The following is a 72,089-nucleotide window of genomic DNA, read 5'->3' as shown; positions in this document are numbered from 1 at the left end:
TAATGATGCATTTCATGACGTCTTGACAGTCAGGAATCCTTGTTTAATAGATTTCAATGCGACGCTTAAAAAAAAATTGAATGTTTTTGTGATTTATCAAGATTTAACGCTTTTCATTTTTACATCTTTAAAACATTAAGGGTTGATCCAAACGAAATGCCCGTAGCATCAGCAAGGTCTCCAATTATCAATTGACGATTTTAGAGTACTAAATCGTTGATTTCTTTAATATGCCGTTTATCAGCAGATGTTGATGGTCATCCGGGATGTTATTCGTCTTGAACTTCTTCTCGGCCTTCCCAAGTCTTTACATCAATTGTACAATATAAACATTTTTTGCGACGTGACCGTATCACCATAGGCCTTCTGTAACATTCTCAACGTTTTCACGACAGAAAAATATTATAAATAAAATTTAATACAAATTCTTTACTCAACAAAATCAGACATAGTAAAAATCTAAAAACTCACTTTTATACGTTTACAAAAACACGTGTAACTTTGCAGCAATTGAATATAATAACATGAAACTTTGCTTAAACGTCAGAAATAGTGCTATCAATCTACGAAAAAAATTATTTTATGATTTTAGAGTACCCGCGAAGTTTGAATCAAAAATGTATCTTAGATTTTTCAGCCTGATGTCTCTGTAAGAACCGAGGAAAAAAAGAGACCAAAGGAAGAACTTTATTAAAGGAGCGACTCTGAAAAAGGCCTACATGAAAAATAAAATCCAAGCCCGAAATCGGACGTGACACGATAAGTAGACATTTATTTTATCGGGAGTTTTATTAAGAAATGAGTTTCCGGTTGGCCACAATGCGAGAGGGCGCATTCAGCCGTCATCACCGGGGGTAAAAAGCCGAATTTATTGCTTCCATATTTTATAGAGCCACCCCTATACAATCGTTATGATAATTTGTATGTTTGGCGTGATTCCCATTTATTTCCTCCTGCAGAGAGCGACTTTTACCACCAGTAAAGACACGTTATTAATTCAAAACGAATCGTGCAAATCTGCAATCAAAACGATATTAGCTCTTAATAACAGCCTTTATTGCATGTACGCAAGAAAGGCAACTAAATTTTACGATCCATCTTGAATGATCGAGTTAAACTGCAAGTTAGTCTTATCGAGCAAAATTGCCGATGAGTCGTAAAGTTCAGATCTAAAAGTAGTAAAATATGGAACAACCTAATTTGGGCGGCTCTTGCAAGATCATTAATATTTATTACAAGTGAAGTATTTAAATTAAAATTAGCCTCGACGATAATTAGTTCTCCCACCAAACTTTCCACAGACCCAGAAAGACATTTTGGGAATTTTTCGAGGAGATTGGTGAATTTGGAAAAATCAGGAACGCGTCCGCACCTCACTTACTGCGGTAAACTTCATGAAAAATACCTTTTTCTATATGTTGCGTTGAAGATAGTTCAGGTTCATAAACCAAAACTATAAATATTTACGTCTGCTTGTCACGGTGAAACAACAAGCTTCCCTTTGACATCCAAAGGGAGGAAGGTCTGACAGGGCGGACTACAAAGAATTTTTCCTTGGATAATATTTTTTCGCACTAAAATAACAAAATACCACTTTTTCATATCGCATCTCTTATTATTGAGAAGTTCACGCTCCGTAAATTAATAAAAACCTAATCCCCCAAAGCTCCTTATGTCCCTTTAATTAAGAAAAGTACGAGACAATCCCACTTTTAAGTCTCGCGAGGTATGCCCCAAGAGGTTAGGACTAAAATACTTGGTTACCCAGATCATTCACAAGATTTCCAACTGAATATTCCTTTCAATTGAGCAATCGCTAATGCCTCTTGTGAGCAAACACAAGAATCGAACTACATCCTCGAAAAAGTTAATAACAGCACCGATCCGTCTTAAGTGTTTGGTTAAGTTTCGAGGGCCATTCAGGGCACCACAATGTTGAGGGTGCTCCAACACACGCTGCGAACATTATTGCGAATCGAATTTTATTTAGTCTGCAATCTGGGGGTGGTCATTCGATCGTGAAACATGCATCGATGACAGACTTTTGGATATCGATTTCAAATGTATCAATTCTCAGTCCTGGGGCAGTGTCCTCGGAGAGAAGCGAAAGTTTCAGAATTACCTATACAGGGTGGTTCAATTGCGGTGGTTCTCTGTTACTAAATGGTTACAGTTAGAAACTCCGTTAATTGAGATTACAGGTGGTACCAAATTTTATTTGATCTACGAAATGTTGAGAACAAAGAGAAATTCGGATCTTTTATTTTATTTTTCTCTTCTTTATCCGGATCTTTATTTTTTATCGTATTTTGCTAGTATTTTTTACTATCATTTCAACGATGTGTTCTAAGATTGCAAGTTCCGACGTTTCGTTTCAAAAAAAGCCATCATCAGGCTTTTTAATGGTAATTTCAGTCCGACGTGAACTTAACTTCAAAATAACATGTTAAGTTTAATCCAAATTATACGCTCAGTCGGCTATTTTTGTCGTCATAATTCATAAAGTGTCATAAAAACTTTAAAGGAGCGATACCCTTTTGCTAAGTTGTCCTATCTACCTTGATCAGGGGTAAATGTTATGAAATTAAAGGTATCGAAATGTGACCCATATGATCTTTCTCTACCTGCTTCTCATCATATTTGGCAACCTTGCCCATTTACCACGGCTTTCTGACTGATATAGAGGCAGACCCGGATTAAACGTGGATATCGTATATTGGCACACTAATTGAAGATAAAAATTTGTTCACAAAAGAACATCCGTCATGGATGCTCAAATTTATTTTGGACGCACTGAATATTTACCGGCTGAAGATATGAATTATCCATATTCACAAAACAACCTTCACGTTAAAATGCAGTTAGATAAGTGGCCTTATCCATCATCTTACCTCAAGTCAACACAGACCTTCTTGCTGCAATAACTCACGGAGCTTATATTCTGGAACAGACCTTACCAGTATATCATAATACCAAAAACTAATACTTCCAATATAAATTCGGAAAGACCAATAAACACAAAACCGTCGAAGATTTATTTCTCTTCGCTAGTCACAAACTTTGAATGGATGGATTTTTCCAAATGAAGCACCGAAACATGCAATCGCGTGATCGATCATTGAAGTGGGGATAAAAAGTAATTCCGAAATACGACAAAACATAATCAGGTCGGTATTAAAAAAATTAAGATAATGCCAAAACTTAATTAGTGTGTAGACCTCACAAAACTGGAGGTTAAAAATTATTAATGTTTCGTACTGATTTTTTCCATAAAACCGTCAGTATTAGCTTTATTTTAAAAAACTCTTTTGATGGATTTTTTTTTGTTTTTACTGTTAACTCTAAATTCAAATTTTAAAGGAGGTTTAGGTCGTCATGGGCTTTTCAACAACTCTCCCTCACAATTTATTTATTGAATGAGATGGTGCATGGTGATGCGTTTCAAATTTGATCAGATTAGTGCCCTATCAAAAATTGGGGTTATGTGCCCGAATTCCCTTCAGCCACTGATTACATAAATGAGGCGTGCTTTTACCTAAAATGATTCTTCTAGACTCTTCAAATACAGAGTGAGACACATTAAGATTTTGTTCAAAAATTATTTGAAATAAGTGTCTCGTTTAAGCACTATTGACAGTCAAAATTCTTAAAAAAATAAAACACGTTTTCTGCTATACCTGGAAACAGCTTCAATGAATTTCAATGAAATCTATTCATTAGTACGCAGATTATTTTCATAAAACATTTATCTCGAATCGCAATGGGCAAGTTATAAATTCTGAGTAATTTTCGTATAAAAATGGCCAGAACTTTTCACTGGGTAGCTATATCGTATTGATTCCTTTTTTGTTAAAATATATTAGCCCCTTTTACAACTTTTCTATCTTTTGACACATTTCTCGTAGAGTTAATATTTCATACCGACAAAAAAATTCTTTGCTTATACAGAACACCGATTTGCCATACCTTCGATAATTATCGATACTTGTCGATATGAATGTTGCTGTCATTAATAATAGCTTTCTCTAAAGAAGAAATGACTGATACGGTTAAAATTGTGAGTTTTTGTGAAGATAATCTGCCAGTTGTTTGGTTTCATCAAAAAATCATTAAAAAATATAATAACATATTACCTAAATGAATGATGAAAAACCCATAATTTCAACCATAGGGATCATATCTTCAGTCGAGAACGCCATTATTGATCGTAGACAAAACAACTCAAAAGAGACTAAGAAATTGAGATAAATTTTTATGACATTTTTCGTATGTGATGTTAGCGCTCATTTCGACAAGCATCGATAATTAAAGTACATTCGTACAATACATCAATATATATAATAAAAAATTGATATCGTCAAATAAAAACATGAACATGTAAAAAAATAATAGAAATTGAAAATTAATTGAATATTTTGATTTTTTTTTGTTTCCCTATACGAATAAATATGCACTTTAAACTTGAAATATCTCAAAAAAAGAGTGTCTGCAAGAACTTGTACCAAGACTTTTTTTTATAAAACATGTAGAAAAACGCAAATTTAAACATAAATAAATTTTATACCGGGTGATAAGAAATTTATGCCCTTTTAAAGAGAGTTTACAGAGCGCTAGCAATGCTCGTAACAATGTGTATAGAAAATTTAAACCGGTTCTGATTTCTCATTCCTAAAAATTTCCCGATGCGACATTTCGTTCAGTTAGTACCATTAAAACAAGTTTAAAAACAAAGCAATAATTTTTTTTCTGTTTTTAATTTTTCACTTTGACGTCCTGTATTTTGAAAACCGTCCACTTTCGGATTAAGGCAAATTTCATTAAATCGTCATGTTTTCGTCTCAGAAGTCTGTGATTGAATTTTATGCAGACCTTTTAGAGGCGCCCTGTATATCCGATATCCTATACCTGTCCATTTCACACCTTGACGGTCAAGCTATTTTTACAGCCCCTTCTCCCTCTTTTTTCCAAATATGTCAACAAATTACACGCAATATTCCTTAATGGACACAGTTTTGACACCACAATAGTGCTGAATTACGGTCCTATGCAGACAGGTCCGATTTTACAACCTTACAGGCGTGGGAACGACAAAAAGGTATCACGCATCAACTTCAAACAAGTCCCCTGACTTCCTCAATTCAGTTCCGAATTTCTTTCGAACAGGTGTGTACATCGGTGAATTATTGCAGATTGATTTGCTGGGAAGAACCCTCGAAGAGGATCTTCCTCATGTTCTTTGATGACGCAATAATAGTCATTTAATATCGTACCGCAGAACGCTTAATAAGGAGGGGAAGAGGCGAAATCATCCCCGAAGACCTGCAAATCTCCGGAGACAGGGCGTATGAAATTACTTTTCACCGCATTGAAAATGATTGAAAACACCCCGCGGCGGATAGTCTATTAACTCGGGGAAAATCGGGTGAATCGTTACAGAGATAAAGATGATCCCTTATTTTGGCCATCTGTTGGATAATTCAATCAGCAGCATGAGCAATGAATTGAATTTTAGTATTTTTCTTTCAACAAATCTGACCCTTAATATAGGGCTTCGCTGGCATCGACTGAAACTTAACCCTATCAAGGAATCGATATTTCTCCATGACTATGACAGGGACAAACAAATTTCAATTCTCCATTAAATTCCCTTGCAAAATAGGCCCCTTGAACGAGAACTTTGGATTAAACCCTTGCGAAACAGTATGCTAAGAACATTCTGCCAGTCATTGCTTGTAGGGTGCTCTTAAGCCTGGTTCAACACAACAGCTCTGATTAGAGTTCCTTAATCCCTCTCAGCACGCTACTGGCCTCGCTAATTGTAATTCCATCGAGATGGAAGCTTATGAAAATTTGTTCGTATCAATTATTTGGTTCAAATCGTTCAAATATCTAAAAGGAGGTTGACATCTCCATTTGTCCAATTGGGCCTAAACTTGGTTGAGTTTGATTCATATGGTGGTTGTTCAGAGTGGTCTTGTTGCATTCTCCCAATGTGTAGTCACTACCGTGACGTCTGAATATCTAAATACATTTCTGTCAAGTCATTCCTGGTGGTCCCGCAGAGATAAGACGTGTATGGGCAAAGGTGTGTCCCTCTAAGATATCAAACTTCAATAATATGCATCTTACAGAGGCTTGGCATTTTTAGACACAGATCAATATGGAAGCTGTCTCGTTTTGATCGATGTAATTATTACAGTCTTGCAATAGATATTTGTATTACCAAACATTTCTTGTTCATGTCCAAATCTCGTGATTAAACAAAATTCTCAATAATTCATCATGAAGAGAGAAATCGAGCTGTCACAGCGTCACCATCAGGACTCGCAGGTGGTGAACCATACCGAAATGCTTAACCCCTGGGTCGAATTGTGGTACCTGCTGGTTCCAGTTTGAGCCTAGTCATGACGAACTTGTTATAGGGACTGACGCAAACATGACTACTTCTTGTTGATGGTGAAGGTTTTGTTACCTCGCGGAATTTGCTTCAGTCACGTTTTTCTTGTCAACTTGAAAGTTTTTGGTAATTGGCCTTTGTGCGTTAAGGTGGACGTATTTCCTGTTCAGTGTTAGTTTGATGAATGGGGGGCAGATATAGGAAAGGACGTACGTGCTATGATAATGCTTTTAAAAATGGCAAATGTGTCTCATTCAAGACGGTCAAAAAGAAACCAGCTGAGTAGCTACATACTGACAGACGGTTTGAGATGAAAGAACTCCAAAAAGTGCCATAATATGATTTAAAATTAAAATTCATAAAAATAGCAGAACTGATAGACGTGAAAAATAAAAACCCTCCGAAGCAAATTCCTAAAAGATTCAATTGAATATTAATGCTGCACACACACTGTGTACGAGAAGTCCGGGAACTCTGAATTATCCCGAAAAAGATACGATTTATAAAAAGATACCTTGTATAAAAATTGAAGAGGTTTAAAAAATATACCATTCTGTAGCATTTAGACATATCCAAGGTGTATCCCAAATTAGCAGTGAATTAAAGTTATGTTTTTTCTGACGGAATGGCAAACTTTTTGTGACGTTTTTTGATTCAACCTCGCATTCTGAACACATTTCACCTAAAATGTCCTGAGCTCAATTTAGTAACTCAGCATCTATTAAAAAACTAAAGAAAAAAAGGAACAAAAGAAATTACTCTTATGTAAATGAACTTATTTTTATTGAAAGTAGTGCTCAAAATGTACCGCGTGAACGGCTTAGCAACGAACTAAATTGTCATAGAATTTCTCAATAAAACATTCATGCATTGCAATAGTGATGAGACGGCGTTCACCAGTAATTTTTCTGCTTAGCCCATTTAAATCTCCTGGATTCCCGGCATTCCCCATACTTTTTAAGTTGTCTCAACGAAAATAGTCAAGGGGCGTCAAATCCGATGATCTAAGGGGCCATTCTATTTCACCTCCACCTCTTATCTAACCTGCATAATAAACAAGTTGATCGCTAGATAGGTTAAATAAAAAAAGGTAAGCTTTTATCACCCTGTTAATGACACTTAGAAAGGTTTTCTAGATCATCAGATTTGTCGCATCTGCACAATTTCAACACTTAATTCAATAAAAAAAAGTTCGTTTGGTTTTCTTCATGTCTGCAATCGCTGCTGAACTACTAGAATTAGCTATAGTACATGTTGCATGATATGTGTTCGGAATGCGAGGCTGAATCAAAATGTGATAAAAAGTTTGCCATTCTATAAGAATAAATATAACTTCAATCAACTGCTACTTTATAACGCACCTTGTACGGGTTTGAATACTATCGAATGGTAAAATGTTTAAACTTCTTCAATTTTTATATATGGTATTTTTTAATAAGTTCTATATTTTTCAAGACATTTTAGGGTTACCGGACTTTTCAAACACAGTGCATATGAAGTGGGATACTCTCGTTTTATTTATGCTTTGATGAGTGGTACTATAATAAAATCGACTAGAAATTTTGAGTACATGAGGGTAGTTTGAGATGGGTGTCTCGCAAATGAGTGGAAAAAAATTATTTGATGTTTAACGACGTTTTAGCCCCACTACCCCTCTTTAAATCTCCAAATCAGCAATGATGTTCACATCATACAGACTTTATACATGCAATAATATACGGGGTGTCAAATTTAAAAAAATTTGCTTCTGGATCGAAACAAGGCGAGGTGACTGAATGCACATTTGTTCTAAATGTACTGAAATCTTTACTTTGGATCTTTAAAAATTGTTCAACTACAAATTATTAGGACCGCTTCTATTAGATTTAATATCAAATTAAAAAACTATGTCTTATGCTATATAATTATTTAAAAATAAGCAAGGCGTTCCATTAAAAAAATCGATTTTTCGGTAAATAAAAAAATACAAAATGTAGTATTTAAAGTGCTACTTTACACTCAAATCAGGTGATTTTTTGGTTAACGCCGATCATTTCGAACGCCTAAATCATTAACGCAACACTGTCTCCACTACAATCTCCCAAACAAGACACCTCTCGACAATAAAATCGTAATTTTAAACCCACCAGACCTAATAAAAACCCAGGGGGACAAACAAATTTCGGGTCCCAGAGAAAATCCTGCAAACCCAATTTTGACATATTCTCAATAATTTATGACTGTAGACGTCTCCATTTATCTGCAAATCGACTCCAAACTGAGACGACACCGAATTGCTGCAAACCTGAGACAACGGTGCTTGGAATTGATTTGCGGCCAAACCACGCCATTGGCGAGATTTCGCTCACGTGACGACGCCTGCGCCGCGTCGGTGGGAGGCTGAGACAATGGGAGGCGGGGCCCCGCAGGATGAGGAGAAACTGAATCTGAGAGGAGAGATGTGTATAGATGCAGGAAAAGTTCGAAGACGAATTGCACCAGTAGGGAATTTTTTGGAAGAAAAACTGCTTCTGATAGGCAATTTTCTCGTAGAAATTCTGGTAGCAGAATAGATTGAAAAAATTCTATTTTGCAGCGTTGAGCGTACCAACGTGCTTTGCAGGATTTCTTCATTAAATTTCTCTCTTTGGAAGAGGAATCCTGTTAATCGTAGGATTCCTCTCCTAAAATATTGCTAGCAGGAATTTCTTACCAAAAATTTGGTCAAATTTAAAGTCGAAAGATGGAGGCTTTGGATACCGCAGCGCAAGCAGAAGACCTTTTTGGGCTATTTCTACCTACGTAGAAAAAAAATATTTCTGTGATGCTTTCACAAAAATATCAAGTATACTGCATATTAAATTTATATTTTGTATATTTTCTCTGGCGTTGAGGCTCACTACGTACAGTGAGGCAACTCAAGAGGTAAATATGCAGAGAAAAGAATCGATAGGGATTACGTAGGTTTAAATAGCGAGGAAAATGGGAACAGGCAACTGAACGAGCACAGCTAATTCATTCAAATCTCGCATAAATATTTCAGGTGATAACTAGGAAGCTACTATGTATATAAGATTACTTTCACTATAAGAGTACAAAATGGAGAAAATTATATCTTTTTATGGCCATTTGTACAATACTCTGCGATAATCAACCCACTAGAGAACCTGAAAGAATAATTCAACGTCATCTTTGTGTCCAACAATAAGCGGGATAATCGTAGATAATAGATCTAAAACCCGGGCATTATTGAGTTATTGTGGTGGCCCAAAAAATATTTGTATAAAGTGCAGTCCCTTGGGTACACCCCTGTCAAATTGACACCTTGAAAATACTTTCCAGTCATCGTCGGTTGCATTTTTCATAACTTGTGTCATAACAAATTTTGGCTTTATTCATTCAGATGGAAGAGCTCGGCGATCTTTGCTTGTGATAAGGAATTTAATCTGGTTCATTCAACTAATGGCTACGTTCCCGATTTTGATTTTTGACTCCTAGGTTTTCAACCTAGGAACCTTTCGAAATGTGAGATTTGGGAGCGTAACCGCTAAATCAAATAAAAAATACTTATAGTGGTCTCTAATCGGATTTCAGCAGGCGGTCACTTGCTCGGGATCTGAATAAATTTTATTGAAAATTTGTGTAATCGTGTGAGGAAAAAAAGAAGACATTTTGAGCTTTTAAAAAGTCTACCACGCTGTAAGAGTATTGAATAAAATAAAAATTGCGAGTTTGTAATTTTTCCAAAGAAAAGCCTTTATTTGTCTCATCACTGACGTCATCCGTTTTATATGAAGAAAAGCGGTTACCATGGAAACAAACGCGTCAAGGTTTTTAGAAAACTTCAGGTTTAAAGGCAAGGGCCAATCTAGAGATGGTTTTTCTCCTCGTTAAACCTACGTTACATTTTTGATTTTCTACAATTTTTGAATAATCGAAACTTTTCCTTTTTTTGTTTTACGTAAGAATTGTTAATGCTATTTACAATTTCTAATGTGACACCAACCAAACTAATAGGTCTCTTCTTTTTGGGTCAATTTCAATTACATGCAGATACTACGCTATTGATTTAAGATGGTTTTATGGCGCAAAAATATCAGGTACGTCCCAAAGGAGGTTTTTGAGAAACAAAATTATTGTTAAATATCAAGAGGTACATTTCAAAAAAATGTAATTCTTTCTGGGGGTATGATGTGCCACTAACGTTACACAGTTTCAGTCTTAAACATCTTTCAAAAAAATAGAAAATCAATTCAAAAACGGTCATTATAATCGAATAAGTGGATAGAAATTAATTATTTTCCTTGCAACTTTCCTTGCTCAGTTGGAACTGTTGCATTAAAAAATTGCATTTGAATTCACATAATAGAATTTTAACAATTAAACCTCAATTAAAATATGGTTTTAAGCAGCCGATTGTTTGTCGATGAAATAATCACAAACTTGTAATAAATAAATTGATCCTTAATCGACCAACCAGCATACACGCCTTGTATGATTATGTGAAATATGAGATCGCAGTGATTCATATACGTGCTAAATGTATTATTTTGTCTCATAATTCATAATTACAAGAAATACTTTTATTGTGTGTGTGCATAGACTTTGTAAAAATTGCAGATATATGTCAAATTGAAGGAATAATTATTTTAAACACGAGTATGATGAATTAAATAAAGAATTATTCAAATACTTTTATTTCTATATCATAACTTAGATTTCCGAGTCCAGATGTACAGGAGCACAAAATTTTTTATAATTTCTTCTTGCACTTCCCGTAGTTTAGGAGTTTTCCGAATTTTTAAAATAACAATTTCAACAATACTTGAACAAATTTGTAAATTCAGTAACCTCACCTTATTCCAACTCAAAAGTCCAACATATTAAATTGAACACTCCGCATATACATGTACATTTTTTATTAACTAATATTTAATCAATTTGTTAATATAAACGTCAATCAAAAACAAAATATAAAAATTAACTACTACAGTATTTGATAACATTTTGTTCGATCTTATCAAATTTCTCTTATTTTGGCGTCCAGTCGCCATTACGACAACAAATGGACTGACAGACGAGAAGGATTCTCCTTGTTTATAGATAGAGGGACCCATGGTACTTGAAAATCCCGGATATATGCAGGAAGTTTCCTTTATTTTTGAATGGAGAAAAACCTTTTAAAAATGCATGAAAAATGGAGAGGTACAGAAAACAAGGAAACTCAATCTATTTGAGATTAACTGGACTGTACATGGAGGGCTCTCCGCATTTGCATTTTTTCCCTTTTCCGTAAATCTACTTGATGGTCCAATACCCATACGATCCTGATATCCTATATATCGCAATGCATTTTTGCGGGGTGTTATTTTAAATTTGTTTAAAGTTATTCCTTGGCGAGAAACTTAATTTTTTGTATATCAAAATAAAAACAATATTAAATTTAATAAATTCATGGCTTTCTTAGAATTTGGGTATCAAGTGTTTGACTGTGAAAAATTGAAATAAATGATGTGGTTAATATATCAGTGTTTTTGAAACACAATTTTGTTAAAAATAAGTGCTCAGAATAAAATAAAATAAAACATTTTTGCGATGAAAAATAATTTTTTAATCACAAAGTCGCGAAAACGACCGGTGTGATGACCAACGACGTACACAAGAGCTGAACGTAAAAATCGAAAAGTTCACGTCATTATGATGAATCACGTCTTTTTCTTGATTCTTAAAGTATATTTAATAGTTGACAGGAATGATAATTGGAAAATGCCTACAAACAGTGTTCCCTAAACATACGGCGCAAGTTTAATAAGTTATTACTGGAATTGGAGTAAGAGGAAGGGTTGCTGTAAATCTAAGGCTGAAATCGCTTAATTTTAAATGTTTAGAGTGGAAGGAATTCAGTAAATCGAATTAAATTTAAAATTTTAGAAACATTATTTAAAATGATTATCATCAACTAGAATACATGAATTCAATTGTTTTCTATGTAGCTATTAACCTGTTTCAGAAATACCAGGTTTCTTTAAAGAACCCGTAATTCGGAAAAAAGCAACTGAGAATGTTTATAGGATTATATTTCTAATTTGAATGACCGAATAACCGTCTAAATTTGCGCTGTACATTTTGAAAACACTCTATATATTATATCGGGTCTCTACGGTAAAATTACGTTTTAAGAACATCATTACGTCTAAAAACATGGATCCAATTTCAGTGGACTGAAGCAATTATTTGCAAAGTGTTCACAGCATTTTCTAGGACATTGGTGATGAGATATATGTTTGTTTTTATTTATTAATTATTGCCTAATGAATAAATGATAGTATTTCTTTCGTTGTACTTTAAAAATTAATTTTGAAATCCCCATATTGAAATTCGAATTTGGCACCCACATTTTTTTTGTATTTAAACAAGCTCGAAATTTTCCCTGAAACTTTTCCTTTTTGAATTATCAAATTTTACATCAATGGACGTTTTCATATTTGAGAAGTCATCTTTCGCATCAGTAATTAAATTAATTTGACAGAAATTACCTTTGCAATTAATTCCCTCTCCAAGAGAAACACGGTTGCCAGAGAAGCAAGCCGGAGGGCGCAATAAGGCAAAGTTGGAATATTGGGAAACAGGAAGCGGGTATCCAGGAAACGATTTCCCAGCATCCAAACCCGGTAACGGACGGACCTGGTTTTGCGTCGTCATAGTCATATGATGACGCCGGTCGTCGGCAGTGGCGCACCGTATATGTCGGGACTCCAATTCCCGCCCTGGCCCCTTTATGGGCGGGGCCTTTCCATGTCCGGACCTACGAAAAGATGAGAATCGATTCTACTTATTTAATACCGCTTTGAGCTTTCGTATTAGTAGCGTGTATATAGTTAGGAATCCACGCTAAACCGATTTACGTTTAAACTCTCGGTTTTATCTCGCTTTAAGTACCCCGGCTTAACTCGGCATTGTGCTGTTTGACTAAGTGAACAAATAGATGTGAGCAGTGATATATATTGACTTTCGTTAGTGTGCCATCCGGCGATTATCTTCTTATTGTTTATTAGCTGGTTTCTCGTTTCATTTCGGCAAGGTGAGTTCGTTTTCATTAGGCGCGCGACAGGCGCCATCTGTAAACTTTCGATATTGCCATAAGCCCTGATATCAGCAACCTTCTTCCCTATAGGTTTCGCTTATAATAGACAACTTATATGTGGGCAAAATAGTGAAACCCTGAATTATAGAGAGAAAGAGAGAGAGCGAGAAAGAGAGAGAGGGAGAGAGAGAAAAAAAAAGAAAGAGAAAGAGACAAAATTAGTTACGTAGTATCAACTCAAGAAAGAAAAATTGCTCCGTTATTGGCAATATCATTGCCAGTAATTTATCTTCACTCAGAAACTCTTAACACCACAGAAAACAAAATGCGCATCTCAATAATATAAAAGAATTTCATCAAATTATTGCAAAGTTGCTCAATAGCTCCAAGCAGGGTATTCTTTCGTCAGATCCACAAGTGTTAAATCCGGTCTAACTGCTGGCCATACAGATTAATTCTATACCTACTAAGTCGAGGGGCAGATCGCTAAGGTATTTTGATGTACACGCTCGAGGTATTCCAAGGCAATTTAAGGAAATTTTTTAATAAGCCACATACCACTCGCTCGTACTAGGTATATCCATATTAAGTAACTAAGTATAAATTAAACTTAGAGTAAAATTTTCCTGGTAATTGTTGGTTTACTAAGCGCTTTCAGTTATGATTTTGGGTAAATTTTAACCTCCATATTCAAATAGACACCATCAGTAAACCAAAGCGCTGGAGAATTTGCCCCGTTTCCACATTTAATTGAATTTGAATAAGGCCCTTAGATCAAAACTAATAAGAACTCGAATACGTAATTTTACCTTTAAGTGAACACTCTAAAGGCATACAAGAACAAATTTTCTATAATCAATATCACCCATAAATATCTTCACTCTAAATGACGCTTTCATTATTTTCCCTTTAATCTGTCTAATTTGCTGTTTTGCCAGCACACCAATTCTGCAGCTGCTTTTGAAGCATTAATGACATGCATGTTGAATAATTTCTAACTCAAATGAATGAAACTCCTCTTATTTTGAGATATATCTCCTTCTTATTAAGGGGGTTTCTTCAAATCGGACATTCTTTGATCTCTATATCTGCTTATACAGAGTGAAGGTTTTGTGCAAATGATCAACTCTATGATTTTCTATATACCTCATAGCTCTACCATGGTAGATGTTAAAACAATGATGAAATTTATTTAAATCTATTAATACAGTAGTATTATCGAGTAGATAAAGAGGGATATATAGTGCAAGACTTGCGATTTTTTTCATGAAACTTTGGGAATATTATTAGTAATTTTCAATTTAGTGATAAACTTGCAGCTGTTGACTAACTACAAGCGATTGGAACTATCTGAAGGATTTACATGCTGGAAAAAATTCAGTGTCTCTTAATTGAACACCCTGTATATTATATATATACACACATGTACTGATATATTTTGAATGTCTTTGTAACTGGGATAAATTTTCTACTATTAAACAGTCGATAACTTAAAATCTACAACGTTTGAAATTTATAGCATTTTATGCAGAAATAGGTCCACTACATGTGAAGTAATAAAATTGTAAAATGGTCACTTCCAAGTAAATTTACCTTACGGCTATTTCACTCATAGTGATAAAAATTAGGCCAGAAAAGCATTTGAGGAGACAAACAGACACAATTAATTCGAGGACTAAATAAGCAGGGGCACTAGTCCTCGAAGTAGCTGTTTCTGTTTGTTTCCATTTCAATATTTTTCTATTCATTTTTTTATATGACCAACGAAACGACAGCAAAACAAAATTGGTAGTAAATTTTCATTTTGTAGTTATTATTTTTTTTATATTCATTTCTGCTCTATACTTTTTAACGTTTTTTTTGTGAGGATGCGATTCTGAAAGATGAATCAAAATCAAACTTCATTTAAAGTTTTGTTATTTAAATTTAGTTAGAGAAATAACCCTGATGAAGCAGGTGCGCTTACGCACCTGCAGAATGTGATTTTACAGTCATTCTCTTCAAAAACAGGTAAGTTTTTTATCCCTTTACTCAATATGTTGACTTTGACACACATTTCAAAAATAAATCTTACGTTTTGCTAAATGTCTTCAACTATCTGCTTTATTTTGCGGTCATTTATGCTAAATTTAATTCTCTATCTCTCCTTATCATGTACCGTGTACCTACTTCTGTGTAAACGCTGAAAATTGCAAATTTAAACTAGTGCTGAGTAGAAACATTTGCAGTCAGGCAAGCCCGAAAACATACGAAGATTCCCTTAACTGCTATGTTATTTTTACCACCTAGAAACACTCATCAAAAGATTTACAATTAATGGTTTATTTGGGTCCTAATGAGATTTTCCTTTAAATCACAAGTGTTAAAATTATTTGTATTTTTGATTTTTTGCGAAATTCAGAGGTCTTTTCAAAATTTTAGCGAATTTTCATGAAAAGTGTATCGACTGCTCATTGATGCGTATGTCGTCAATTATAAATTATTCGTAATAATGAACAAAATTCTAATCACGTGTGCACATCTTGAACAATTTATTATCAAATTTATATTGCATGCATGAGCCGTCTCTAATTGCATATTTAGTATTATAAAGAAAAGGAGGAAATTATATTACAACATTATATCAACTTTTCTGTTAATTATTAGAGGCGTAAATGCATTCGTTTAGCGTGTGGGAGATTCACACTAAGAAAAAGACAAAAAACTATCATCAAAATAGACAATAATTAATAATTTAGTTCCAAGAATTTCAATGAATTTCCAATATTAAAATGCGCAGTATTTAATTTAAAAATTTTTATTTGTGTGTATGTTGCCACCATTCCCATATTTTAATAAATGATATAAATTTGCTGATACCCTAGATTCATTGTTAAATACATATGAGACAAATCCTGTGATACAAATCAAGCAAAGGAGAGGTGATTGCCAAGAAGTTGATCACAAAATTAACATTGGAATAACATGTTTTGCGTTTCTGAATTTTATGGCATAAATAAACTGAACACACTTTGATTTTAAGTGGCTAAAACATTACAATAAAACCCTAAATTACATTTATCGAATATTTCCTCATTTTCCCTAAATCATTTATAAGTTCGAAATTAATCCCCGACAAACATTGCAAAAACCACACGTATAAACATTTACATAAATTCGATCAAAACCGTGCGATTTTATTACCCAATTCAATTCTAAAAGCCGAATAAATTTAAATAAACTAACCGACAATTTGCAAAATATTAAAAGACAAAGCAATAAACTACCGGTTAATCGGTAATAACAATAAGCTCTTTTTATTTGTTTTCAGTGGAAATAACTCGGTAATTTTATAACATAAAAATGAAAATAAGGACTTTTTTGGGAATATTTTTGAGTGGGAATTTTTATGTTCTACTTAAACATGAAAGGGGTGCAAACTACCCTTAAAATTTCAGGTTTAATCTAGTACCCAACTATGAAGCTGAAACTTGGTTGGTTCGAATTTAATCCAAAATCCGATTAGAAAAAGAGGCGAATTCGCACGTTAAGAAGATTAAATGGAATGCTACTAAATCCGGGGATTTCTCGCAAAGACTATTATCATTATATTATGATTATATTGGATTTACTAGTGCCGTTTGGGTCTCGTAACTTAGTTTGCGACCGTATTTCGCTCAGTTCGGATGCGACCGCTCTAAAAAGCACTTGATCTCGTTTTGCGACAAAAGTAGTGAAAAGTTGCATGTTTTCAGTGCTTATGTGCATGGATGTTGGATATTTTTCAATGAAAAACCATGGTGGGTTGTGTCATACTTCTTGTTAATTGTAAAGAATTAAATGCTTACGTGGTGGTGCTTCTCATGATTAGAACGCAGAAACAAATGCCAAGTGGGGGTGTTACCACCAAACAATTTTAATCTCTCGACTTAACAAGTTAAATGAATATGCATTTTTTTTTTATTTTATTGCTCAGAAGGCCATAACATTTCCTCACAAATAGGGTGTTTATTGAAAATCAATCGAGCTTGCAAGGCATGCACCTTTCAAATCACATCAAGTCGAAGGCGCATTTCCGTTTTAATTGTAATCTATTGTGAAGAGAACTTAGTCAAGACCTTATTGGGTTCAATAAAGTTGTTGATTTTTGCAATTGAGGAAGATCACGAAGATTTATTTCTGGTCTGTCGAACTTTAGAGCTATTTTTCGAACTAGCTCAAAGGAAATTAGTTGCGCTTAATATCAATTATAAGATACCAGTGGAAAATCACGCAAATGTGCTCGATGCCATTCTTTTCACTCGTATTTTCTCTACATCCTGTAACTTTGAACCCAATATTTCTCTTAATAAATCTACTAACAAACCTCTTATTTCTAAAACTCGAGACTTTTGACTAAAGAAGAAATTGCAAACGAAATCTTATCTAGGTTTTATTTGACTGTTTCTTGGTCAATTGCCTTCCCATTTTCTTATATATTTTCTTCAATTCTCTTAATTTTCAATTTCACATGGTAATTTTGTTAAAAAAATGCTCTTTTTTACACTTCAGAAATTTGACTTGAAAAAGAAATTGCAAGAAACAGCTCTAATTCGACATTTGATTGCAATATTTCCATCAATAAATAGTAAAGCTAAGTCAAAATACTCCAGAATTTGCTATATTATAACTTCAAGTACCCTCTTGTTCACATGTGAAGTTCCCATACAATACATTTAGGTGCGGAAAGTGAACATTAATGGAGACCCCACCCCGTCATCGAAAACCCATGCGAGTGTAAAAAATCCTTATTAGATTTTTAATTTAAAAATATCTTCAAAGCCCCCGTTAAGTGCCGCAAGGATGGACTTGAACAGTGGATAGTACGGAAGTTTTAACAGGACCTTCGGCATAATTATTAATTGTCAGTTATTCAAATTGAATTCCTGTTTTGATTGAAGTGAACTTAAAACAGCCTATTTCTATCTTATTCTTTTGATGTTATTGGACTGAAAAGCGACCCATTTTGCCATGTTCAAAAGTTTACAAAATGACAGTTTAAGTAGGCCCCATTTGTGAAGCCGCCTTGCCAAATTACTCTCTTTGTAATCGATTCTCGGTAAGAGAACTTCCACTCTGTTGCTTTCACGTGTGCAAACCACCAGAAAATTGGTGTAAACTTGCAGCCTTCTCGGGACTTTACACATCTTTACTAACACCGATAACATCTAAGATTCAAGTTTATACCTGCTTCAACCGACATTGAAATCGCGTCTTTGATCTTGGGGTTTTTTGAAAGGATGTCAGGCTACTGGGGTTACTTTTAAGGGCGGTTTTGTGTACTGATGTTACAATAAAGGATGGACTATCATAGGATTTTTCGAATGGCTCGTTGTTCAGTATCCAATTTCTTGTCCAAGATATGGAACAATTTCTGAAATGTGTTAAATTTTCTTTATGCTCTAGATGTGCAAAAAAATAGAAACTGGGCAAGAAATTGATTAATTTGTGGTTTAATTCGATTGAGACTAACGATTATTTCATTTGCAGGGACCAAAATAAATGTGGCCAAACAGCCTGACTGCTGGGTAAGTTCTTTTACAAAATTGTGTGCAAGGTAAAAAAATATCTTGATGTACGAAAATGCAAGAAAATATTGCAAATATGTGAAAATGTGAAGTATGCTTGAACATGTCGTTATGGCGTTATTGTTATCTTTAAGTTTTTCATACTTACAACATTTTCAATATTAGCGACCAACATTTCGAAATGTGTTCAGGACACCTCTGACTTCAATTTCCTGAAATTGCTACTTTTACACTAAAGGGAACAGTCTAAAGTTGTCCCCTTAAAAAAAATCGTGGGTGTTTAATATTTTGTTTTAGATTTTCCTTTATTTCACCGCAATTTCAGCAAAAGTGCAGTGCGCTGTTAATTTCAATTTTAAGTCCTATTTCCAATTAAAAGAAGGCACTTACTAGATTCCCCGTTCAGAAAATCATGAGCATTTCCTTTATTTTTTCCAAAAATTTTTTTATTGAAGATTTTGTTTTCTTTGACCGATATTTCAAAATCCGTCTAGAAAGTTTCTGATTTCAAATTTTCAAAGTTGCTAATTATTTTACGTAAAGGAAATCATACGAGTATTTTCCTATAAAAAAATAGCTATGAGCGTATAAACCACAAATGGATATTTTTTATTGTCAAACGAAAAGAAATGAACGAAATTTCAAAAATAACGAAATGGACAAGATGGAGGAAACGTATGAGATTTCAGGAACCAACATATTGGACCATATTTCGATAATTTTGTCCATTTGGTTCATCTCCTACGACTGTAAAGTGAACGTATAATTTTATATTGATCTTGCAATAAAATTGCAATAAACTCAAAATAGGAAATTATTAAATTTGCGGTTCCCTTTTACGTCGGTGCATATTCCGTCAGATGATCTACAGTGTGCCTCTGTATTAAACTTCCTCAACTGGAAGATCTGTCCCTTTAAGCTTATATTTGGGGAAGTTTTATCCAGATAAATAACATCAACGATCAATACCAAACTCCTACCACTTGCCTTTCATCGTTTTTATTATGTTTTATTATTTTTAGTATGATTTCAAATTTCACCATTAAAGTAAATCTATATTGCGATAAATATTGTCGCTAATACTACAAAGTGCAAAAAAATATTAAAACAAGGCAATGCATTAAACTTCGTATAATTTTATGTAATGTTTATGTAGCAAATCTCGCCCCCTTTTAAGAATTTTGATGAGCTAATTTCTTGGCACAGGTAAGTGGTTCTAACGCCCCATCGAGCCAACTTGAACCCAAAGAACGAAGGCTAATCCTGTTTCTTTGAAAATTAAGCAAATAATTAGCGATAAACACATGTATTGAAGAACCGATGGCTAATCCGAAAACTTCCCCCGAAGGAACCCTTTCAGCACGCTTTGTCATCTTTCAGCTGTTGAAGAAACAAACTGACAAAGAAATTATTTACAGCAATACCTTGAAGATATTGGTTGAATTAGACTGTATGGGGCCTGTAAGCCCTTTTTTGCTTGAGAGCCGACGATTTTTTGGAAATCCCCCGGGAGGTAAGTAATAAGGATGTGGCCAAGAGATGGGCAAAGTTTTGTCAAACCAGAAACCATGCTGAGCTTTAACTCGCACTCGAAATAATGAGATTTTGATGTGCCTGGAGTTTTATGATGGTACTTCAGGTTAATTATTCTGGAATAATAGAAAGCAATAAATCTAAGATGGTAAACAACTATCTTAAGGTTCAAAATATTTGTGATTGTCTTAATTTTTGCTCTATTTCTTATGTTTTCCATACATTTTCAGCATTTCCGACATACTACATTTCATAGATTTCTATGTCACTTCGCATATTTTAAAAGTTTTTGAATTTTTAACAATTTGCCTTTGAAGGAAAATGTCAAAAGAAATCGTTGTAGTTGCCAAGTACTTAAAATTCAACTCCGCAGGATCATTCAAAACTCTTCAAAAATTGCCTTAATTGCAGGGAAAAGACAAATTTCCTCAAACATCTACTTCTTTTTAATCGATCTTTTCAAGATTCTAAAGTGGACTTGTTCACAAAATAGAACTTTGAAACCTCTCTGGATAGATCGTTTAGTTCTAAAATGTCACGTAAACTGAAGGTTTTATCGTGCATGTATAACATAATGAGTCTCCATCATCCAAAAACTGACTTTTTATTTGGTCTAATGTTAATGCAGCATTTGCTACGACCTTCTCTCGTGTTTAAATTTTCGAAAAAAAGAAACGCAATTTGGAGATTTAAAAATGTTGAATAATGCGTTGCATCATAAAACTTACTTACTTGAAAATACTGAAGTTTTTTCGAAATGATTTCTAGACGAAAAATATGAATATACAAGGCTGGGTCGTATCGCTTACTATTTTTATTATAAAAATTAAAAAAAAAAAAAAACAGAAAACTTTGAATACAAAAGTTTTAAGGCTTATCTTAAATCGTCAGAAAATGTTACGTAAGCCAACATATACAAAATATATACAAAATATATATTGGAAAGTTAAAAAAGGACAGAAAACCGGTAAATTTATTATGGAACTTCCTGTATATTTTATGACAACAGAATAGAGTTTTATTTTCTTATTTCAAAAATATATAAAATGTTGACATTTGTTTTGGCTGTTTTCGTGATATTTGCATTGAAAAATCAGGTTGCCATGAATTAAACAAATGAACCGAAGGTCATTAGTAATGATTATTTATTCGGCTGTCGCATTTTCTTAATTCCGACCATAAAATGGGTTACGCAAAAAAGAAAAGTTATAAATAGTTCACCTGTATTAAAAAAAAAGACAAAAATAATGTTGCTCAAGCGCAATTGGATTATCAGCGCATTCATCCCCACGTGCCAATTCCTGCGGGGTCCACTTTTTTCATTTTATTTTTTTATTTTACGGATAGAATAAAGAAAATGCAACAGCTAAATAAATAATCATTATTAACGACCATTGTCAGTCCATTTGTTTATTTATGGCAACAGCAATTTGAAAAACAATATAACCCAATTTTTAAATTCAAATATCGCAAAACGGTTAAAGCAAATGTCAACATGTTATATATTTTCGAAATCAGAAAATAAAGGTCTATTCGATTTTTGTAAAATAAATAGGGCGTTTCGATATAAATTTCTCAGGTTTATGTCTTTTTAACTGTAATATGTATTTGTCGTGTTACGTAACATGTTCTAGCGATTTAGGATGAACCCTACAATTTTTGTATTTAAAGTTTTTCTTTTTTTATAATAAAAGTACTACTCAGTAGATGAAACCAAACAGTGGGACAAAAAATTAAGTTAAAAACGACTTGACATACTCAATTTCTCTGATTTTAAATTTACGATTTTCTTATCGATATAAGAGACTGATTCCTCATATCTGGAGCATCATCATCAAAAGAAAAATGCTCTCGGCTAATTTGGTCCCAAAGGGCTTAGCCCATCTTACCTAACAAACCTCATGATTCAATCTTTTGCCATACTTATGTCAATCATCCCCCTAGTTCTATATTAAGCCGATTTGCATTTCTAACGTTTTTGCTCCTATTAATCGAGGTAGTTCAAATGGCATGAAGAAAGGGCGTTTCCTAGCTACCAAAGGGCATTATCGGTCGTTTTGGCCAACTAATCAGCCGGTATCAAAACAGATTATTATATATGCACGTGCAGATAATTTTTGGGAATTTGACTGAACTATAAAAAATAACCATGAGATAAAGAAGGCTACTTTACAGATAACGAAAACAAGCTTTAAAAAGGCACAGAAAAGGAACGTCGCCATCGAATTTAAGTTTAGGTGTTCAGTTACGGTGGGTATCACGGTTGGCTCCTATATGCTCGACAATAAGGATCAAATTTCCCCGAGGTGTTACCATCAGTTTATAATCCGGTACAAAGAAATGTCAGGGTATGAGGATTAAGCCGACTTAAAGAGCATTCAAAACAACTAATATGCAGGGTGCAGTGTTTTTGGGGACTCCAGACGTGTCTTTTCTTGCCATTGGAGACAGATTCTTATCTTTGAAAGAGGGCTAATATATTAATTAAAATAACGTTACACACACAGAGATGGGCAACTTATCGGGACAACCGTTGCGCTAATAGAGTTGTCCTGTTCGCTCTCGCTATTTGAGCCCAAAGGGCCACTTAGGACCTTATCTGTGTTTGCACTCAGCGACGGCTCGGCCCCTCCTGCCACATCGCTACTGTAGTCTTGAGATAACAAGGGTAAACGGGGCACACACACGTACGGCCCCATGCAATTTTCTGGCCCTCAATTTGTTTTTGTTGCGGCTTCCAGGGCGTGAAAGTGTGTTGTGTTTTCTCGCAGTTAATTTTAAGGAAGATGTTTTTTTTGGGGGGGCGAGTCGACTTAAAAATTCAAATTTTTAATTCGAATTCAGCTAGGCGGGAGGCGGTATTTCCTTAGGGGCGTTTGCATTCTAGAACTGTTTGGGGACAAACGAAAGAATCGCAACAAAACTCTTCATCCAATGATATATAAGATTTTTCGAAAATTTGATTTGGGCTGCTTGCACTGCCTAGCAATTACTGTACTTATTCCTAAATTGATTTTTTTTTCTCGCACAACCCTCCCTGGTTGTAATATCTCTAAATAAATACATGTATTTCTCAACTGTTGGATAGGTGGTCGGACTCAGACGGCTTGGCCTGTACGACGTCCCGACTTCAATCCTACGGATAATTATGTATAAAGATATATTAAATCCATAGTTCATGAAAATTGCCAACCCTTTAAATGCATTTGTTAGCACTTTTTCTACTCTAAATTATGGTAAATGATCCCCAATCAACCCTCCTTTATTAACTCAAATCTCGCATGCCCATATAAGAGCAAAATAAGATCCGCCCATTAGGACAAATTAATACGATTTCTATCGTTCACTTTTTGAAGTTTAGCGAGACGGGGGCGCATCCCCCGGGCTTTGTTAACGGCAAACAGAGGGTGGCAATCGAATAAGACGACAACAAGGGAAGAGCGCGCAGGGATACTTTGAAGTTGATAAGTTTAATAATGGCCCATTAGCCAGATTGCCAGATAAAATTAGTTTTATCTGGCATCGTTGTTTGGCACTGTCAATTAGTTTGATTTGCCGTCTGCGATTTAAAATGCTGACTGGTAGATAAGGAATTGTTGATTAAATTGTGGAAATAATGAACTATTTTGTTGGTTGCAGATGCAGTGCAGACAACGACCTTTCCTTCCCATGCTTTGGAAGCACTGGAGGCGGAAATTCTGGAGGTACCATGGCTTACAAATCAGCCCTTTATCCCATGCCCGGTTTGGGATTACATGGACTACCCGTAGACTCTCTGCATCCCTCAATGGCTGGGTATCCAGGAGGTATGTGTACGTACCAATTTTTGCTCTTAAATAGAAGGCAGTTTGGTTTAATTTCGGGAGCATGTATAGTGGAGGCAAATTATCAAAAATAGTAAATATTAGTGTTTTACGTAGGTAATCAAAGGAAGCAAAGGCGCGAGAGGACCACGTTTACCAGGGCCCAATTGGATATATTGGAGGCCTTGTTTTCAAAAACGAGGTATCCAGACATATTTATGAGGGAAGAGGTGGCCTTAAAAATCAACCTTCCGGAATCCAGAGTACAGGTAATTAAGTTTTTTATAATATTTTTTGCCTCTTTCTCAATACATTCTAAAACGAGTTTTTGATATAATTTTCTTTAAATCTCAGAAACTTGATTTTTTTCCATTGGAAACATGATATATTCCAAAAATTCCAATTTTGTTTGTCTGAATATGTGTGCTTTTAAATAACTCGTCAGATGAGTTGATAATTCACAACTGCTACTCTACTAACCAAAATGAAAATTTTACTATTTATTAACAACAAATAGAAATGCATTTAATCCGAAATTCAGTGGTGAAGAATGTTTGTTTAGTGAGCTATAATTTAACCTCACTAGAATGCGCCACTGTTTATCATCAAGCAAAATAACAAATTTACTGAAAAAATAACTGAAAAAGTATCCAAATTGAACTACATTCACGTAGAAGAGTTATGAAGATAGAGTATTTTATTTATATAATTATTTATTTTATTTCAAAATGTCCCTTTCTTCCAAATTGGTTTGAGTGCTTTCCCATGATCTCAAATTCACCTCTGCAACGTCGTTGTCTTTTCTATAATTGACATATTTTCCTATCTGAATCGACTTTGGAGTAATTTGAGCCTTTTGTCCGTTCGAGCATTTCAAAATTGTTATAAACAATATTCGAATAGAACTTAACTGTTAGAACACGCTTGCATTAAGTTTGTCTTTTAAGTGGGTCTTCCTTCTAATAAAACCATGAAATACCTGAGGACTAATGACACAAACACGTATCAAATTCAGGGAAAATCAATAAGCAGAGAGTGGTGCGACAATGTTACAAAAGGAATTCATACAAATGTTGAAAACGAGCCCCGCTATTGAGAATGCTGATGAGACGGGCATTCCTAGGGGTTTCTATAGAAAGACAAACTTATTTAGAGGTGTTGGACGTAAATTATTAAGGGATAATACAAGAATTTAAGACGGAATTGTGTTGGTTCTCCATTATTCAGGGGAGTGTTGAGAAAATTACTATAAAAAAAATTAATTTTCTAATTGAGAGTCGTCGGAAACCCCAAAAAGGGAGTCAAGCATCAGTTTCGCCCCCGGTGCTTATTTGTGCACGCCGAAAATCACACACAAGGGGATGTGAGCTATAGAGAGGCCACAATACCTTGTGGGCGAAACGTGCCTGGTCATAACACTAGGAGGCTAATAAGCCCACAAAACTGATGGCTGTGAAATTAATAGTTTCGTAAACGTTGCCTTTTCTTTCGTGCTGATTTATTATTGTGCACCTCCGTTTTATTGTAGACACACGTACCGTACGTCAAGCTTTTTACCATTCAAAAGATGGATACTATATGGGGTCTAGTTCCCTTCTTTGGTTTCTATGAGTGCTATATAAATTGGGGATGTTTTAACGAGTTGAAATCCATTTTCTTTGCTATTCTTTTAGGTGTGGTTCAAGAACAGGAGAGCGAAATGTCGTCAACAGCAAAAACAAGTCACGCAACACAATCAGTCGCAAAACAATTCAGAGAAACCGACGGCGAGGATAAAAACGAAACCATCGCCATCGAACATTATAACGAAGTCTTCGCCTACGACGCCTCCGGTGTCTGTCAGTAGTACCAGCAATAACACGGGTACCAGGTAAGAATCGCGTTGGGTACCAGTATTTATGTTTTGACACAGCTGCATAATGTTAATTGTATAATCTCAAGATCTTCAATCAGGTCAATGTCAAGTCTTCAATCAAGGCCCTATTGTCCTAAATTCGTATATTATCATGTCTCTTTTCTTTAGTTCCTCAGCGAGTTCCCCCTCGGTACACACAGCGCCTCATCTCAGAGACAGCCCCAACTATGTTAAACCTCAGCTACTGGTCACGTGTGGCAGCACGAGTTCCCCCACCGTAAGTATTGATCTTGCAAAAAAATCTCTATATTTACAAATTTCTTTTTGTATCTTCATTTCATTTTCTATCATTTCCATTAAGGGCAGAGATTATGTTTACATTAAGACTAATATGATGAATGAAGGCATAGAATGAAGTATAATGTGCCTTCATTACTGCCCATCATGAAATCACGTAAAATTTTGTCAAGTTAAATCAGTAGTGGAGGTTTTAAAAGGACTGACGGAATATGTGACGAGTAAAATCTATCCCACTAATTCTAGTCTTCTTTCTTTTTAGATTTTGCAACTTTGATTATTTTTTCATCAGCTACCTCGAATATTGTTCGTATATATAATATTAGACATCCATCTATGGTAGGGAATACTTTATTAGTACACTTTCCCTTAACTATGTTGATCTGTTTTCGAGTAATTTAAATCTTCATAAAACCGTGATTTTATTATGTAAATGGAAGCCCGTAAACAATACGGTTTTTTGAATATAATACTCATTAATATTAATTTGCCAATTGAAGTCTCTTTATCTAATTGTTGATCTTTCCGTAATATAAGGATTAAGAACGCTATTTTTTCATGGAGCACCAAATATGCCACCTACTTATCACAGGGAACATCTCCAATACACTTTTCTATATCTATGTTTTTAGTAGCTTTTTGGTTTTTGGGCAATTTGTCCCTTCACGAATTTTTAATTTGAAAGAAAATTGTTTCGCGTCAAAACACTACGCTAAACCCCAGTGTTTTATATATAATTCCTATATATTAAACGACTTTTTGAAAATAACGAGGAGTGAATTAGCTTCTCATTAAGGTTAATTAAAATTCGAAATGTTTTGAACTTTTCCGTAAAAAGATGTTCCAAATGGCATTTCTTTTAGGTTGCTACAACTACCTACAGTAACTCAGCGAACTCGAGTATATGGTCTCCAGCGTCAATAGACTGTTTCCCATTAGAACAATCAAGATGGTGTGCGGCCTCCCAAGGAGGCATAATGTCATCCAATTCCTCTTCTACTTACAACAACTACTATTATTCAAATATGGATTACATTAGCTCTAGTGGGATGAATCATTCACAGTTTGGGGTAAAAATCATACCTTCTGAAAATAAGTATTTAATAAATAGCTGTTAAATGGCAATACTGGCGCGCTCATTTGTTTAGTTAGCAAAGCGAGTTTATTATGAATACGAGCGACATGGTCATAGTATGATCGTCGCTAATTCCTAGAACGCCAGTTTGCCAGATTATTTTTTTATCCCAACATTTATTAACACCAAATTTTATTAGTGTTTTGATTATTGAATTTCGTTTTAGGAAAACGGTATCGAGTCTGGATGGGGAAAAAGCAGGGACGAATCGGCTTGGCTGTACAACGGCACCTGGGAAAGAAAATGAAACATTTTGAAACCTGAATACATATAGAAAACTTCACACATAATAATAGACCAAAAGAAAATTGCCGGTTTTTAAAATATACGGAGTATTATAAATTCGTAGAAATGTTTCTTCTGAACAATAAGTGATAGCGCATCGGTTAAATTTAACAATTACACGCAATTTAGTGCTAATTTTGAATCTGCTTTAAGATTGGAAAAATTTCCAACACTTCACAGATATCTGCAAAAAAACCAATGATCGGAATTCTTCAAATTATGAGCGGATGTTGACTGGGCATTATATCGCGTACAATTTTCTTAATTTAACCTATCCTTTATCTCGTATAGTGTAGAAAATCCAGATACATTCCCGCGAGTTTGTAACGCCCTGTATATCTACTGAGTGTACGCATTAGGGAATTATCCACTCAGTAGGTATATGTTCCTATTGCTACTAAAAATTGAATTGAGCATGTGTTTACCCCCCAAACTACTAGAGAAGTGAATGAGATTTTCATATCAAAAATAATTAAAAACTGGAACTTTAGAACTGTAACATAAAGTTAGTAAATTTCTCTGTATTATATTAGGATTTAAGTACCAAAAAATAAAATTAAAAATTGATCAAACCACTCCTTTTGGACTTAATTTATAGACAGGAACATTATATGTGCATTTATAAAGTGAGAGCCGAAAGGATTATTGACCAAATAACAATAATTTCGACGAATTTAATGCGTGTAAAGAAAACTAAAAAACCTGTAGATTGTGCCAATAAGGACGTTTGTCAACGGTCATCGAAATTACCTATATTTCGTAATTTTTTAAACCTCTGTACATATCCCGTAGCTTTTAACGTGTAAATTTGTTCAGTGATCGTTAGGTTTAGTTTTGAAGCCGACTTAAATAACCATTTTTGAAATTCTGCGTTGTTTAAGCGGGCCGATGAAGTACATTTTTACTTAGAAATAAAAATGGTCTCCTGATAATAAAAATATTTGTATAGATACTGGATTTAAGCTAGTTGATCTCGAAATCTTGTAAGGCCTAAACAGTATTTTTTAGCCAGTTCCGTTTTCGTTTATTTCGAATGACAAAGTGGAGAAATAACTATTGTGCAATCAGAAAATATACTCATCATTGAAAGATATATGACATTGTGTATTATTATGTAGTGGATTAAAAGAACGACATAACATTTACCATATTCTAGATTTCCCCATTTGTGGGAACACTTTTTTAATGGAAAAATAATACATTTCTAAATTTACTAACATTTTATTAAACAGAAAACCAATTACCAGATCATGATTTTGCTTCATATAACAAATATTCAATCAAATCCCGTCTGGTTTTTTTGTCCAAGTTTTTAACCTGCTCTAGGGCTTTTTCCCGATCGTTTTCCTTATCAACGAAAAGTTCACTTAATTTGACCAAATCTGGTTCAAATCGCTTGCAAATAAGGTCTCTTACCGGGATATCGTAGTACAAAATAACCTGAAATAAAACTATTTTATCGTTCGTATATAAAGCAATATGCAAAGTGTTTCGTAATATGTTGCAAATTTAAGAAGATATTTCTTGGATCAAATTAAGAAATGATTTTCCAGCATTAAAAAAAATACTTAACACGATTTCAATAGTCAGCGTTGATTCAATAATTTCTGAGAGCGTGGCCACGAGAGTGGTCTCTTGAAATTTTAGCCGAAAATAATAACGTTAAGTAGATTTTTCAAAATTTGATAATTATATCAAATAGAATAACTAAAAATATAACATTTCTCTTCCTTCATATTTTTTCGAATCTCTTTTCGTTTTTCCGATTAAAAGTAAGATTCAGCCTTTTCCACATGCTTCAAAAAACTTAATACAGGTCAAAAAAATTAAAACAAATGGATTAAATACAATAAAATTCACCAAAATTATTTAAAATGATCACCACAAGCTAGTATATGTGAATTCAATTTTCTGAGTGACTCCCGAATCCTTTTGAAACTACTAGTGGTTGGTAATCTTACTGTATTTCAAAAATTACGTAAATCCAAATATATCACTATATAATTTTTTTTTATATTGATACACCGAATATCCCCTTAAATTGAAGCATATACTCAAAAAAACACTTTGTATGAGGAGACATTTTACGGTGTTTTTAAAGGTGACATAAACCAAAGCCGTTACTGGGGCTTGATTAACATCCAAGCTATACCAGCCACTTTCAAAAGCTCTAACAGGCTCCTCCAAGTGGAACCTTACAGAATTTTTGTTCTGATCTAGAATATAGGTCAATCCATCCCAAGTACATACTACAATATCTTCTGATCCATCTCCTGTTACATCTAATTTAGTTAGGGCGAATATTTGATGGTCCACTGCTATAGCCCTAAAACAGTTCCCTTATTAGAATAATAATAAAATACATCAAAATCTCACCATAAAATAACTTCGTCTTGAACAAGCATTATAGTGCCATCCAAAGTTGCCACCGCATAAGGTCTACCCGTTACCTCAGATTTTTCTCTATGGGACTGCAGCAAATCGCCAATAATTTCGGTGGAAATATTTTGATTTCTCATCCTAGAGATGCCTAAGAATTGATAGTCCACAGACCCAGGAAAAGACTCAAGATTCGAACTGAAGAACATATTTTAGTACCTCTTGGAAAATCTTGAAAAAGGGCTCCTACCTGCTATCACTTTTGTTAAGTATTTCTTGATCGTTATTAACCTCACTTTGGCACTTAATTCTCATGAAAGTCCCTCCAGGTTGAGCTACCAAAATTGAAGGTTGTCCTTCAGGTGAATGATGAAGTGTGATTGAACCAATTTGATTCGCACATTCCCATTTGTTGAGCGCTACCAACTTGCCTTTGAATTTTATTATTAAAACCATGATTTAACATCAACTGAAGCGCTGAGTGGAGAAAAGGAATCATTCCAATGTTTTAATAAAATAAACTGAGATATCGTTTTTGTTGATACACCCCACATATATTATAATTAGCACAAAAACGACAAACAAATTTTGTCGTTTTTATACGTATACACGATTTATTGATGGAAGAAGCGAATTATTGAACTTTGTGTTTTCTTTCTGGCAATATATATATATATATATTTATACAGGGTGAGTCGGGGGGATCGTGCCAAACTTCAGGAGCGTGTTGTACATGAAAAATAAATGTAAAAAAACTAAAATGTTGTTATCCGATTTTCGTTTGTTTACAAGTTATAGCGTAAATAAAATTAAAACATAAAATTTAAAAAATTATAAATTTCATAAGAAATTCCATAAATTAACGTTTGGATATCATAATAAATGTTTAAAAATATTGCCATTAACTTCTAAACATTTTCGGCTTCGTCTATGAAGAGCATTCGTTGCGCTCCTGATTGTCTCATGTCTTTGTTTAATAGCAGCTGCAGCATTTTTAATGCGTTGAATTAGTGCATCTTGAATGTCCACTTTTACTCTGTACACTTCAGTTTTAAACCAACCCCACAAACAATAGTCTAGTGGTGTGAGGCCTGGAGACCTTGGAAGCCAACTAATAGGGCCACCACGACCAATCCAACGTCCAGGAAAGGTACGTTTATGGTAAATAGAATTCTAGTTAAAACATTTTTATTTACGCTATAACTTGTAAACAAAAAAAAATCGGATAAAAACATTTGAGTTTTTTTACATTTATGTTTCATGTACAACACGCTCCTGAAGTTTGGCACGACCCTCCCGACTCACCCTGTACATACAGGGTTATTCACACTAAACGGCACGGAATATTGTGGCTAAAATACGAGACTTTCAAAAGGTTTTACTTTTGGGCTATATGGGGATCTATTATGGCTACTTTTAAAAATTATTTTCATATTATACAAGGTGTCCCAAAAGCCCTAAAAGTATCAAAGTTATGTTTTTTTTTAATAGAACCCTCTATATATTATTGCATTTTTGGATTCTCCGATTAAAATAAGTGTCTGTTTTATAAGGTTTACTATACCTAAAACTTAAGGTTTTTTAAATAATTTGAATTTTATCAAAATTTGACCTAATTTTCATGCTTTAAACAATTAAGAAGTATTTAAGTTATGCAAGTGTAATTTACAGTGTAGTGTAACAATAGATCATATTTTATATCCCAATCACGATAAACACCAAATGGCGCAAAGAACAATTATTTAACGTATTCTGTAAAAACGCGTAGACTTAGTTATGAAGACCCTAATACTATTCAATAGGTAATTAAAAATTACATATCCTGGTAAGTTCAAAAATATAGCATTGTATTTAAATTAATCAAGTTATAGTCACTTAGAGTTCTTATTTGATTAGTGTTAATTTTTGCACATCCTGTATAAAATGGCAAGTTTATCATGATTGGGATATAAAATATGATCTATTGTTACACTACACTGTAAATTACACTTGCATAACTTAAATACTTCTTAAGTGTTTAAAGCATGAAAATTAGGTCAAACTTTGATGAAATTCAAATTATTTAAAAAACCTTAAGTTTTAGGTATAGTAAACCTTATTAAAACAGACACTTATTTTGATTGGAGAATCCAAAAATGCAATAATATATGGAGGGTTCTATTAAAAAAAAACACAACTTTGATACTTTTAGGGCTTTTGGGATACCTTGTATAATATGAAAATAATTTTAAAAAGTAGCCATAATAGATCCCCATATAGCCCAAAAGTAAAACCTTTTGAAAGTCTCGTATTTTAGCCACAATATTCCGTGCCGTATAGTGTGAATAACTCTTGTATATAGAGAGTTTTATTAAAACTGGTGTAATAAATGCAAAATTTAACCATTTAACTTACAAATTAATTAAACTTAATTTAAATACTCTCACTGTACTAGTAACTTTAACCAGCCTGCAGGGACTTTAGTCATAAAATAATGTTAAAAGTATAAGGTTTTTTTTCATTTTACCTCCAAAGTCACAATGTAGAATTGTTCCTTTTATCCAGTAACCTACTAATTATTAGTCACCTGAAAGTTTTTCTTCAGGGCTTGATTGACTGAGTTCACACATATCTGTTGCTAATGGATTTTTAACAAATCTATATGATCTAACAACCCTGTCAGTTAGACCTAAGACCATCTCAATTTGTCCATCTCCATCTACATCTCCAAGAATGATGGTCTAAAATTGAAAGTTTGAAAACAATTTTTGGCTAAAAATTCTAACAATATAATTATTACTTTGACATTTGCGGGAATTCTCTGCACATGAACACAAACTAGTGGATTTTTCAGTTCTTTGACACTATCTATTCTAATGCTATGATTTTTCTCACCAAAAGTGGATTCTTCACTGCTGTGAGTCTCAGTATTTGTACTTGTTGCGGCGTTTGAAGATGATTGACCTTGGCCATCAACCTTATAAGAAAAAAGTTAAACTGAATTGAATTGCAATATAGCATGAACATTTTATAGAAACTGCCCTAATTTTATATTGAAATTCTCTATATGTACATTTAGCTGAATTGAACTCTTTTTAAATCCTTGCCAATTATCTACCCACCTCATCACTAGCCTCCTTTAAATCAACCTCATTCACTGTGATTTCATCCTCAATGCTTATATCGGGACTATCAAGAAGCACTTCATATATATAACACCAACCATCAGAAGTTATTATTACTAAACTGTTTTTAATTACATTCCTTATATCCCCTACTGCAACGCAAGCTACAAAGTTAAGCTCTGAGATTGTTTGTAGTCGCTTGCTGCCCTATAAAAATTGTATTAGAAAATTTTAGGAAATGTTAAAGGAAAAACTACCTTAAAAATTGCCACATCTCCTTGGTCATTCCCAATGATCAATTCATTATGTCCATCATTATCTATGTCTCCTAATGTTACAGCACTTCTAGCGACATTGCCAGGGAATTCAAATTCTAGTTTGTTAACCAATGAGATGGCCCTCATCTTTGAGTAATTCTAACAATAATTCCTCTTAAAATGAACACTAAAATGAGTTATTTTTAACTTACATTTTGAAGGTAGATTTAAAGGTACTCTAGAAGATGGCAAAAAATTCTCAATTATTTGCCAGCGAGAAGGAGGCCACACTATCAATGAAGCTTTAGCAGTAAGCAGACCTAATGAAACTGGACCAAAATTGTTTGAGTCCATAGAATGCCCAGTATGGTCTCCTTCAATCCAGAAGTGACCATCTGGGATTTCTACTATGTGATCTTTGTAGCTCAAAGTTCTGATTATGTCCCCTTAAAGATAGAAAATGTGGAGAGAAAGTCATTGAGAAATAGATTAAATAGTTTATTGTGCATTTTTTTTTGTGAGATAATATAACAAAGCAAAAAGGATGATGAAACAAAAAGGTAATATTTGGACGGTAATTAAGAGTTTCTACCTTGGAGTCCTACCACTCGTTTAATAATTTTTTGACTGGGATCTTTTGGGGAAACTAAAGAAACGATGTCCCCTCTCTGAACTTCATAAGATTTCACAGCTAGTCTATTCAAAAATACGTAATCTGTGATATTTCGGTCCGGATTTAGGGCTGGTTGCATTGAAATTCCATCTACTCGGGCAATGTATCCTATGGAGTCTACAACTGTAATTCCTATTGGGACACCAAATATGAGGCTTTTGAGGAAATTTGAAATTCTCATTTGAGTGATTAATTTAGAGAAATCATTAATTTATTACTCTATGGAGATTACATAAAATTATAAAAAATTACTTAAAAATCAAAACTGACCACACTTTTCAAGTGACGTGTGTGACTGAATTGTTTTTGGCACCTGCTCTACCTTATCTATTTCACTTATTACTTGGGTACGATATACGATAGAAAGAGAGAGACACAATTATTACATCTTTAGTCCGAGCAATACTATAATGAAAATGAATAAATGCCAAATGGATCTAAACAATAAACAGCTGATTGATTCCTGTCAGATTAAATAAACCAAAATACAGGGGTTCCAAACAATAGCATCCATTCCCCTATTTTATCCCTCATCAATTAAAACACGTTATTGTTATTAAAACCTCAATAATCAATTAAAACAGAAAAAAATAACCTAAAATATGTCTATTGATACAGCAAAAGTCAATTTTGCTTCAATACTTACTAATTTAAACCGGAAATTTGAAATAACCGATAGCAAATGGACAGACAACCAACTTTATGAAATAAAATTCAGGACTCGTCTAGCTGTAGAGCAAGAGGAATACAATTTGTATTGCGACCAGTGGGTGCAGGAGTTTTCTAGCGTTACAAATACAGTGTGGGTACACAAAATCTCAAACACAGGCCCTAAAGTCAAATTTCGAAAGCAGTATCAGTGCTGGGCATACCCAACCAAGGATGTAGACAAAAAGCTCCTTTTTGATCCTCGAAAGTGCAGGGCCACAGTGGATATTAAAATATTAGAAAGTTTACTAAATAAGAAAAGACCTAGTCGATTTCGAAAGCTTGGATTTAATACCCTAGTCAAAGTATTTTTAATTATATTTTATAGCAAACTAACATCTAAAACATGGGATATTTTAGCTGAGTTTCCAACATTTACACCCAATAGATCCAACCAAAGACTTCTCCTATTTCGTCCATCATTGCGACCCGATTTTCGAAGCTCCAAAATTACCAGTGCAGCCTGCAGAACGGTTGCAACAACTAATGGCCAAGGTATTTGAGAATGCTGCTGTAACTTCGCAGAAGGCTGCAGATAGAGCTAAAGAGGCTTTGAGAAAACATTGTCCTGAAACAGCGACTTGTAAAAATCCCCAGCAAGTGGTTTTAGCTGCTGCAAATGAGCCAACTTCACAAGGTATTTTCTATGTCCAGCAAGTTGTATTTGATTCGGCTACTCAAACATTGAAAGAGGTCGCCTTGGGATCTAATAATATAGCCCATCAGCATCAGATTATTGAGGTGCAGGTACCAGGGGATGGGCATGTGAGTTTGGGACCAAATGCGTCTCAAATAAGTTTTTAAGTCAAGTTAAGCAAACTAAAATATTGACTATAGCCCTATAATGAATTTTTATTTAATTAATCATATCATCTTCAGAATTCATTTTATGGGAGAATGAATAGAGAAAACAGTTTTTACCATGAAATGTATTTTTTATCTCGTTTGTGTTTGCTCTTCAAACAAGAGTTTTAAAAAAGTTTCCACAACGCCTTTAACTTGATCTTTGCAATATCACCTATATATAGAAAGAACCACTCTTAATCATTTTTTTATTAATAAATCGATACTCCAACGTAGGTATATACTCTTAGGCAACCATCGTCTATTCAGTCAACCGTGAGAGCCACAGATGTGAGAGTCGTAGGCGCGCACCGTTCAAATCCCACTTTTGCTATACCTTTTATAACAACTCATGTGTTCCTTAAAGGTTCAATGAAATACTAACTTAAACAATGGGACAGTTTATGCATATACCTAGATGAATTATTCGTTGAATTCTTGTAGAAGAAAAGCTGCAATGCTCTATTGTTATGAAACAGCTTTGTGTATGTGTGAAATTATGTTGTCGATCAACTGTAGATATTGTGCGTATATAAGAGGTCATTAAGCATAAGTTGAAATACACTTTAAAAAATCAAACATTCGGCATCTGCGGTTATAACCTAAACGAGCTAGAAAAACATCAAAAGGCATTACACCATTCACTTATGTTGAATGCTTATTGAATATGAAACGATATAATTAAAACATTCTCTATTCGAAATACTGAACTTTAATTTAAACTTAGTTATTGTTCATGCTTATCGCAATAGTGATTTATATCTTCTCCGGCAGTATTACGTCTTTACCACCCACGTGTCTCTTACTACCTAGCAATTTTTTCCCATTTTTCATATACGAATCAATGAGAATACTACTGGTGAAGGAGAAACGATTTAACAATGACTGATTGTACTCCAATTTAATAGCTCATATAGGAAACTTTTTTTAACCGCACTTAAGTCATAATACTTAAGCAATTTTTCATCAGACAGTCCCTTTTTCCTTACTCTCTTTTTTTTAGAGTGGAGGCGCAATTCCTTTACCACAATTTTTGCTTGAAAGTGTCACGCTTCCTGTATAAAAATGGTTAAGTTATGACTAACAATTATCAAAAAATCGAGTGTTTTATCGACTACGTGAAAAAAATGGAAGCCGGTCACACCTATTCGTCTATTGGTGGAACCGATTTGCTTTAGCCGTTATGGTGCAAAATTCGGGATTGTCTATATTAGTTCCACTGGGCACGTGAGATATGGTTTAATAAAGGTATTCAGTGCTTTTTGTATTATATTTTGTAGTATCTCTGGGGCACAACCCAATTACGGTAATATTTGAATAATGAAGTCTTATTACCATGGACGGTAACCTCTGCTGCTTGACCTCTTTGCACTTTCATTTAGGCAATAATCTGTAACTATAGGTGCTTGTGATCACGACCTAATTCTTCAGACTATAATTGGGTTTAGGAGGGTTGCGAAAATGCTTGTAACTACCTAACATGGTTGTATGAATTTAAAAAAATATCGTTGCCCCGTTAGACTGACAGACCCTCTCAAGTTTTTAACGTTTGATTGGATAAAACGCATTAATGGCCTTTGATGCAAAAGGGATTCAAAGTTCTTAATAAAAGTTTGGACGCGCAAAAGCTAAATTGAACAGCCAATTTCCTGCAAATTTACTTATTAAGCTTAATTGTTGATTAAGGGGCAATCGCGAAAATCACTCATGTAAGTTGAACACTTTCTTCTATTCCCATTTATGGACTTAATTTTTGAAGGTATTCTCTGTGTCTCTGCTTCTGTATGACGCGTGATATCGTTTGTAAAGATTAATAATTATAATGTTTATATACAACCCTAATAATTATATAACAAGTTTCATTGTTGACTTATCCAATTGTTATACCATTCAGTGATATTTTTTTGCCAGCAACCACAGCAGAGTCTACTAATTTTCGTTCTTGAAAGGAATATAATTTTTTCTCACACCTGTTCTTCGATTCCCACAAAACTATAATGAAAAAATCGGTATAAAATTTCATTTAGTTTCAATTATTTGGCTTGTTATATGGATTATGAAAGTGATTAATGCTTTAGATTAAGATCAAACCGCAAGTTTGTTATTTTATATATGGAAAATGATTAAATTGCCCATATTTTGAAATGAGAAGCTTTAATTATATCCTCTCAAATAAGCAGCGTTTCCTTACTAAGTCTCAGTAACATAATTATTTTTCTCTACGGATCGAGTAGGTTCTGGTCGGTAAATATACTTTCTCGGTAACACCTTGGACTCCCACATAACCATTTCACGTTCTTAACACGTTATACGATTACGCTTTTAAGGGCATTGGACATATGTACAAAGATATATATTTATTTGAAAAATTATCGTTCGGAGTTAGTGTACCGTGTGTCTAAGATAACAATGCCCAGTATGGAGATTTCCTAAACGGCAATAGATCGGTTTCAGATTCAAGTAGCTTAACGATGCAAAAAATCTCCAAATAAATTTTTGTGTTTTGGTTATTTAGAAAAAAAAACGAAATCTATCTCGATTCACGTATGGTAAGAGACAGATAGAAACTAAAACTACTTTCCCGTTGCAGTTTTTTATTTTATTATATTAATACGGTCCTGGTAAATTTTTTCTCCGTTGTAAGATAATTTTTGTTAAACTTTGCAGTGCAGAGCTTTTTTTTCTGAAGAAAAACTTAATCGTAATGTGTTATATTTTTCCTTATAATGTAGGTGAACCAAAACGCATGTATGATGATGTTTGCACCGAAAAAAATTGGATGACTTGTACAATATCTTAAGAAATCTGGATCATTTACAAAACGAGTAAGAAGCCGTAACAAATGCTGTAGTGAAGAACAGGAAAAGCATGTAATGTTATCGGTTGCTGAAAATCTCGAATTATGGCTTGGCGAAATTGAACGTGCTACAAGTACCTCAAAATCAATTTGTTTTACGCACATGAAAGTACTATCTCTTTAAATTTACAATTTCTCAGAAACTCCGACCTGATAATGAGTATTTTGCGAATGGTGTGAATGGCAATATGCAGATGATGAAAAATTTCTGCATAAAATTATTAGGTTATCTATAAGTTAAGTGACGAACATTGGAATTTTTACTAGCAGAACCATTAGCGTTCCAGGTAGAACTCCCGCGAATACGGGATTGCCATTATCTTTAATTGACCTTTTTGTCGTTATCACATTTGCTTGAAAGGGATGTGGAGGATACCTCTAGTAACCGTTGGTTTTGACACATAACTATTGATGCAGAAATATCTACCATAGATTTCCTAAAAGATCGTTAGGCACCGACTAGAAATATCCTTGACTTGCCCATTTTTCGGACTTCACTTTGCTCGATATTTTTCTTTTGGGTATATCAAAAATTGGATTTATCGATGTACCTTTGAGACAGAAGAAGAAAAGGAAAGTTCTTAATATGCTTGACAAGAAGTGAGGTAAAGAGGTAAAGAGTACCTATCTTCCCGAGATCTAGGATTACTTAAACTAGATGCTTTTTGGCTTGGTCCCTATATTTAATTATTTTTTGAGCAAATAGCAGTGTTTTTATAATGTTACGATAGGTATAACCAAGTGCATGGCGCGATGTTCAGCAAGTACAATGAAATTGGCGCCATGTTCATAATGAACTTGAATAAAAGCCTTATATGCAAATGATTGGTAGTAGGCACTAAAAGAACTATTTTTGAGTATCATTATTTTAATTTGGTATATTCATCCCTTCATATGGATGTTAAAGATATGCGAAGATTAATTTTTTTGATTTTTTTTATTATCTCATTTCGAATTTACAAAAGTCTGAATTTGCTTAAATTTAGTGGCAGATGTGGAGTTTCTCAGTAATACCTAAAAGTTGCATCTATTACTTCAATATAAATAGAAGGATTGATTTCATTTTTTCTAGATTTTTTCGGGTTTATATGTACAAATTTATTGCAATATAAATAGAATATCTCGACAAAGCTTTAAATTTACATAGCTTCTACTTCGCATTATCACTTCAAATTTCTCGTACATTTTGCCCACATATACGTAGTAGGCATTCCATTGCCTACCTACAAAAGAAGAGCACACCGCAAACTAAAGTGGTGGGAACTTTTGCGAGATTGAATATAAGTTGCTATAATTCATCGTAAGGCTGATAGTACTGAGTACTTTATGCGGGTGGGGTGGCCTTTACTGACTATATTAAGAAGATAGCGTGGGTTAAATGAGAGCGGAAAAAGTGGTGATTTTTTAACAGTGTTTTTACGAAGAAACTCCAAAAATTAAGTGGATATTTAGAGTGTAACGTTAAAATGGATATTGGGATGCATCAATTCAGAAAGGTAAGATTTAATGAGGACTTGTTGTTAATTATTATTTGCAAAATTTAGATAATTGTTCTCATTATGTTTGGTTCAATAAAACTCATTTCATTTTTCGAATAATTTGGGACAAGGGAATTCTTAAATGAATAAAAAATCTATTGTCTGGGAAAAACAGTATTGTGTTATATTACGAAGAGGCAGATAATGAGATTGGCTGCTAATAGTCACAAAGTAAAGAAATAATATATGAAAATTATAATTGTTTGATATTATTACTATTAAAATTGTGATATGATTCTCATCTTTGAGTTCTGGTAACTTATTTTTGTTTCTTATTACACTCTATGCGTATTAGTTAATGTTATGAATCTACTATTCATGATGAATGATTCTTTATAGCCGTTGCCATACCTATCTCTATAAGTTTTTTAGTTATTTGAGCTTCCATGAGGTGATTATTTTAACAAGTATTTTCCTAACGAGACACCAAAATTCTATGTTTTCGTAGAGGACGACCTGTATATTATGATTTTTTAAAAACTTTTCGTCCATTGCGTTCGATTTTCCTGCAGCCACCCCAATATCTATATCCCTTGGATTTCGAGTAATACAGAGTTTAATAAAAGCATCATTTCAATTTGAAATTGGGGTTTTCGGTGTGACGGTCTTTATGTCTTCCAAAGCCCACACTCTCACACGGACCACTATGCATATTATGGATTTATATGAACCTACCAGTTATAGGGAACGATTCTTTAACGTGATTTTTGGAGTAAATTTTGCCTCTATGAGATTATCATTAGAAGCTCTAGCTCTTTTAATTCCCGAGATATGAATTGACTTTAACACTGATTTTCGCAAATTTGAAAGATTTACAATGAAGGTATTACGGATTCATATATGTCGACTAAAATGGAAATCAGAAATTTGTCGAGGGGGGAGGGTAACTGAAATTTAATCAATTTCCCTTAAAAGTAACTGCAAAAGTGAGAGTTATTATGGGATATATAAAAAATATCCGCTTGAAATTGTGACTATGAGAATCACCCACATAATCAAATTAATGTCGGATGTACAAGTTGATGAAATTGACTCCAATTAAATCATTTTCCCACTATTAACCAAGTTTTATTTTTTAATGATTGTTTGCGAAATATCTTGGGTAATATGCACAAAGTGCGTGTGCATGCATGCGATTACATGATGGAGGGCGAACAATGGAGAGATTATTTCTTTGGCGATACTGATGGCAACCTCTTAATTAGCTACTTATGGTTTCAATGATAAAAAAACTCGAGGCCTAGGGAAACCCAACCAAAACTCATCAGTATCATTTCTGAGAGTTTTTGCGTATACCTTTCTTTGACGTTCATATTCATTGCGTAACATAGGCAGGAGAATTATGCCAACAGAAATTATTCTTGTACTACTTAAGTGTAATGCTAGAACATGTGTTTTGCTTGAGATGGTATCTAACAAAGTGTAAAGTAAATCCAGGAAGCGATATTTCAACAATTTGCTATTATATGTTGCAAGCTAATACGGATAATTTTTAATGCGCTACAAACAATTTTTCAAACAATAACTCATTTGTCTTATATGCACCTTTAAGCTACATTACATAGCCAGTGGCTCGGATGAATTAAGACCCCATTTAATTGGCTGGCAATTTTCGAAATACTCAATAATAATTCTTAATTAATAGCCCGTAAACGATTATTGATCGAGTTTAAAGAATTTTTTTTTAAGTTACGGAACACAGGATGTTCGATAACTACTAGCAGAACAAAGAGAAATATAAGACATATGAACTATTAGTATTTGCAACCGTAAGTGGCAATAAGATCCACACCTGGCAAGTATCTAATTTAAAATCAATTAATTTTGCTTCACTCTCTTCAAAACAAACCGTATGTTATACTCATAATAATAATGGTGAAGTAGATAATTGGCATGAAAGAATGCCTTTATTGCAGTATGCGTAATAATGGTGTTTATCGAAAGCTTGTTCTTGAAACTTCAGATAATTCCCTAGAAAAGATCAATTTTACTCTCGAAAGGCTTAGGAAACTCGATCGTTTTCGCGTTAATATTCCTGAAATTCAAAAAAATCTAAGTACCTATACTTTTAATGACCATGCATTAAACATATGGCGTTAACTCGCATTCTCCGTTTTACTGTCCATTTTTCACCTCTTCAATGCTACTAAAAGTCAAGGATCTCACGAGAATGAGATTTTAATTTGTAATCGTTGTAATGCCTATCTGCACACAATCGGCCGATGGTTGAATCCAATTACCTGGGAAGTAATAACTTACAAGGAGACTTCCGAAACAGACACGAAGGAAAAGTAGCTTTCATCAATTTGCTTTCCATATGAAATCTTCAATGGACCTATAATCGCAAAACAACATTAAGTTACCTAATTTGACCAACATTTAGTCTATCTGCTTAATAAATTAATACAATAGCAGTGAGTAATTTATAATCCTATAGCCTATTGTTCTATCTTCCGCCTTCACTCTTCAACCCATTGTCTTTAAATCAGCATTAACAATACCAATTTAGCCACATGCCCCTAATTGATATCTACGAACGAAAACAAATAATATTGGGAATTGTGAATTAATAAAATTGGAACAATTTCGCCATAAATCTTCTACGTTATGATTATTATTGCTCATATAGTTACACAAATAAGCAGGCTATTTTGTAAAGATGTAAAATTTATTCTTTTCTAAAACAATGTAAAAAGCATTAAAATGTATATACATATGTAGTTCCCTATCCTTACCTTGGATGGCTTTTTGATATATGAACTTTTAGGGAAAATAAGATCAGGGAATTGGAGACACTCTGAACTCATATAGAATTAACTTGTTTCCTCATGGCACATCCAATGCATTTTAACTTAGTTTTTGTATAAAATGTTTTCGCAATTAAAAACAATTTCTCTGGTCTACAAGTGGATCAAAATATGGAACTAATAATAGTTCAATAATCACAATCACGGATATATTGCCAAACACAAATTTTTGGGAACTCCTATATAATCGACGTAACAATGCAGTTTTGACTTTCATTTTCATAATAAAATAATACATTTGTCTGTACTGGAATTACATGAGCGTTGCTAAATACCTATCTATTATGGCAATTTTACAAATTTGTACTTTCAAATCGTGCTTGAAGACTTATACCAAGATCATGCATTTTTGCTCAAGTATATCACAATGGTAGGTATGATTCAATGTTTTAATTGCAGGTTAAGATGATGAAGTGGTTCTGCAATGGCTTCATTGTGTTTCCAAATAAGTATAGGAAAGCAATGGAATCTGATATTTCTTTTTGTTTTTTTCAGCTATTATTTACGGGTAATTGCGACTAAGTTTAGTGTTGTTAGTGAATAATCAATTTAATGAATACCAAGAGAACAATATAGTGTGCAATATATGGTGAGGTGAAAAGCGATTTCTAATCAAGTTTCCAATAAGACGATCGGAAAATTATAGTTGCGGTAAAAACCTTTCTCTTGGTGATTATAGATGATGATGCTGATGAGTTTCGCAATGAGATCGATATATGTGTTTGAATTGTTTTTTAGTTAGAGGATATAAGTGCTTGGAAATATTTGCAAGTGTTGCAATATTTAAAGCATACACTAAACTATGGCTTTCAGAATTTCAAATGTTTGTTTCTTCTTAATTAATACTTATAAAAATTAAAATGAGACTGAAATTCAGTTATCGCTTCTTGTCAACATGGTGGAACAAAATCTTACAAGGCAATGTTTCAGTTGGTTTGAGTCAAAGTCTAATGTTTGAGATTCATTTAGTCATTGTAATTAATATTTAAAATAAAAAATTACAAATGTTATGTTATTTTATTACTTCCTAATTTGTGGACGGAATGGCGAAGGACAATTTTAGAGTTAATAGTTTCCCATTAGGAACTACTAACCTGAACTACTGCTCTTAAGAATATTAAATAATTAATACACCGGGTACTTTACGGGAAAATATCTAGTTAATGGAACTTGGTGCACCGAAGACGTACCATTATTGATTCCTTATATTACTTGACAGATAAGGAAGATCGGTAGGTATAGGAATTTTTATGAGTGAGAAGCAAATTAGGCGAGTTACAGCGAAAATAGGTTTTGAGCTTAAATTATTAGAAAACCAATAGTGATAGCTACAGAAAATCGTACTAATGAATTGTTAACTTATGACTGGTGGACTTATGGTATTCTATTATATACAGGACTTGCCGTGAACATAATCATGCCTCTAGAGCCGAAACGTAATAATGTAAAAAACTCCGTTTAAACTGCATCGGAAACGTTCTCTTATGGAAAAATAGAGTTTTAGCGTTCAAAGCATAGCGAAAATAGTTTTTGAAATGATTGCATCATAAAAGCTTAAATTACCGTTTCTTTCCATACAAATTTTAAAGTCTCTGAGATTGACTCATTGTTTCGCAAGCAAGGTGCATTCGTTCCTTAAAATTTCTCACCATACGTTCGGTCAATTTATTTGATCCCGAATGGTATCGTGCAACTTTTAAGTTATTTATACCATTCTCATTACAGAAACGTTCAAACTCTTAAGAAGTAAACTTTAGTCCCTTGCCAGAAACCTGAATTGTGCGAGGTCCAAACCAGAAAAAAGTACAGGCAGATTTCCGATAGTAGTTACGAATGTCACATCTTTTATAGGAATTTCTTTCAACAATTAAAAAATCGATCAGTAATAAATGCATCCTTCAAGAAGACCCATAAAATTCACGTAGAGGCGCAGTCGACGGTTACTAAGATACTTCCCTACTGCACAAATGCACTTTATGTAATAACAGTGGTGCACTTGAATATAATGTTGAGAATTTACCAATAAGGACTAATTCCGGATATTACTGTCCTTTAGCTATCTTTATCGGTTGTCGACTAATTTAAGATTTCATGAGATAATTTTTTGTTACATTTCGGACATATAATGGCCTAATAATTTAAATATTCCTATATTTTCAGGACAGTACATACCTAATGCTCCTGATTTGGATATTTTTACTACCCTTCTCGTGGTGTACAGAAGAGTATCAGAGGGAAATTTTTCTCTCGCCAAGAAATTACAATCCTCACCCCTACGAACATCAATTAACTAAAATTCAGGTAAACTATTGCTAGGACACCAATTCTTGGCTTAATTTCATTTCTACATTATTTAGAATCCTGGTCCAGTAGTGTTTCCTCTGAATCCCGATGGCGAGGAATCGGTTTTGAACAATAGATACAACATTATCACTGTGGACAATGCTGGTAGGAAATACCCCATCGACATTACGCCCTATGCCAAAGTAGCAGAGAAGATTCAGAAATTGCTTGATAGGAAGTTCTCTGCGAGCAAGGTGAGTTTGCAAAGGTTAGTTTTTAAAGCTTGATCATGGGTGCTTTGAGGCATCTTTACTACTCACTCGAGATAGAAAAAACAGATACACTCATATTCCTTTTATCTTTCATGTGAAAAGCTCGAAGGCAAATCCAATATGATGTGCCTTCCTCGTACTCAAAACAATTTATTTGCATATCCCCTGGCAAAATAACACCGCCACCGACAGACGAGGAAGCCTAAATTAACCGGACACATTTTAACAGCAAATTGGTTGGTTTTGGAACAAAATGTTTTTTTTTTTACGATGACATTCCTATTTTTTGCGTGAAATATAACGTTGTTTTTATTCTACAAAACCTGCAATAAATCGGCGATCTATTAGAAAGTTTTATCAGTAATTCCCATTAAATTGGGCTTATAATGAGCACGTACACCAGGCAACAAAAAAAGGAAAAATGACGAGGAAATTATATCGAAATAATACATAATAAACGACCATGTAGGTACCCAACTATTATGGGCAAACATTCATCACGAATTGAGCGCCTCAGGCCTCGGATTTCGAGCACATTCTGCATAGCAAATTGCTTTTGACTTTTAACCTTGTTACATTTTCATTCTCGGAAAAAATAATATAATTAGCTTAAAACTCCCAACGCACTCACTGCTGTTCTATATTTGAACTGTTATATCGAAAAGTTTGGATAATTGCCGTGATTTCGGGAGAGTTTTAGTTTGTTTTTCGAATTGCAGTTGGATCATTTTAAACGACAAAAATTTACAAAATAATACTCTTATAGAGGGAAAAATGACCCTTCTAAGTGCCTGCAAATTTTCTACTAGCTACAATTTAAAGTAAATAAAAATAGAGTGAAACGTTCCTCAATTTAGCACATAACCGTCCTCATTTGGGTTTAAAGCTGGAATATGATGGGCTTTTAGAGGTGTTTGTCTAGGACGGCCAATTATGAAAGTTTATAATAGACTTCAATTCGGCACTATCACGAAATCCTGTCCACTGTCCATTCGAGTTTAATATGTTAAGGGATTAAGCAAAATCAGAGGCTTTATCTTAGCGAATAGTGTCACCGAGTTTAAGGGATTGTCGGGTCATTAAGTCTAGGTTGCCATTTGAATAATTTTGTCTAAGGACTGTGGTCAGACATTACTTTTAGCTATTGCGGCCCTCATATTAAGGACCAGTTAACGTGGAAATTTGCAGAAAAACCATTTTTTTTCGAGCCCTAAAAAAGGACATATAACCGACGTGTGGGTAATAAAAATTTATAGCTGGCACATGCCTTTGGGACTGCAAACCCATCCAGACAATTTTATATTAATGCCCGACATGCATGTCTTACTTTCCAGGGGCAAAAAACCGCAGCCACAATATGACTTCTGATTTTTGTCGAAACGATGCGGAGAGCTTGATCGGAATATTTTATTATGCCAGGTTGTATACTGGGTATTGCTGAAAAAAGACTCAAAAATAAGAATCAATCGTATATTTTTATATTCATATCTAACATATTTTAAAAATATTTTTTTTTACATTTCTTTGTTTCTCGTCTTATGTCTCCTCTCCAATTTCTCTCTGGTCTTTTCAGATTATAAGACGTTGTTCTACTTCTCCTCTACAGTACCTTTTTCGCTGCTTTGTACAAGGAGTTTTTGTGAGTGCAAGCAAAAGGCAATTAGGCGATTGATAGGTGTGAGGGACACAGATTGCCTTTTCCTCTTTCGTTCTTAACAATTGACTCGCGTTCGAAGCAGTACCCCTCACTCTGAGGATGGATTATGTTACAAAAAAGGCTCGTTTTTCAAATGATGCGTTCTAAAATGCCATTTCTGCCCTGGTATTTGTCGGGGTAACGCTACATTAAAATTTATCATGCAATTTGTTCTCGAAGAACTCATTCAAATTTCTTCTTCTATTGGGGGGTAATTCCCTAGCAGGTGTTCGACGGCAATTTGCTTTTAAATTTCCTGAACCGAATGTATGTATGTAATTTGCGTCCTCTAAAATCACGTAAAATTACATCCTTTCTTAGATTAAGGCGTATTTCTTGCAAATCAACGACGATAGCCGACCGTTGACAATGGAAAGGAAAAGTGTAATTTGTCTCCCTCGTACTTATCAATTTCCTAATTGCCTCTCGCTTGCACTCACTAAAACGTCTTGCACATAGTAGCGAAAAAGGTACTACATGTAGGCGTATGTTTGGTTGCCTGTTATAAAGGAGAATAATTAAATTTTCCACCTTTACGTTGGAGTAAGTATTCCTTGAGTGAACTAATAAGATGCGAAGCATTTTTGAATAAATAATCAAGAAAATTAGTTTTAACCTAAGCTTAAGCTCTTGTTGGTAGTCTTGTGGTAAATTTTGACCTATTTCTTGGATAACTGAAATGAAGTCAAGCCTAAGAACCTCCTTGGGAATTAATCTTTTTATCTCTTGTTAATCTCCATATTTCGAAAACTAAGGAAGATACGTCTATTTATAGACACATTAACCGTAAGGAATGGCAAATTCGTGAATTCACATGATGTCCAGAGGATTCAATCATCAAGGGCTTATGCAATTTATCTGCACTCTTCTACCCGCACAATGATCAATCTTTTCCAAAACAAAATCTTTTTATATCGTAAGCTGGGGCTTTAAAGCCATAATACATTCAAAAAGGGGATTTTCTAATTTGCTCCCGAGCCGATTTTTAATCTTCCAGCCAAGTGAAGCATTTCTGAAAGTGCCCCGGTGATGTGGGGCGGCTGTAACGTCTATTTCACAAGCCCCGGCAGCCAGTAAACCAGAAAATTTGTCAGAAGTAAAAGGATCGGTTAGACAAAGTTAATTCCAGGAAAATTGCACGTTATGAATATGCATGACATTCTCTGAGGCCCCTTTCATTCCTTTTAAACTTGCAGGCAGCTGCAACTCTGATGCTGCAATTATTGCCGTAACATTGTTGTAAAGAAAATTAATTAAACAGATATTATGCAGGTGACAGTTGTAAAAAGGTCCTCATGTATTTTGAATGAAAAATAACGAAATGGCGATGCTCTAGTAGAGTCATAAACGAAAATGTGCATAGTCGAGCACTTCTGCTGCACTTGGCTGCCAGTGCGAAATAAGGAAAGACATGAAAAGCATTTCCAGGAACGTGCTCTGGCCAAGTGGATTCCTGGTTTGTTACATGACTGCCATGTTTGATATATGAACCTGCATAGTGCGCCTATTAATCCTTGCATTTTGTTTCTTACATTTGACACACCAATTATCATCTTTTCTCATGCTAGAAAAACTGCACAGCACCACACTTTTCTAAAAGCGTATTAAGCCGGTAATGCAACCGAGAAATGAGCTCTTTCTGCTTCCCCATTTTAACTCAAAACTATCAATTTACCTTGCCTTGCAGAACGTAATGAGGATCCATTTTATAGCTACCTCATACCCATTTATGCACTAATAAAATGTTTCTTTCTGCATCTTGCAGCAAAGCCAGCTAGAAGGGGAGATCTTTGACGCCCTTTCTCATCAAGGAGCTAAAGTAATCCCCTACCCTCCTCAAGAGCTCAAGAATTACGACGCTGCAGTGGTAAGTTTATGCGTTTATTACATTCAGTTCTATTGCTTTTACACGAATTTTATGAAGTTTTCGCAAAGAGAAAGACAGTTATTTATAAAATCCCCGGTAAGAAACTTCAGACCCGTGGAAACGACGTCCTTTATCTAACATTATTTTATAAAAGTAAAATAGGTTCCGAACTCTATACCTTTTAGAATCGGAAAATGGCTTCAATTTGTAGGGAAAACTATCTGTATTCGGGTAAACAATAGATGGGAAATTCTCCGTCTCGCTCATTTTGCATTTTGCGCACCGTACGCTTTTGATTCACATTTTCAATAGACAATTTATTGAATGAAAGGTTACGTTTTCGGAACGAATGCACCTTCGGAAAGTCTGGAAATCATGATTTTCGAACGCACAAATCAATCGATTTAAATGAAAATTTCAGTGGGGAAATTATTTGTTTTTTACTTCTTTTATTCGAAGTTGGAGCCTATTTTCGTGATTCAAAAATACCTCAAACTGAAATCGAAAACGAACGCTGAAAAACTCGAATAGATCAAAAACAGCTCTGAAAAATCTCAAAACTATTCTGAAAATTTCTTAAGGAGGCAGGCACCTATCCACCTACTTTTTGCCAATTTTTGAATTTTGACCTCCGATATATCGAACATTCATAAAGTAATATTTTGCTAAAATGACTGAGATTAATCGTTTCGACGGGCCCCCTATAATCCGACGTAAATCGAGTTGTAATATCTCTTTTAGTGTTTCAGATACCGGGTTAAGAGAAGATGTCTATTTTTGTGATTTTTGAATCTGCCTCGCAAAGAAAATTCCTAAAATTGAATTTTAAAGGCACAAAATAAATGCTTAATTTCTGATAACTCAATTATTATACAGTGTGTAACATTTAACCTGGAATATAGAAATACTTTGAATACTAGGCATTCTATAAAGAAATGTTTAGTATCAAGTTTTAATCACTCTGAGTGGGAAATATATTGGTGTTAAAGTTGATTCCCTCGGCACCCTGTATGGGCGGGTGAGGATTAACTTTTTAATTTCAAATGACAACCTTCCTTTTTTAGATTCAGATAATACAGCTCAAAATGAAAAAAATTCATCCGAAACATTTTTTAAATTCATGCTAGGAAACACTGTACTGAACAAAATTCATTTCTCTTTCGTTTATGACTTACCTAACGGTTTGCTTTAGAATGAATGAAAACGTAAATTTTTGTAGAGCTTTTATTTAAATTAAATCCTCAAAATGGTGTCCTGAAACTTCAATGCACTTATTTATCCATGTTTTAAAAGACTTTTCATATCTACCCAGCGTGTCTTCTGGAATATTGACAAAGTCTTATAATACGCAGGATCATATCGTCACGTATCGTTGGTATTTCTTTGTAAATTTGATCTTTGAGATATCCCCATAAAAAGAAATCCGGTGACGCAAGATCTGGAGATCAAGCAGGCCAATTCACCAGACCAGATCTGCCGATTTATCGACCGTTAAAATTATGATTAAGAACTTCCCGTTCTACCATAGAACAATGAGATGGACAACCGTCACGTTAAAACCACAGGTTCTTATGCACTTCTAAGTTTAAGTTCTTTAATAATACGCGCAGATCATTCTTCAAAATATTCTGGTACGTGTCACCTTTCAAATTGTCTTCAATTGTGTGGGGTCCGATAAGCTTAGTGCCAAAGATTCCACACTATACGTTGAGAATCCAAAGACGCTAGTGCCCAACTTGTCGAAGTCAATGCGGATTTTCAGCATTCGAGTAATGCATGTTATGTTTAGTAACGGTATTATGATTTCTATACAATGTCTCATGAGGGAACAATACAAAAAAGAAAATATATATTGGAATTTTGTTCTATCTGTCCAGATGCCCACTCACAAGTGTAAACGATTTGCAAAATCTACCTCATGGAGCTCTCGGTGTAAAAATATATGTTAAGGATTCATGGCATTTCTAATATACAGGGTGTTCCACTCTATAGTAGCGGGACTTTAACAATCGATAGAAGACCTTTTCTTAAGATGAAAATGTAATATAAATATATATTGAAAACGGCTAAGATTTTGAGATACAGGATTGCAAACTTGACTTTTTCTTTCATTTTTTTTAATAATTCACGCAATTATTAAGATACAACCATGAAATTTGGTATTTTGGAATTTTTCACAGTGCCGAATTTATATTTGTTAAAATTTTCGTCAAATTGATAGAAGGCGCACATGTAACATACTAGTGAATGTTCAAATTATAATAACTTTTTTGAACCCCCTTGTAGAAACTTTTTTTTAATCATAATAGATTACCCGATCATTTTTTCCGAAAAATGGTACTCTTGTGATAAATTGCTAAAAGTAACTGTTTTCGAAATATTTTGAATTTGGTTCATAGTAGTACGACCTGCTTCCACAGGGGAGTTGTATTAACATTAATAATATAATAAATAAATAATGTTAAATATAATAATCATAATATTAATAATGTTGATAAATGAATTAAAATAATATTTTAACATTTATTAAACATATAATAGAAATTGGCGAAATAAACTATTTACTATCAAGTCCCAACTCCCCTGTGGTAGCAGGTCGTATTACTAGGGACGAAATTCAAAATATCTCGAAAACAGTGACTTTTAGCAATTTATAGCGGGAGTACCATTTATCGGAAAAAATAAACAGAGAATCTATTATGATTAAAAAAAAGTTGTTACAAAGAGGCTCAAAAAAGTTATATTTTGAGCATTCACTAGTATGTTTCATATGGCGCCCTCTGTAAATTTGACGAAAATTTTCACAAATATAAATTCGGCACTTCGAAAAATTCCAAAATAATAAATTTCATGGTTGTATCTTAATATTTGCATGAATTATTAAAAAAAAATCAAGTTTTCCATCCTGTATCTCAAAAATTGAGCCGTTTTGAATATACAAGGTGTCCCACATGTGTTTCATTATATTTCAGTGGGTAATAGTACATTGAAAAATAATATGACTCCCTATATAAACCATATTCCAATAATGCTTCATTAAGAAGATACAGGGTGTTAAACTTTACTTAAAAAATCTAACTTTTATTGATATATTCAAAACCGTTTGAGATATGTAAGTGAAATTTGGCATGTTTTGAGAGTTAATGTAGACGCATTTATTTATGCAAAAGGGCTATTTTTCGTTTCACCAGTGACGTGCGTACGGACACCTCTCAGCACATTTTTAAAGAAAAACATGGTGCGCCACTGCTTTTTATCAAAATAAAAATTATTTTTAGAAGTTTAATTTCATTTAGAAGAAAAATGCTCACTTGACTCTTTTTCGTCCGACGTATCGTTTGCCAGTAAAAAATTGAATACCGTCTACATGCACAAATAGTATGCATATCCGCAAGTTTGACTAATAATAACGATTGACTTAAATCCAGATAGCTACTCTTAAGTATTTGAGGTATTATGATATGCGTCGTTATGACTACCCTACAAATTAATGTATTGTCATTAAGTAACAACTTTTTATAAATATTTTATTAAATGTATTATTTTTTTCAATTGTGTTAATTTGTTTAACTTAATAAATTAATTATAATGGCTCAATTTACAACAGCTGAACTTGCGGATATGCATCTTATTTACGGAATGGCAGGTTGCAATGGAACAAGAGCTTCGCGTTTGTATGGAGAAAAATTTCCAAGACGAATCATTCCGCATGAAAGTATCTTTGCTAGGATTCATAGTCGTCTTAGAGAAACAGGCAAGCTACAACATCGCAGACGTTCAGGCCACCCATTTTCAGCGAGGACTGTTGAGCTTGAAGAAGCTGCTCTTCTACAAGTGGAGGTAAATCCTTCCACCAGTATCCGGGCTATTGCACATAATACGAATACTGCACGATCCACAATTTGGCGTATTCTACGCAAAGAACAACTTTTTCCGTACCATCTTCAAAAAGTACAAACTTTAAGCCCAGAGGACTACCCATATCGACGACGTTTTTGCCGATGGTGGTTACAGAAGCATTTATGGCAACAGAATTTTGGTGGACAAGTTCTCTTTTCGGAGGAGGCATGCTTTACGCGAGAAGGCCTTTTTAATAGCTATAATAGTCATATATGGAAAATGGACGACCCTCGTGCTATTGCTTTTCGCAATAATCAACGGCAATTTTCCATAAACATTTGGGCCGGAATTTTAGGCGATAACATAATTGGTCCTTATCTGCTCCCACCTCGTCTAACTAGCCATATTTACGAACAATTTTTAAGAAATATTTTACCAGTGCTTTTGGAGGATGTGTCACTGAATGTTAGACAAAGAATGTGGTTTCAATACGATGGAGCACCTGCGCATTTTTCCCTGCTTGCTCGGCAACATCTTGATCAGGTTTTTTCTAATCACTGGATTGGCCGAGGCGGACCATTAAATTGGCCGGCGCGATCCCCTGATCTAAACCCTCTGGATTTCTTTTTTTGGGGTCATGTAAAAAGTTTAGTATATGAAAGATCTATTGACAGTGAAGAGGAGTTGCTAGCAAGAGTGTTGGCCGCCTGCATACAAATTCAAAACACACCTGGAATATTTCAACGTATCAGAGTATCAATGAACAGGCGAGCTCAATTATGTATTGAACAAAATGGCCACCAATTTGAACAATTTCTATAATGTTATAGCAAATAAATAATATTTAAAACAAACTTAATATTATTAAAACCATTTGGAGAATATCGTGCATATAGACGGTATTCAATTTTTTACTGGTAAACGATACGTCGGACGAAAAAGAGTTAAGTGAGCATTTTTCTTCTAAATGAAATTAAACTTCTAAAAATAATTTTTATTTTGATAAAAAGCAGTGGCGCACCATGTTTTTCTTTAAAAATGTGCTGAGAGGTGTCCGTATGCACGTCACTGGTGAAACGAAAAATAGCCCTTTTGCATAAATAAATGCGTCTACATTAACTCTCAAAATATGCCAAATTTCACTTACATATCTCAAACGGTTTTTAATATATCAATAAAAGTTAGATTTTTTAAGTAAAGTTTAACACCCTGTATCTTCTTAATGAAGCATTATTGGAATATAGTTTATATAGGGAGTCATATTATTTTTCAATGTACTATTACCCACTGAAATATAATGAAACACTTGTGGGACACCTTGTACATTTGTATTAAATTTTCATCTAAAGGAAAGGTCTTATATCAACTGTTAAAGTTCTGCTACTATAAACTGGAACACCCTGTATATACTTGAAAGGATCTTATAAATTGGACGTTAAACCGCGATCTGGTATTAGTCGCCCTCGTATTAAACATTTTCCACTATTAATAACTGTATCGTTATTATAGCTGCAATAACTCTTAGACTTACTCACTCTTAACAATAGTCTCTTTATGTAAACAAGTATCCAATGGTTGCATTTCATATTTTTTTGCAAACATGCAGACATTAGCATAAACATGCCAAAATAACCATCATACATAAAAGAAGTTGAGCGCCGACAATAAAGCCCTTTTTCCACTGTCTTTCACCTGCGACTGCCGCACGCCAGCGGTAACAATATGATCATACACCCAAACTCTGTTAAGTATTATAGTCCAGAGGGTTAAATAAAATTGTAGTGCTGGAGCATTGTAATATTAGCCTAAGTTCAGAACTTAATTTTTTTTTTCACAACTTCTGTCCTTTTCATACACTCCCGTGGAGATCTCTTTATTTTCAATTCTGAAGTTTGTGAAAGTATTTACATGGAAAATTATGTGCTCAACAATATAAGCTACTCTTCACCAGAGTCTCTTCCAATAAGAAGTTCTTGCCTAATAGCTGACATTACGTAACGGCCGAATTTCCCCTAATGTAAGGACCGACTCCTGAAATTGCTCAGTCTTGCTGAAAAAAGACCGATCATGAAAGTTTGAAAACAAAAAGGGCCTTCCTGCCTGCCTCGTTACATTTGATATGCAAATTGCTTGTAAACCATCTGCAGTGCTCTATTTTTGTTCACTGACTTGTTTGGATTCCTCGTCCATTTTTGCTTTAAATATTTTACGAGACAGATAGAGTGAGATATATGATGGAGCTCGTTAGTATACTGACAAACTGGAAAAAACCATTGAAATCCGGAAGTATTGTGATCCCAGACGACAAAAAGTTGACCGTTCAATAACCCCTTTTGCAAGTTTAAAAACGTCGGTCCCGGATTCATTTAGTATGCAAATTGCTTGCATTCTTGCCAACCCTGAATTTCAAGCGAGACATTTGTCTACTTTCTTCTTTACTTATTAATATTTTCCGCTATTTTTATAGGGGAAAATAGAAATAGAGCCGCGCTCTGGATATATGCGGCTCATACGCAGGAATTGAGATTCATATTTGATGTGCAGTTTCGGAAAATATAGAGCGCATTTTCTATGATAAATTAGTTCGTTCAACTCGTCATGGAAAAGTCATGAAAATGAATCCTGAGGAGGGGAGAAAATCCTGCTTTTTGCCACTTTTCTTGAAATTGCGGTAGTTTTATTGCCTCAAAATCCAGCTCTGAGCTAATCTTTTAGAGCCGGCCCGAAAGCAAACAACAAAAATTTGCCTTCCGTAAATCATTTTGAGCTGAGCAACTTATTTAATCTAGCCAAGATTTTACTTTTCCTCGTAACATTTTTCCGTAACAATTTTTATATTTCGAGGCGAAATTAAAATTAAAATTGCTCAAAAAAGATTAATGCTATGTAACTTCACCGCGAAACCGGTGCATTTCGGTTGAGCTGCATAATAATATCGTTATTACATAGTTACGGGGGAATTTTTACTATTTGTTGGTTTAATGGAATTTCATTTCTATGAACATTTTCTCTATTAAATCGGTTTTCACGAGATTTGCAGCAGACTGTTTTGGAAGGAAGCGCCGAGAACTTTTTTTTTTCAACATTTATGACACAACGTTTTTGTACTCAAGCAAATGGTAAATCAAGGTAAGTCCCAGATACCAATTAAGTTTTGGATGATCAAGCGAAGGAAGATTCTATTGGATTAAAACACATTTGCGGGCTGGTGAGAGCGCTTTTAGGGGAACATAGATGAAATAGCTTATTTGTAAAATTTCATCTATTCAAAAATAGGGTGAATCTCGGAGATGTATGAAATGTAAACTTTTCGGCTTCATTCACCGAATGAATGTGGTAAAATAATCTTCAAAAAAAGAATATGTCGAAACCTTTTTTTCTTCATAAATTAACGTTATATGCAAATGTATATTTCAGAACGCATAAGCTTTCAGAGGTTCTGAATAAATAATAAAATTTGTACTTGAGGTAATCAATCAACGGTGGCGCAGTGAGTTCGGATTTTAAGTCTTGAGAAAACACGCTTGATTGACCTTCGAGACAAGAAAATTTAAAAAGTCTAATGCTTCAAATAGTTTTTCTAAGTCAATGAATTTCAAACTGAATAAACAGTCAGGTATTCTCTATAATCAATAAAGTTTGCAGTCTGCGAGCTAAAGAAATCGTGGCGTAGTAAAGCCAACATTGAAGACGTAGAGCTAAAACTGTGTGTTGTACTTTTTTCATTTTTTTATTGCTGATTTATCTTTTTTTCCTTGATTTCCTTATCACCTATCCCATTTCTTTTCATTATCGAATCATCATATATTTCACGGTTTCACCTCTTGCAAAATTCCATCCTCAATATCCAATCTACCTTGTGACACATGGGATTTCTATTTCATACTAATAACTGTAACAAGTTTTGCAGACATATCTCCATATTTGTTTTCAATTTTAAGCCTCGTCAAATAAACTAAACCAATGCCGAATTTATGTTATTCGCCAATCGCATCTCTACTAATAATTGCGAATACATAATCTGTTTGCTGGGAAAGTCGGACACTGAAATGTCGAATATTATTACCGAATTTATTTCACAACGTAAATTTATGTGAATTTTGGTTTACTTTTACATGGTAAAATGAATCCACCTCTCTATAGGCTCCCATCAAGAAGAACAACTATGCTTTTGCCTATAAAGTCTTGGATAAAGCTACAGGAGATGACTTTTCCCATCAGCAAGTGAGGAGTTCCAAGGCGACTAATGGGGAATATAGGGTGAAACTTCCAGATGGGAGGGTGCAAATTGTTTCCTATAAAGCTGACAAACATGGGTAAAATCTTTTATAATTTGTTATCTTTATAATCTAGCTCGAGATTTAATCAGATATAAGGCAGATGTGAAGTATGAAGAAGATCCGGAAGCTCAACAACATCCTCAATATATTCCTAACCCGAACGTGGTCTATGTAGCTCACAAAGATATAAACCAAATACCTGTATCTCAGTACAGTTCAAGAGAAGAAACAAATAGTAAAACTGTGAAAACCTATGATTACGTGGAGTCTGAGAATAGCGAATATGTAAGTCTCTCGAAAACATAAAAAAGAAAATACGGATTTTCTTCTTTTTCAAATAACTCTCTTATGGAAATCAGAGAGGGAATATCAAATTTTATTTAGCGTAAAATTACCTGTTTTCCTGTATCAGCTCAAAAGCCGCTCATAATTTCGGGCTCAGTTGACGACTCTAATTCTCCGGTGAGCCGTATTTTCATCTCCGATTAGCCTTTTTATGGGCTGTATAAATTTATCTCAAGGATAAATTTAAACAGTATCTTCAACGGAAGCGTATTGTTTTACAGGGGCTTTACAAGCTTTTATATGACAGGTGGATGTTTTTACGACTCGCTAAAGTAATTTTTTTTTATTTTACAGGAAGGAAGTTTAGAGCAACATCAGTCCCCAGTTAAATACGTGCATCACACTACTCCCAGTCCTCTCTATTACCTCGAAGGGCCTGCAATTCACGTAATAATAATCCTACAACCTCTAATTCAAACAATAATTAATCATTAATAACATTTTTCAGGACCAAAACTATCCTTCAAAACTCGCTCATATCTATACAACAAACTCTCACGAATATCAACCATCATACACTCAATCAACTGCCTCATATCACTCGCCCACACCAACCACGCCCTCTTACGAACACCACTACACGCCCACCTTTCAAAAAAATTACGCGCCTAGCCAAAATCCACCCACCTATCAAACTCAGTACGCACCCACTCAAGTCACTTCTTCTTATCAGAATCAGCATTATACCCCAATTCCAACCTCCCCCTCTTATAATGCGCCAACAGGGCGTTACACGTCTACTCAGGCCACGCCCACCGTACATGCACAGGTGGTCAATAATGGTGATAGGGGGTTGTTTAAGCCTGTTACTAGCTACGTTCAGCAAGTGCCAGCTGGACATGATAATGTGAGTTGGTTAGAAGGGAGTTTGGTTTTCTGCAAATGATTTGTGATTTTTAGGTTATAAATACGCTGTCGTCGTCGAGTAAGCAAAACGATGCATATAGGCAAACACTGGAGCAGGAAAATGAGTTGCCTGAAGGGATATACATTGTGGGAAAACCCAAGCAATGATGAATTGATTTGTAGTTTAGGAAGTTAAGCTTGCAGTGTATATATTTTTTAAATGAAATTTCAGTACTTTTTAATAGAAGTTTTATTATTGGGTGTCTCGTATGCCAAAAAGGGTTCTATGAAGTGTCGCGACACAATCAAATTTATGGTTCCACTTATCTCTGTTATTGGCTTGTTAAGATGGAACAACCTGTATGTTTTTCGAAATTTAGAATTAGAATTATCCTAAAGATAATGTATGATATGGGTATTACTATAACTATTCCCGATAGTTTGGAAATTCGAAGGTATCCAAGTGAATATTTTGATAAAATCACTGTATACAAGGAGTAACATATCATCATAGAGATGTGTCAGGGGAGGTAGTATTCTGAAAAAGAATGGAAAAATTGCTAATAGACCCATGGTCAAAAACGCACCATTTTCCTTATACAGGATGGCAAAATGTCACACCTTTTCGTTTTCGTTTAGATTAATTTTTATATTAAGAAATTTGATTAAACCTGACGAATTTCTTTAAATAGTTGATAACTGAGTACCATGATTATTTTTTCTCCTTACTCTCTTTATATTGTCAACTTGTATCGATAGATATTTTTGCAGATTCTACGAAAGCACAGAAAGATACGAAAATGCTATATATTACCAAAAAGCTAAGCAATTGAAGAAGGAATTTAAATTTGGTATCAGAATTCATATATGATGTTCCTTAAAAAAGATACAAAGCATGAAGTAGTACATGACCTGAAAAAAATTTACACTCTGTATATGGCTGCCGACGATTTTCACATTTTGTTAGAAAGGGTCTTAAAAAATAGATGTTGAAGTTTCAAAAATTTAACTCAGGCAATATGTGAATAAAACGCAAAATATTAAAACATGTCCTACTTGGTCACCCTGTACATCGAAAATTGTGCGACTATGATTAAGGGGTTTACAAACCTTTTTTCATTAATTTTCAGCCTACTATTGCTCCCTGAATTATCGTCATGATCATGTATTACAGCCTGCATATACAATGTTGATGAGAAGTTATATATTCTCGAGATTGTTCTTGATATAGGTGTTTCTACCTATCTCGTATGGTTTGGGAGTGTTAGTCTTCAAAAGAAACGTTTCAGAGAAACTCTTGCAAATCTGTAATTTCGCTTTGTGTCCAATATATTCGAATAAAACATCCTGTGTAGTCTTTGATACGTGCAATGTCAATCTCTTATGGATAAATGCCGAACTTTCAGTTTGACTTCAGTTAAAAAATATCTGATTATTTTCTGTTTTAGGTAAGCATCTTGCAATGCAGTATGGGATCATTTGTCGATTTCTCAGATGAAAGTGTCCAGTAGAAAAACGAATTTCCCAATCGCACCCCAACCACTAAATAAGAGAAACTCAGCTCTATGACAACATCGCTCTTGAGTTATAAAATTCAAACTCCTATAAACTTTATTATCTAATCATATATTCCTTGCTTAGTGCCGTATAAGACAAATAAAATTGACGATAGAAACCCTCAAAATTCCAGCCATGCAAGTTCTGCCTTAAAAGATGCAACTTTCAACTTTTACACGAACAAACTTTCCATTGCACTCTTTCCTCCCTTCTGGACAAAAATGAAATATGCCCTCTAAAGGGATGTCTACACTGCTCGCATGTCTGTCGAGTTGAAAGCAGCTTCCACTTTGTGTTTTCGATTAAACACTTGGCCATAAAGCTGGGAATTCGCAACATAATCCGCGTAGAATCCGGATTATGAAAAATTATTCAAATATTCCAGAATATTGTTTGTTCGCACAAGGCCGCAACACAGTTTGAAAAGCGCATTAAAACTGTTTGGAAAAAAATTGCAGAGATTTGTTTTTTAGAGTATAATGAGAGTGGGGAACGTCACAGCTCATAGCCCAATAAAATCGTGTGTATGGATGGGAAACGGGCTGACTCAACAGAAAATTGAATCGCTTATTATCCGTATAGATCAGACATTCGATATATAGAAACGCCATTGTTTCCTCAGTGCAAAGATATTGCCGCAATATATTTTCAGAGGGAGCATCCGAGGATTCAACGAAACGAACGATATCTACTTGGTGTTAATAAAGCATTTCACAAAGAAAAACCGAAGCCTTTGTGCTTTCCTAGCGGGTGGTCTGCTTTTCGAAATTATGCCCGATCGATACTTGCCAAGGGAAGATTAAAAGGAATAGAGCAGATATCAAAATGCAATGCTGGATGAAAGGAAAAAGTGTTGCTCTCTCCAATAACACCGGAACCATCCGACATGCTAATAATAATAACAATAACGAATTCGAAATAATTTTAAAGCAACCCCTCGTCAAAATATAACTCATTATTATTCAGATTTAATTTGGCTTTGCTTACAATGTATAACATATTCCTCCCTAGTTAGCACTCTGGAGTGTACGAATTGAATACGGAATTTCCCTTTGATCTTGTATAAGTCAAGATAACAAAGCGGGGATTTCGGTTGTGCACGCCATCATGCTGTTGATTAATAACGAGAGGATGACCAAATTGGTGCAATATTATGTTAAATAGAGGACATCCTAGACAATCTTGCCTCTAAACCAACTTTAGCTCCTCTCATCCCCAATTACAATGCAGAGAGGAGCCAACTAAACAAAACTCCCACTAACCTGAAAGTTTAATTAGTCCCTTTATTTTCCTGCATCCGAAAGTTTGGGATTTATAGAAGTAAATCAATCTAAATCTGAAAAGCGGAAACTAAATAATTTAGTTAAACGCGAAATAACAGAGCATGTAAATTTATTGCTGATTGAGTTTAGGGGAAAGTTTCTGGATGTCTTTTCAGCTAGTATTGTCACCTTAATTACGAAGTTCCTCGATAAGAATCTCCTCAGGTTCTGTTTGCAGTTTGTTGGTTTTTAATCGATATAGTTAAAAATGTTGTTACAATATTCCGCGAAGCTCCTATTAAAGTTTCCAGGTATATTCTTTGTGTGTACCTACGTCGCATAACAAGTGTGTTTCGAATCTGGAACGTGGATAGTATGGGAATAAAAATGTAACGCTATATAGGTGTCCACAAATTTTCCCAGAATTGAGTAGCTTGTTAGCGGTGAATGGCCAGTCCAGGGATTTTCTGGGATTACATTATTTCTATACCGCTCAGACAGGTGAAAATCGGATGAGATTTAAAATTTTACTTTCCGGTTTAGGGACATATCCTCCCGGGAGGAATTGCTTTTGAATTCACTTTTAAGCGATTTTCCGTTATTATTAATTATTTGCAACCCGTTTAGCTTCCTTCGCAATAAACCGAAAAAAGAAATGCCTCCAAAACTGTATCCTCATATAATCATTTCAGCGTCCCCTGGGCCTTATTGTTTCGAGTGAAAGGGGAGATGGCTCTAGCCTTACTACTTCCAGAAACTTAGCTTATAAAAAAAAAGTCTAGAGTTGAATCGAATTAAAAACCAACCAGAGAAGACAACAGCAATTGTAAAACAATGCCCATCATACAATACTTCCGTAGCAACCAGGAGAGTCGACTTGTCTCTGAAATGGAAGAGCTTAACGCCAAGAACAGGAATATCATCATTCAGCAGTAGAAGAGCTTTCTGCATAAAACAAATCATAAGAACGAGTTTGTCCCTTCATATTGTTTTGCTCTGAAAGTTGAGAACTTTAAATCGGACAGTCTGTATCTTTTCCCGTATTTACTTCTTACGACTTGTAGACTATTTTTAATACAGAGTTAGTCAGGATAGTTCACTAGGAAATTTTGGACTTCTCACCAGCGTATTTCAATGCCATTTAACTTCAGGCTAGAATGTACCATTTTGATTCCAAGTAAAATATTTTCAAAATGGCGTCATTTCCGGTTAGAGCGGAAGTAGCATCCAACTTTGTTATTTCGAATAGAACTTCCTAATTTTCTTGTCATTTTGGGATTTATCGTTTAATTTTAAGGCCAACTGATGTGAAGTACCTTATATTTAAAATTTGCCACTTCCGAGGTATATGGGAAAATTTGAAAATTTTGCAAGACCCCGCGGAAATCGGTATTGTGAGCTAACCGTTGCGAATTTTGGAATCAGTGTCCTGGAGTTGAAAAAGGACCTAATAAGTTCCCTTTTAACGTATTTCAATTTGACAAAAACTCTTCCATAAACACCGACACATCTCTACGAAGTAGCATCGTTTCAAATTTCAATAACTTTGTCTGAAAGTCTGTAAATCATGAAAAAATTAGGGGATTTCTGTTAAAATAACGAAGTTGGTAGCTGCTTCCGATATTACCGACAGTGCTGCCATTTTGGAAATACAGGGTGAGTCGGGAGGATCGTGCCAAACTTCAGGAGCGTGTTGTACATGAAAAATAAATGTAAAAAAACTCAAATGTTGTTATCCGATTTTCGTTTGTTTACAAGTTATAGCGTAAATAAAATTAAAACATAAAATTTAAAAAATTATAAATTTCATAAGAAATTCCATAAATTAACGTTTGGATATCATAGTAAATGTTCAAAAATATTGCCATTAACTTCTAAACATTTTCGGCTTCGTCTATGAAGAGCATTCGTTGCGCTCCTGATTGTTTCATGTCTTTCTTTAATGGCAGCTGCAGCATTTCTAATGCGTCGGATTAGTGCATCTTGAGTGTCCACTTTTACTCTGTACATTTCAGTTTTAAACCAACCCCACAAACAATAGTCTAGTGGTGTGAGGTCTGGAGACCTTGGAGGCCAACTAATAGGGCCACCACGACCGATCCAACGTCCAGGAAACGTTTCGTCTAAATGTTGCTTAGCCTTTATGTTTTAATTTTATTTACACTATAACTTGTAAACAAACGAAAATCGGATAACAACATTTGAGTTTTTTTACATTTGTTTTTCATGTACAACACACTCCTGAAGTTTGGCACGATCCTCCCGACTCACCCTGTATTTTCTTTGGATTCAAAACGATGGATTCTAGCCTGAAACCATATTTTATTAGGCAATGATAACGGGAAGTAAACAATTTGCTTATGAATGTGTTGCGTGGTTAACTCTGTATAGCTGTTCTTATAACTACCTCGAGTAACTGAGGAGGCTTGTCGAATCGAAGTGAACGTTTCAAGCACAACTTACTAAAATAAATCACACATTTTGGCCACTGAAAAGTTTAGTTTTTGAAATAGGACATTTTGCATATTTTTTTAATATTTTGCACGTGTATATCATGGGGATCATTTCTAATATTAGAAGTTGCGTACATCAAATAATCTCCTACTGTTGTGGTGTTATACTGATTCAAACGTGAACATTTCGATAAAACTTGAAAATTAACCATGTTGAAGCTGAACTGGCCCAAAGGTCGAAATATTTAAATTGAACATCCTGTATATTTATTGCAGTTGAGATATCGATGATGATATTTAAGTACCGGGCCCGATTTTAAATGGCGATTGTTTGGATGATTAGATGAGTGATCCTAAGACGAAAAGTTTACATAAAGATAGATTCGGTAATGCTTCGTTTTCAAGATACAGGGTGTAAAATTTTTCTTAAAACATCGTTTTTTCGTAAAAATATAAATTTTTGTTGAAATTTGACAGTGTTATACATGATTATTATTGTTATTTATGCGCCCTCTATTTTCTGAAAACTTTTATATATTTTTCGAATTAAATATGGACATGATCACCTGGGTTACCGGATTTAAATCTGTTAGATTTTTTCCTTTGAGGACATATAAAGTCCTTCGTTTATAGAACTTCGGGCACCATTGAAGACGAATTAATCGAACGAATACAGGATTCGTGTAATCAGATAAGATGTACGTCGGAAATATTTTAACGTGCTCGGTAATCGATGGTAAGAGCAGCTAATGCTTGCGTTGAAATTGAAGGAAGACATTTTCAGCAACTATTCTAAGTTTCGACTTACTTATTGTTAAAATTTAAAAAAAATGCATTCCATTAGTTTAATTGTAGTTTTAATAAAGCGTTTTCTTGTTTGTTTTTTATTAAATTTCTGGCGTTATCCCTGTGCACGTAACTTGCCAAAGGTGACACACAGTTTCTGGTTAAAATATTCCGAAGTACTTCAGTTAAAAACTGTCACCAACTTTCACTGGCACAATAATTTACGTTTTGTTATTTAGGAGATTTTTTATTATGCAACGATAAAAAAAGTTTGACACCCTGTACGTTGCAAACGAAGCATTACCGGTTCTAAGTTTACGTAAATTTTTCGTCTTAAACCCACTCAAAGAATCACCCTTTAAAATTTGACAACTTACTTAAATAACACCCTGTATATGTCCTGGGCATAATTTCTAATGTGGACATTCCTATACCCAAGGCTAATAGTTGAGTAGTTCATTGCCTCAAAATTTTTCAAAGTGCCTAAAGGTTTTTATTAAAACTCATATAAAATGGGTCGCCTGTTATGGCTTTTCAACTGCCGGGTTTTTTAATGAGACACCCTGTATATGTTTCAAATATTTAAAACCTGGTTTAAGGGCTCTTCTTTTCTGGGGAAATTGCTTTTGCATTTGCTTTTAAATTTTTTCTGTTGCTACTAATTATTTGTTCTCTCGCTAACTTTCTCTATATTAACCCCGGAACAAGAAATACCCTCGTAATTGTAAACAATTTAGACGCCCCATTTAACTATTTGCAGAAAACTACAAGGCAAATTTCCATCGGACTGCGCCAAACTTTCTCTTTATTACCTTGACAGGACTGCAGTAAAGTTTTCGAATATATCAGAGTAAACATGTCCACTGAATTTATTTACGAGCAGTTTTCGGTGGTCTAACAGTAGCGTTACACAATTATTTTTATCCCTAACTCTTTTACCCCGTTATTATTGACCACTCCTCAAGAGTGTTTCTACAAGATCTGCAACTTACGTAGTGAGAGTTTGAGAGAGGGAAACTGATGTATTTTTTCGCTGAAAGTACTGCAGATAAAGGCGAACTTTCTAAGACAGCCTCTGTGCACGAGTAAGCATATAAAAGTAAAAGAATGTCCTAAGTTCCGTTTCTTGGATTGTCCAATAAAGCCCTTTGAGAATAAACAACTGAACTGTCGAGTTCAAGTGAAGTTACATTGGGTTTTTGTCGATTCATCGGAGATATATTTCTCTTGGTAGTTTTATATTGGCAATTTCTGAGGTGGAACTTTAAATTACTCCCTTCAAAGGTTTTACTGTATAAAATCAATCGAAATCAATTAAGAGTTTTTAATTATACTTCGGCATAATCCTGCAGGTTTCCAATTATATCGTAAAATTCGATAATTGGCTTAAATGAGTTAACAGAAATTTCATGTTACACCACTCTTTGATATTTAATTTAATTTGGATCCTGGCCAAATGGTCGACACATGTTGGTCTACATCGGATTTTAATTAAAGTATTGTCACGGACAATGGGTGTATACGTGGCATTAAGGCATTATTTGCAATTTTTGGATGTTGCATTACAATTTACAAGTAGTTATAAATACAGAAAATAGCTTTAAGGGGCTTTAAAACTCTTTAAAATAAGAATTGCGTGCGAAACGAGTTAAGCTCTCTATTGCAAAGGGATAAAAAAGTGACCGGAAGAGAGCTTTGGAACTATGACTGTCCTGGAAATTTTTGGAATATTGTTAATCTATTCATTGCTATATTGAGAAAACCACGTAACTTGAGTTCGCCTCAGAAACTCGGGGGATTGTTTCAAAGCACAATCACTCTAGTTCTTCTTCAGTGAGCATTTTTTAGTCTTCTTTTATTTTAATATAAAAAAAATAAATTGCAGGTTGACAGTATCAGTCTCGCTAGGTGCAGACCACGCATGTTTGCTCAGAGCTACTTTCTACTGTAAGAAAAAAATAAGGTGAATTTTTTATTTAAACTTCAGTAGCAGTATAAACCATGAAATTATTTTTTTTGTAGGTTGGTGGCACTGCCTGTAACATCTATGCAAAGTTTCGTCCGAATAGATTCAATTGTTGTAGAGCTAGACGCGTTTTTTTAAACATACAAAAGTGAGTTTTTCGATTTTTACCATGTCTAATTTTGTTGAACGAAGGATTTGCATTCAATTTTGTTTGCAGGATGAATGTTCTGCGGCGAAAACGTTGAAGATATTACAGTAGGGCTTTTGTACAACGGTTATGTCGCAAAAAAATGTATACTGGTAGTGCGAAGGCTTTAAAGGAGCCCTAGAAAGAGTTCAGGAGAAACAACGCCCCGGACGACCATCGATATCGACCGATGAAAGCTACATCAAAGAAATCAAAGATTTAGTTACTCCAAAATCGTTGATTGACAATTGGAAACCTTGCTGATGCTACGGACATTTCGTTTGGATCCACCCTTACTGTTTTAAAAGATGTAAAGATAAAACGCGTCAAATCTCGATAAATCGCAATAACATTCAATTTTTTTTTAAAGCGACGCATTGAAATCTATCAAACAAGGATTTTTGACTACCAGGACATCATGGTACGCAACGTTATCGGGGATTTGGACTAGGATCTGTATATTTCATCCGGAACCAACCGATGAATGGAACCAACATCGTACAAAAAGTGAACCAAGACCGAAAAAACTGCGTCAAAATTCGTTCAAAAATCAAGAACATGTTCGCAATTTTCTTCAATTATCGCAGAGTTGACCATTATGAATTTCCTCTGTCGGGCCAAAATATCCGCAAGGTATATTATTTGAACGTGATGCGTCGTTTGCGTGAAGCTAATCGTCCCAAAAGGACACAATTATGGGCAGACAATTTTTGGTTTTTGAACCACCATAATTCATCGTACCCACTGCATTAGTTATTCGAGAATACTTTGCCAAAAGCTCTATCCAAATTGTTCCACATCCACCCTATTTGCCTGACTTAACATCGTTGGACTTTTGGCCCTTCGACAAACGCAAAAGACCGCTCCGGAGACCTCATTTCGACACGATTGAGGAGATAAAAGCCGAATCGAAGAAAGTATTGAAAGCCATCCCGGAAAAAGACTTCTCTGACTGTTCCTAGGATTGAAAAAAAAGATGACATAAGTGCATTGTGTTAGACGGGTAGCATTTTCAACATGATCAAATTTATTTAAAAGCACAAATAAACATTTTTTATTTTATAAATTTATTCACCTTTTGTTCTGATTTTTTTGATATAGAGTAATATATCGAAAGAGTTGAGGATGTGGAGTAAAAGGCAAATAGTAGTATCGGTTGGGTCTATTTGTCCAGGTAACGAGAAAAACCTCATCGAGGGGGGCTTAAGGCAGAACTTATTACACTGATGTTTTGGTGATACTATTGAATAATTGGCATTTTGTAAGAGAACGGCCTCCCTACTACCAGTGTCGTCAGTGCTGTACAGGGTGTTTCCTGAGACTTTTCAGGAACGTATCCACGAGGAATAGGAAGTATAAACAGAAAAAACGCCTGATAGTTTTCGGCGACGTTAATCGATCTTTGTAACAGAGTATCTAAAAATGAAACTTTTCTGCCGCTTAATTGTTTTCATATCTGGTTTCGTTTTCGACTGTAAAGTTAAATTCTAATCTCTTGCATATCTCTAAAACTGTTCAGGAAAAAATTAAATACTCCAAATTTCACGAAAGTTTCCTTTTTTTTATTACGATAACTAATAACGGCTATTTTTTCCACTTGTTGGATACGTTTGGTGGTCTGCCAGTTTCTCTCTTTGCAAATAAATCGATATACGAACACCCAGATGACTGCTATGCATTTCATATACGGTCTTGCCGATTGAAATTCAGCAGCAGCTAGACGGTTGTACATTGAACGATTTCTCAACCGTTAAACTTCTGAACGAAAGATTTTTCCAGGTATTCATCAAAGTCTACAAGAAATCGGCTCATTTAAACAAAATGAAGGTCCAGGAAGGTCAACGTCAATAAGAACGCTTGAATTGGAAGAAAATGTCCTGAGCATGGTAGAAGAAGATCCCAGCTCTTGCATTAGAAAAATGCGAAGTGATTTGAATGTAAAATATAAGATTGAAATTTTAGGGGCACACTTGTTGCAACGCAATCAGGAACTTATACACTTGCTGGTAAATTCCTTCAAGTTCGTGGCTGAGGTGTATGATAGTTCCTGCGGACATAATTTTGGATGCAAATGCTCTTCCCGATCCATGAGAAGAACCGCCAAATGAAACGAGGATTCCAATTTCTCTTTCTTTTATCTATCATTCCTTTTCAAGGTTATTATCTTGTAGGAAACTCGTGACCTCCCCGCTTTTGATGTCGGGGATGAATCTAGAAATAAAGAAAACGCTTTAACTCTTTGAGCCATCTTTACGATCCACCTCGTTTGTTCCCTCCAATGGTGCCAGCTTCCAGTTTTAAAGCTTACGCGGACTATTACTGTGTTGCCATTGATTTCCGTCCTTTCTAACCCTCTAGAATAGAAAAAGCTCCCTGTAAAATATACAGGGCGTTGTGTTAAAAATAAATAAGTTTGGGGTGGCTAAAACCCGAGGAGACTGAAACTGCTATTTTTCGCGTTTTTGTACTAATTAAATTTTCGAGTTTTGTAGGCACAAATCTTGTAGAGATGGATATAGGAACGTAACCGGTAAATTTTTGATATTACCCCCGTTCTAAATAACCAAAAATGCGGTGTGGAACATTTAACCTGAAATATCGAAATATCTCGAATGTGTATTAACCATCCTATAAAGAAATGTTTAGTATCAAGCTTCAATCACTCTGAGGGGGAAATACACTGATGTTTACTCCCTTCCATTTCGCGTGTAGACGGGATGGGAGTTGACTTTTTAATTTTAAATAGGAACCTCTATTTTTTTACAGATTTAGGTAATACGGCTAAAAATAAAAAATAAACTGTTCGAATTGTTTTTTTTCGATTGATACTAGAAAACTCTGTTATTGACGAAATTCAATTCATATTTCAAATGGCTATTTCCAGTTTAAAAAAATAGTGCTTCCCGTTAAAGGGTTTGACCGTAGAGGAGAAAATGAAAATAGTTTTGGGGTACGGAGAAGCTGATAGGCATTTAGGCAGTGCTGTCAATCTTTACGCTCAGCGTTTGCCTGAAAGACCACGATCCCACATTTATTTCTATCCGGTGATTAAAAAATTTATTAATGAAGAAACTGTAAATCAGAAGAAAATAACTCGTCCAGCTTCTGTGTATGGAGGAAATAATCAAATTGCAGTCCACGTGCTGTGGCTTTTAATCCCCAAGCGAGTACAAGAGAAAAATCAGGATTATCAGAAATTTCTCATATCAGTGTGTAGAGAATGCCGAGGATACGCAAGTTTCATTCTTATCATATTTCTTTATATGAAGAGCTCTATGATATGGATTTTCAAAATTTTGTGGATTTTTGTGAGTGGTCACCTGCACAGATTAAACGAAATTCAAAATTTTCCGAAATATTTTGAAAAATGTCGTGCCCATATTACTTCAGCATTTTAAATTAGAAGTTCGTCAGAACATGTTTCAACATGACGGTTGTCCAACTGACTGTTCTGTGGCGGCACGGGGAGTTCTTAATCGTAATTTTAACGGTCGAGGGCACCGCAGATCTGGTCCGTTGAACTTTCCTGTTAAATCTTCAGATCTTACCTCACCGGATATCTTTTTGTGGGGATATCTTGACAGTCATTTTTATAAAGAATTAGCAACGACAAGAGAAGATATGATTCTGTGGTTTGTAAAGGCTTGTTCCAATATTCCAGAAGATACACTTCGTAGATGTGAAGAGTTCTTTACAATACGAATAAATAACTGCATTGAAGTTCAGGTTACGCATTTACGTGAAATTAAAGCTATACAAAAAATTCATGTTTCCATTAATTCTAATTTAAATCTCATCAAATCTTTCGACGAATTATAAACGAAAGAGGGTTTTCTAGCTTAAATCCAAAAATATGTTTCGGATAAATGTTTCCTATTTTTAGTCGTATTATCTGAATCTATAAAAATTACCATTTGAAATTAAAAAGTTGACCCCCACTCCGCTCATACCAAGTGTTGCAGAATCAACTTTAGTACCAAAACATTTTCACCTCAGAATAATTAAAGCTTGCTATTTAACATTTCTTTATAGGGTGCCTAGTATTCGAGATATTTCGATAATTCAGATTAAATATTACACACTGTATACAGACCATCCCGTTTAAAATAACTTCGTTCTTAGGGAAAAATGTGATGCGAATTTTTGGAAAAATGTCTTTTAATAGATTTTATCTAACAATTGAAGATTAGAACCATTCAACAAACATCATTTTCAGTTATTATCTGATACTTGGTTATGTCTTGCAGAATTCCTAACCTTCAATAAATCTCATAACTCGAGGAAAATGCAACAAACTCGTCTTCCCAATGGCAACACAAACTTATTCCGAGTCACAAACACGAACTAAAGCTCTAAACTAGCTGCTCTATTATTGTTTCCCGACAAAGCAACAAATCAAACGAGTTCTTCTAAGAATTAGAGCCTTACTTTTCCTAACCTGACCTGTATTTTAAATAACTGGCACTTTAATTGATTGCGGCACTTAAATAATGAAGTTTCAGCTGCAGGAGCAGCTGGCATCTATCCAGTTTTTGTTAGTTCGTTTAATGCATTTATGCAAATAATTGCCGACTGTGTTCCTGTTACCTGATGTTTGACAAGGTTTTGTTGTGCTTTTTGAATTGATTTATGTTCTTGTTCAAACATACTAAAATATTGACTGGAAACTAGCTCTGCAAGTTCGCAGGAACTGTTGAAAATTTAAATTAAATCACATACAGGTACAGTTTAGGTGTACAATGTAGGACGTAAAGCTAAACTAAATTGACAATAAGCTAAAAGTTTAATTAGTTTCTTTTTGAAAAGCGAAAAGCTCTGGATTTGTCGAAGTAAATCAATCCGAAAAGTGGATTCTAAATAATTTCGTTAAAACGCCCTCAATAACAGGCCATGTAAATTTATTGCTGATTGAGTTTTGCGAAAGTTGGGGGAACGACTATCGTCACCTTAATTAAAAGCTCAATGGAGCTCCTGGAATTAAAACTGTCTTCTTTTCTCGCCATAAACTATGAGTATTTTTAGAAAAGATTGACTATATGTTTTTTTCTCCACATTAACGGTGCTTCGAGATACGAAGATTTCCGAGAGGAACAACACAATTTTTTCTTTATTCGTTATTCATAAACACGTCCAGGGTACTTTATTTTCATTTTATGAAGCCTGTAGTAATAATTCAGGTCGTGAAGTAAATATGCGTATTAACCTACAAATAGCACGATCTTCGGATATTTCATATAAAGCAACGTTATATCTCTTTGACGCCAATAAAAGCAACAAAATTGTACCTCCCGGAGCTTTTGTTGTAAGGCGGATTGTTCCCACATTCAGTCTACCCCACTAAAAGTTATATATCAAACTTTTAATATAAC

The 72,089-nt window shown here is 34.5% G+C and overlaps 5 protein-coding genes and 1 long non-coding RNA gene across 10 annotated transcripts; 3 read left to right on the top strand and 3 right to left on the bottom strand.

Moving 5' to 3' along the window:
• The first annotated feature begins 13,234 nt into the window (after positions 1 to 13,234).
• Positions 13,235 to 28,985, top strand: LOC136347701 (homeobox protein OTX1-like). Of its 4 annotated transcripts, none has more exons than XM_066297943.1 (8): positions 13,235 to 13,457; positions 18,969 to 19,006; positions 24,179 to 24,345; positions 24,460 to 24,611; positions 26,016 to 26,212; positions 26,366 to 26,474; positions 27,358 to 27,564; positions 27,796 to 28,985. In XM_066297943.1, exons 2-8 carry the CDS (start codon positions 18,981 to 18,983, stop codon positions 27,874 to 27,876), a joined length of 939 nt encoding a protein of 312 aa, XP_066154040.1. In that variant the 5' UTR covers positions 13,235 to 13,457; positions 18,969 to 18,980; the 3' UTR covers positions 27,877 to 28,985. The 4 variants fall into 4 exon arrangements, with proteins under 4 accessions (XP_066154040.1, XP_066154038.1, XP_066154039.1 ...); XM_066297941.1 differs by having other exon boundaries at positions 24,179 to 24,351; XM_066297942.1 differs by lacking the exon at positions 13,235 to 13,457 and adding an exon at positions 17,110 to 17,239 and having other exon boundaries at positions 24,179 to 24,351.
• On the bottom strand, positions 27,842 to 33,801 carry LOC136347693 (KICSTOR complex protein ITFG2-like). The gene is made up of 9 exons (XM_066297927.1): positions 33,655 to 33,801; positions 33,395 to 33,604; positions 33,073 to 33,249; positions 32,860 to 33,013; positions 30,544 to 30,724; positions 30,291 to 30,491; positions 30,003 to 30,240; positions 29,159 to 29,354; positions 27,842 to 27,860 (listed from the first exon to the last, which is right to left on the bottom strand). Exons 1-8 carry the CDS (start codon positions 33,799 to 33,801, stop codon positions 29,163 to 29,165), a joined length of 1,500 nt encoding a protein of 499 aa, XP_066154024.1. The 3' UTR covers positions 27,842 to 27,860; positions 29,159 to 29,162.
• LOC136347708 (mitochondrial inner membrane protease subunit 2) lies at positions 33,679 to 34,621 on the bottom strand. The gene is made up of 3 exons (XM_066297953.1): positions 34,247 to 34,621; positions 33,867 to 34,100; positions 33,679 to 33,813 (listed from the first exon to the last, which is right to left on the bottom strand). Coding segments are annotated over exons 1-3 (498 nt in total). The 5' UTR covers positions 34,509 to 34,621; the 3' UTR covers positions 33,679 to 33,811.
• Positions 34,622 to 34,705: 84 nt separating this feature from the next.
• LOC136347704 (uncharacterized) lies at positions 34,706 to 38,023 on the top strand. 2 transcript variants are annotated; one of them, XM_066297949.1, is made up of 3 exons: positions 34,706 to 35,340; positions 35,396 to 35,672; positions 36,882 to 38,023. In XM_066297949.1, the coding sequence occupies exons 1-3, from the start codon at positions 34,930 to 34,932 to the stop codon at positions 36,917 to 36,919; spliced, it is 726 nt and encodes a 241-aa protein (XP_066154046.1). In that variant the 5' UTR covers positions 34,706 to 34,929; the 3' UTR covers positions 36,920 to 38,023. The 2 variants fall into 2 exon arrangements, with proteins under 2 accessions (XP_066154046.1, XP_066154045.1); XM_066297948.1 differs by lacking the exon at positions 36,882 to 38,023 and having other exon boundaries at positions 34,752 to 35,340; positions 35,396 to 35,963.
• A 1,940-nt stretch (positions 38,024 to 39,963) lies between these two features.
• On the top strand, positions 39,964 to 59,857 carry LOC136347695 (uncharacterized). Its single transcript, XM_066297929.1, has 9 exons — positions 39,964 to 40,231; positions 45,241 to 45,381; positions 45,438 to 45,617; positions 49,097 to 49,198; positions 57,182 to 57,354; positions 57,408 to 57,603; positions 57,958 to 58,050; positions 58,112 to 58,510; positions 58,564 to 59,857. The coding sequence occupies exons 1-9, from the start codon at positions 40,202 to 40,204 to the stop codon at positions 58,675 to 58,677; spliced, it is 1,428 nt and encodes a 475-aa protein (XP_066154026.1). The 5' UTR covers positions 39,964 to 40,201; the 3' UTR covers positions 58,678 to 59,857.
• Positions 59,858 to 68,246: 8,389 nt separating this feature from the next.
• LOC136347710 (uncharacterized) lies at positions 68,247 to 71,183 on the bottom strand. Its single transcript, XR_010733527.1, has 3 exons — positions 70,978 to 71,183; positions 68,719 to 69,074; positions 68,247 to 68,513 (listed from the first exon to the last, which is right to left on the bottom strand). It is a non-coding gene; the product is annotated as an uncharacterized lncRNA (long non-coding RNA).
• Positions 71,184 to 72,089: the final 906 nt, after the last annotated feature.

The sequence above is a fragment of the Euwallacea fornicatus genome, chromosome 29 (genome assembly GCF_040115645.1).
Source record: "Euwallacea fornicatus isolate EFF26 chromosome 29, ASM4011564v1, whole genome shotgun sequence".
Taxonomy (NCBI): domain Eukaryota; kingdom Metazoa; phylum Arthropoda; class Insecta; order Coleoptera; family Curculionidae; genus Euwallacea; species Euwallacea fornicatus.
The sequence above is the reverse complement of the archived record's forward strand: the minus strand, read 5'-3'. Positions and strand labels throughout refer to the sequence as shown.

Bases quoted from the DNA above. Each gene is read 5' to 3' on its own strand.
- LOC136347701 (XM_066297941.1), top strand. From the start codon at position 18,981: ATGTGGCCAAACAGCCTGACTGCTGG. The intron at 19,007-24,178 runs GTAAGTTCTTTT...TGTTGGTTGCAG, and splicing joins CCAAACAGCCTGACTGCTGG to ATGCAGTGCAGACAACGACC. The intron at 27,565-27,795 runs GTAAAAATCATA...ATTTCGTTTTAG, and splicing joins TGAATCATTCACAGTTTGGG to GAAAACGGTATCGAGTCTGG.
- LOC136347693 (XM_066297927.1), bottom strand. From the start codon at position 33,801: ATGAGGGCCATCTCATTGGTTAACAAACTAGAATTTGAATTCCCTGGC. The intron at 33,014-33,072 runs GTAATAATTATA...TTTCAATTTTAG, and splicing joins GAATTCCCGCAAATGTCAAA to ACCATCATTCTTGGAGATGT. The intron at 30,492-30,543 runs GTAGGAGCCCTT...TATGTTCTTCAG, and splicing joins CTTAACAAAAGTGATAGCAG to TTCGAATCTTGAGTCTTTTC.
- LOC136347708 (XM_066297953.1), bottom strand. From the start codon at position 34,508: ATGAGAATTTCAAATTTCCTCAAAAGCCTCATATTTGGTGTCCCAATA. The intron at 34,101-34,246 runs GTAGAAACTCTT...TCTATCTTTAAG, and splicing joins ACGAGTGGTAGGACTCCAAG to GGGACATAATCAGAACTTTG.
- LOC136347704 (XM_066297948.1), top strand. From the start codon at position 34,930: ATGTCTATTGATACAGCAAAAGTCAATTTTGCTTCAATACTTACTAAT. The intron at 35,341-35,395 runs GTATTTTTAATT...GGGATATTTTAG, and splicing joins GATTTAATACCCTAGTCAAA to CTGAGTTTCCAACATTTACA.
- LOC136347695 (XM_066297929.1), top strand. From the start codon at position 40,202: ATGGATATTGGGATGCATCAATTCAGAAAG. The intron at 45,618-49,096 runs GTGAGTTTGCAA...TGCATCTTGCAG, and splicing joins GGAAGTTCTCTGCGAGCAAG to CAAAGCCAGCTAGAAGGGGA. The intron at 58,051-58,111 runs GTAATAATAATC...AACATTTTTCAG, and splicing joins TCGAAGGGCCTGCAATTCAC to GACCAAAACTATCCTTCAAA.